The following is a 72,089-nucleotide window of genomic DNA, read 5'->3' as shown; positions in this document are numbered from 1 at the left end:
TTATTATTGCATTATTTTCCCCATATTAATTTTTAGTTGTTATGCAGATAAAACTGTATAAATTGTAATTAAAAAAAGCAAAATAAGAATTTTCAGTTGTGGCCTTTGACCCCAATGGAGGTTCATTAGTGCTTTTTTATTTCATTAGTGCTATGAAAAGGTCAAAACAGTTCAAAAGTGAATCGGAGGAGCAAAATTTACATGCAAGTTACTTTGCTGCAACTCTAATACATGTGTATCTAAGTGAGACGTTCATGGTCTTAAATTGATCCATACCGCATGGACTAGAGCCACAAATTACACTCCCAACTCTCTAACTCTAATACATAATACAAAGAGGACCTCCTGGCGTCAGTGTGAATTTACGATTTCCTCTGCTGTGATGTCCTGACCTGAGAAAAACTCTCATGTTGAGCAGATATTGAGGCTGTATCTCTCCCCTGAGGCCGAATCTCTAACCTTGAGTACAAAGATTTAGTTTAAACATGCGTAACCATGGTTTCCTTTGCCCATTAGATCATGAGGCCTCTCTCTCGCCTAGCAGTCAATAGTTTGCAGGTTTTGGGATATTTAGATGTGAGGGGGCTGCTTGCACATTACTCACACCGAACAAGCCCCAGACCCTCTAAGCTCAGAGTTTTGCAGTTTCCATGGTAATGTGCGTGCCACTGAAAAAGAACATAGAGACTAATGGAAGGAAGACAGACGTTATATATGCATATACATGTGAGAGAAACCAGCAGAAGAGGTGAAAGCAAGAAAGCTAGAACTAAAAAGAAGTATCCAAGTGCTAGAGGCAGGCAAGGTGAGGCCTGTATCATTCACTTGTCCTCACTGTCGATGAAATGCTGCTCTCTTTCATCAAACTTGTGACAGACTGACACAGCATACTGATAGACTACAGATGAGCCGTGGTCTTGAGAGAGTCTTCCAAAGTGGTGGAGAATTAATAATGTCTGCTGGACTGGGAAGTGTGTGTCTGTCTGACTGAATGAATGAATGAATGAATGTCATAACAATGGATAAAATATCCAAACCAAGCGGGTTGTAACATTTCACAAAAAGATGTTTGTTATAGAAGGTTTTCAATTATAAACCTGGAAATGGTCCTCAGATTTCATCGGCTGCATATTTAGTCGATATCTGATGTAAGATATCTGAGCATTAGTGGATTTTTGGTGACTCTTCCTGCAAGTTTACATTGTTAAGTTGCAAAGACAAAAATTGTCTTTGTCTAGTGTAAAAATAGATATATAGCAATGAACACAACTCACACAGAAGTCACTTTGAAACCAAGCTGCTTTCTGTTGGTCAACACTGTGAAACTTCTGTTGCAAAATCTTTGTGGGGAAATCTTTAACCCTCTTGTGAAATTCCGAATCATGTGAATTCCTACTGAAATTACTGGTTTTCTCAGTAAATATGATACGCCTAGGTGGCGACAATTGACCCTTCACAAAGAACCAGCCCCCAGTTACTGAAGCTTCGTCCAACAAGCCATGTTGCTCTCATGCCACACATCATGTTCATAATGTCATACAAATTCAAACAATAGGTTTTGTGGCTCTTTAATGTGTCATGACAGATCACTGTAGCACCTCAGTTCATGCAGCATGTGAACCGAGCATCCTTTTTACTAGTTATAGCATGACGTAAACATGAATGAACATCAGAAGGTATCTTGTTTCAACCACGGAAAGATATCAATACACACTATTTTTCAAGTTCAAGTCAAACAACGGTAAATCTACTCTCTTTTATGGTTTGTTGGTCGGGCAAGAATGGTAGATTCACATTATGATTGGTTAGATCGCCTGTCAATCAAACTCCTTGCGAAGGGTCAATTTGAGTGTCATATGAAAGCAGTCACTCAATAGATTAATTCAACAACACTAATTCATTTAGTAATGAAAAGAGCTTGGTAATTAAATGAACTTGGATGCAAAATCAAATAGGCCTACTGTCTGAGAAGGTACATCTGATTTACTTCACAAAGTGTGTTCATATGCGGTAGTATGAATGAAACTGAAATTAGACATCCTCAGTGACATATACGGCCAAAATTGCAAGCTCCAGGGGGTGAAGCCTTCAAAATGAGACCCAGACAATATAACATTCATTCAACTGATTTATTCTAAAACACCTTTACTGTGCATTGCTCGGAGATGTACATAGCTGATTCTTCTGTGGCTTTGTTTGAATCTAATTTAGTCGGTGGAGCAAAAACAGACAAAGTGGCAATATTGTGTTTAAAATAGGCCACTAACCTATTTTTATTGAAATGCTTCTGTAAAAGCTTGAGGGGATATTACACGATGCATCTGCTAAATTCACATTCTTTGAAATCGTTTTTTTGTCATTTCTATTAATTAGGTTACAGTCAAATAAATACATTTGAAGTGCATAAATAGACCTACCTTTTGAGTCCTCTGTATAAGGAATAACTTCAAGATCTAGTTTTTTTTTTTTTTTTTTTACTTAATCAGATTTATGCACTTGATTCGGTACTACTGTGAAAATTACTCAGCTTCATAAAAGAAAATTTAAAGAGTGGTTTAATGTAGTTTTAACTGAACTACAGCATGTCACACCACAGGAGACTGCTGACACGGCTTGAAATTTCATGTGGACCACCCGCACGCATCGATAAAGTTTTTTTTTTTTTCTCTTTAAAGAAGCTCAGAAGCACATCCACGTACACACAGGAGACTTGGCTCGTTAATTCCATCCTCCCCTGTATCATCCTCTTAAAACAAATTGCATGGGCTTATTTCAATATCGACAGCACTTTGCCTGCATAGGACTTAGAGAGAGTGTGTGAGTCTGTATAAGCAGCGTGTTGTGCATGAGAGGTCAGAGGCGTTTCCACTGCCTCTGCTCAAAATTCACGGTCCCCCAGCTAATTCTGAACCAAGGTTATCAGGCGCTCGGTCTTAGGCAGCATTGATTTGAAGTAATGCTTTCCTCTCCTCCACACATAAGTCTTCATTAGCTGATCCTTCTGACCTGCACTAAACCCTATGTTATTACCCTGCGAGCCATTATCAATATCCTCCCCCGTCCTAAAGGCAGGCCCCTGCTCTTCCACCTTCTGCCCAGCTTTAATCTCAGCCCTGTCAGGTGGCATTAACATTGGCAAAGCTCAATGCCATTCTCAGCACAGAATCCTTCCTTTCTTCCATTACAGATGAAGTTTCCTTACTCAAAAGCAAGGGAACGGAGATACGCTTCCCTGCCGCCAATGTCATTTCACAATTATCAAGAGGACCAAGTGAAAGGGGATAAGAAAACAAAAATAGATTACAATAAAATACATGTTTGTTAAAAAGCAAATCGGCATAGTAAAATGATTTCTAAAGGATTCGCTGAAAACTAGAGTAAATGGTGCTGAAAATTCAGCTTTGCCATCACAGGAACCAATTACATTTTAAAAATATATTCAAATGGAAATCTTGATCAAATACATGGAGCAATGGTGAAAATATAAGATTTTTGTTAAAAGCAACAACACCACCAAAAAAAAATAAAATAAATAAAAACATTTTTTTTGACCAGTAGCATTGGGAGATTAGGAAATTTTATGAAAGTATAAGGTAAAATCTTAGTTTAAAATAAATCACTCTTTCTGATGTGCATCTCTAAAATGAAACAATTGTGCAATTCCCTACTGATGCACAATTGACACATGCAACCCCAGTTTTCCTCATTCAGGAATATCAAGTTTATATAAGAAACTGTGCAGTGCTTATGTAAAAAAAAATTCTCTTTTTTTAAACATACACTAAAGAAATAGGCAATAGAGTTCATTTCCTGCTCAGTATGAAAGTAGGTAATTGCAGCAATTGCAAATAGATTCATCTTCAAATCGTGTATCTGAACTAAACTTTTCCAATACAGAGCCTTGGCTAGAAACCAGTCACGGTATAAGAAAATTACAGCTGTAATAGTTTCCTACAGTTTTCCAACATAGGTGATTCTAGACCCTATTCAGTCACCCTAAAACTAAAAGCAATTATTTCAAGTTTTAAGTCTGAAACATCAAAAATGATCTTGCCCTTCAAAGGTCAACCAAAACAATTTCTGCTGTACTGAGCCTGAAATAAAAAAATCACCCGTTTTCCAGCATAATGTTATATGCAAATTATTCCAAATAAAGTGTCACACGTGGTTTGAACATCCAGACACAAAAAGCCTAGCAGCCTTATACCAAACTAATGCATTTAAATGTCCAGTTTCAGTCATATAAGAACTTCTTTCTTTTATCTTTGGTTCCGTAAAGAACTTTTAACATTCATGAATCCTTTTCAATGCGCTAAAGCTTCTTTAGATTATAAAATGTTCCTCACACTGATGCTTTTAGAAAATTGCACACATACACTCAATAAATAGAGAGAAGCACAATTTATGATGATGATTAAAATGCGATTTATCATGCAGCCATACCTGAACTTAACTGAGCCCATTGACTTGAATTAAATAATAACACTATTGTCTTTTAGAGCTGCACTGTCACCATAGTTGAGATTCCATAACCGTATTTGTCTGTTTATCACTGTTCAACTGTTTTGCCACAATCTGTATTGCATAAAGCACTATCAAAATAAAGATGAATTGACATCTGTATGTATCATGCCATGTGTTTCTGCTGTAATTCATAGAGGTGTATTTAAATTAGAACTACTATGAGCTCATAACTGCCTCCCTGTAACTAGTAAGTGGCTTTACCAGCAAACCCTTCACTTCTTATTACCCTGAACCCAACCAGTAGCACAGGATTCTCCAAACCACTCTTTATTACATTTACAGTAATATGCCCCATTTTTTCTTTAAAAATAAGAAAAATCCATTGAGTTTAAAACATTTGCTTAAATCATCAAGGGCCTTTATTTTTACATCCATTTTATTTCATCTCAGGCAATGTCTGAATTCCACTGGAATTTTGATTTCACTCACACACACAAACACACGAGAGAAATTCAGGAAAACTAAGACAGACTCTGCGAGATCATTTGAAAACCAGTGGGTTTTTTATTTTTACTTGAACTATAAAGTACATTCAGCCTGTTGAAAGTTGTAGAAAGTTGCATATATAATATATCAAGTTGTTGAGGAAAACACAAATGACTAATAAATTATCTGATCAACAACTGCAGGTGTTAACAGGTGTGATTACAACTTTACTACACAAACACATTAGAACACATTTATTAATGTGAAGCACATATGAAGGCAGGGAACAGGGGACAAAAAAAAACACATAGATAGACAGAATCTGTCACTGACCTGTCAATAAAAGGAGGGTAGCAGCGGCAATGCAGAGGATGAGCTCTAATGAATTAACAGTAGAAATATCTGCAGGGATGACTGGGAGCCATTTAGCATTACTGTATCAATTTATAGTGAGTGTACTATTAGTAAGAGTTTAAATGGGTTTCAGGTTAATAGCATTTGCAATTATTTATCATAGACCATAAATTCTGACCTCAGTCTGTATTCAGCCCGCTACTATTTCAAGGCTATTGAGGGCTTTTCTTTTCTATTTGTTATTTCATTTTAAATAATAAGGTCTTTTAATAGTGGGTTATTAAATGCAGGTGTACTCCGATAATAAGCACTCAATTAATGGGAAATGACATTTACGAGCACACATAATTTGTTAAATTCACATAACAAGATTAAAATTACTTTAATGAAAGAACATTTTCCAAACATATTGAAGCATTGGTTAACATAAGCATAGTATTGTTGCATCGTAATAATTTCCTGGATTTAATATAAATATATATATAATTTTTTTTCTATTTTTTTTTCTTTTAAAAATTAAATCTTTAAAGTTTACTTTTTGTAATTAAGTAATAAAAAAAGTTGTTTTCAAAATAACAGCTGTTCATTTCTTCTTAAGTAACATTTAACAACTTAAATATTTTTAATAAAAAAAGGGCCACTTTATTACATTTACAATTATTTGTTTACAACTTTCTACTGCCTATACTAAGTACATTTTGGTACATTATAGTGCATCTAACCAATCCCGTTAAAAATGCTTAAAAGAAGTTGTGCTAGTGGGACACCACAGTGTATTCCTAAAAAGTGCCAGGAACTGTTTAATTGAAGCACAGGCATCTTTAAAAACAGGTGCAACTAAAACAAACATCAAACAACAACAACTGCTGGTTTAGAGCAACGTCCTCAAAAAGTGTGGAACAAAGTGGGACTTCATCAATAATAGAACAAAAGCTGTAGCACCTCTGGCTTACCAGCCTAAAACAAACACAATGAAAGTGTTCAAAGAAAGCTCCTAATGAGCCAACTCCGCTACTACTGCTTCTCAAATCAATGTCTTCTAAGCTGCCCGCTCGCGCTCACACACACACACACACACACACACAGATCAATGAGGCTTTAGGGAGAAATTCATCCCTCCATTATTGCAATTCAAACACAGCTCATCACCTGTGAGGAGTCATTTTAGCTAAACTCTAGATTAACTGTCAGGGAAAAACAACTGGCCTTTAAATGGACTGAAATCCTGAAGTAGGTTAAATCTAGGAAGTTATCAAGTCCATTAAAACGTTAGACTTGTATAATTGGAAAACATCAAATGAATACTGAAATGAGCATTTATGGAAGAAAAACATGGAATTTGTCTTATAAAGATTGAGAACGGCTGTGATCCTGGAAAATGTTTGATTTTGTTTCAAAAGGTTCTTTTATCTACAGTATATAAGATAAAACCATTTTAAGATAATGGCATGTATATATATAAATATATATATAATGTGTATCTGTGTTTTAACATTTTAAAACAAGCATTTATGGAAGAAAAACATGGGATTATGTACTTTTTATAAACAATTATATAGAATTACTGTTATCTTTTATAGATTTGAAAGCAAATTTCAAAATCTGAAATCATCTTTCTCAGTAATTTTTCTAATCTAATCTTATTATTTCAGAAAGTCAGGGCATAGAGGAGAAACAATAATGTACAGTATGTGGAAAATGTGTTTTGAACCTTAAACCGGATAAACAGATTTCATTACAACAAATACACAAAATAATGTTTGTTTTAACAACCTCATATGACCCCTTTAAGGTTGAATACATCAATATGATATTATAAAATATCATTACATTATATAACATGGAATATTTTTCCTTTAACTGTAATGTCCCTGAAATAAGTCAGACTTATACCTATACTTTAGATGCCTGAAAAGACATCAGTTATGAGACCTCTGACTTATCTTTTTCTATTAAAGATGAACACTGCTAGTATTTATGACATTTTCAACTCTCTTTTACTTCAATAAGCAAAATCCTTCCTGATTCCGTAAAATGAAATAATTTCCATCATGACAGGATATAGTATTTAATTACAAGGGCATAAGGGCTGTACTGTAATTACTTTAATTCACCTGTGAAATGTGATAGGAATGTATCTATAAGTAGAAAAGGACATTCAAAACTAGAACTTTTTTGCATTTTATTTTTCTTTTCAAGCAGCTGGATTTTAATGGCGCACTCCTCTTTGAAAGGCTGGGCACGTCGTGTTATGTCAAAAGCTCATCGCTGCAATTACGACTCAAACTCTTTGCAATCATCCATCAGGGCGGCTGAAGTTCAAGAGTTTTATTGTCATGGTTTATCTGCTTTAATCACCTGAAGTGAAGTGGGAATAAATTTAAAAGTACATTCTGCAAAGGCTAATGACTGTAGCTGGAAGCTTGTGGGTGGACTCCGGAGAGGTGGTGGGCGGCAAACGTCACGCAGACCCCAGTGTCACTCGACTACAGGGAACAGTGGGCTGAAATTAATGTCCAGCAGCAGACTCCTGGTGTATACTGACAGGGAAGGGGGCAGAGTTACAGTGCTGTACTCTAATTACAACTGTTCTCATCCATATTTGGCTAAAGGAACACAATGTCTTGTACAAATTGACTGTTTTGATCTCTAAATTGCTCCTTTCCAATATAACATAATTAGACTGAGATTTCTGACCAAATAATTTTAGGAAGGAAAAATCTGTCACAGGCTGGCAAAAAGACTTCAAGACTCCCCTGCTGATACAACTTGTTCCTGTACAAATATGAAACACAAACATTAAAAAAAAATTCACTCAAGCTACAAAGGATGGCATTATCGCTCTCTTAAATGAGCATTTCGAAAGTGAACACAATCCAATTTATTGTCAAATTTCCAACATCCCTTTTCACACACTGTTAACAGGTACATAGGGTTCCTCTTAAAAAAATCACTGTTTGATCTATGCTGATATGCATAATATGCATTTATACTGTACATGCTTAAATAAAATGACCTGTCTGATAGGAATTGAAATACCTATAAGCATATGTTTTGGCCTAGTAATGTTAAATCAAAAATCTAAAACCAATGGAACCTTGTATTAAAATGAGCCACAGAAAAAGCACAAAAAAACAAATAAAAAAATAATAAAAATTAAAACAGAACTGGTGACTCTTGACCAATCATAGGACAATGTAGGTGGCTTAAGTCTAACTGCTTGTTATTTGAAGAGCTTCACCCATGAAAAGCTTGCCCAGGTTTTGAGATGTGAACTCCTTGATGGTTTGGCAGTATGTGTTGAGTTGACCTAAAGAAAAAAAATTTCAATATAAAATTCAAGGCAAAAACATTGTAGATTATGGCATGAGACAGTGAGAAAGAAAGAAATCTCGAGGGAGTTGAAGAAGGTGCAGAATACAGAGATAGCGAGAGAAACAAAGAGAAACAGAGGCAGGCTGCCCGCTGAACTGGCTCAGTTAATATACTCCATTATGTACTGAAGGCTGGCTATCGAGCTCTTAGGTTATTGTCTTTCCACTTGGCAGCGCTGCTGCTCACGCCACCGGGGAGTTTGGAGTTTAAAAGACCTTAAGAAATGGTGAGAGATGAGGTGCTCCCCTCCACCGCACCTGCAAGCTTCTAATTTAGCCTTAGATCAAGCCATTACCCCACAGCACTACAAAGAGCTGCTCATGGAAACAAATACTCTTACTTGATGCCATTTTGTCTGCATCTCTTCTGATCTTGATGTTAAATGTTAAGGTTGACTTCTGTTAAGTTTGGTTTTAGGCCCGAGTTTGACCTACAGCAGTGTAAATTAAATATACATATACATATAAAGTGACGTGACATACAGCCAAGTATGGTGATCCATAATCAGAATATGTACAGTACAGACCAAAAGTTTGGACACACCTTCTCATTCAAGGAGTTTTCTTTATTTTCATGACTATGAAAATTGTAGAGTCACACTGAAGGCATCAAGGGCTATTTGACCAAGAAGGAGAGTAATGGGGTGCTGCGCCAGATGACCTGGCCTCCACAGTCACCGGACCTGAACCCAATCGAGATGGTTTAGGGGTGAGCTGGACCGCAGACTGAAGGCAAAAGGGACAACAAGTGCTAAGCATCTCTGGGAACTCCTTCAAGACTGTTGGAAGACCATTTCAGGTGACTACCTCTTGAAGCTCATCAAGAGAATGCCAAGAGTGTGCAAAGCAGTAATCAAAGCAAAAGGTGGCTACTTTGAAGAACCTAGAATATGACATTTTCAGTTGTTTCACACTTTTTTGTTATGTATATAATTCCATATATAATTTCACATGTGTTAATTCATAGTTTTGATGCCTTCAGTGTGAATCTACAATTTTCATAGTCATAAAAATAAAGAAAACTCTTTGAATGAGAAGGTGTGTCCAAACTTTTGGTCTGTACTGTATATATATATATATATATATATATATATATATATATATATATATATATATATATATATATATATATATATATATATATATATATATTAGTGCTGGGCAACGATTAATTTTTTTAAAATCATGCCTAGGGTAATTGTTATGTACAAAACTAATAATGCATTCAAAAGTAGTTTATTGTGCACTTTTTTCATTTAAAAGTACTGCTATATGAACAAAAGTGCAATAACAATTGGTTTGTAAACACTTTTAACAAATAAGGGACTTTTTTTACAGCAGTATTCCTTTTACATAGTAGCAGTTAAAATATTTATTGTAAATCTTAACTTATAACAATAATGTAATTAAATTAAATATAAAGCAAGCTATTTGTCACTGCCAGGACATTAACATTTTGTAGTTTGTTATAGAGTCCAGAGTCCAGAGCCTCGATCATAACATTATAACAGTCATTTTCTGAGTAGAGACCTGCAAGATCGCGGGACCCAACACAGCAGAGTGCGGCGCCGGACAACTCTTGATGGGCGGATAGAGATACGGGAGAATAATTAAGGTGTGCTCACACTAGGCAATCTTAACTCCCAAAGCCTGGTTCGTTTGACTAGTGTGATCGTCTCATTTAGCAGTCCCAGGTTGAAAGAGGTGGGCAAGAGCGCGGTTCTGTTATATATTGATCAGTGATTGTGAGCGCTAACCGCACCGGAGTGCAGATCTTCAATCTATCAACGTGCTGCGAGATTGCGTGAATAGTTCTGAGCGGAAAAAGCTATATATTGTGATGACTCAAAATAATAAACCACAAAGTTAACAAAACAATGCACTCCACTGTGCCGAGCAAGTGCTTCTCTGCTGTCTTCACGTGTTATCGGAAACTTTATGAAGTCTTTTATGAAGCCGTGATTAAGAACTCGTTGCATTCGTTTCTGTTAAAAATAACAGTGGACAGTGGTTTGTGAATGTTGATGCTTAGCCTAAATAATTTGATTGGGAGCATCCCGTCCTGTGACCCGTGATTTGTTTGTATGTGTATTTCAGAGCCAGAGAGCAACGGATTTTCATAATGATAAATAAAAACAATAAAATGGTAGTAAATATATATAAAGTAAATACAATATTTTACATTTGAAATTGCACAGTTGCAATTATTAAAATTATATAAATAATTGTAAATTGTTCACTATAAAAAAAAAATAATAATTAGTTGCAATATGTGTTTGAGGTCATGTCAACTATTGTGAACTTCAAAATCCAAATATTTGACAAATAAACTTAAAGTAAACTACTCATTGTCAGTTATTTATTAGGAAATATATAAGAATATAAGAATAGTATTTTGTTTGATTGCAAAAACGCCCCATAATATAATCCTTTTCAAAGGCTGCACATTCAAAAACTGAAACCGCGTGTTGTTGAGTAAACAGCATGACTCTAGAGTTACATAACAAAGAGTACAGCAGTCCAGGGTACAAGATGACATGACAGACATATCACCCTCCTCCAGCTATTTTCTCTCAGACAGCGGCTGATCTATAATATACTACCTCTATAACAAGTTAGAAACAATTGCTTTAAATCAATCTCCGGCAAGGCCTCTGTAATGTTCCTCATAAATTACCTCTCCTCCCTTCCATCTCAACTCCACAGGACAGAAAAAGGGACAAGTCCAAATCTTTTCAGATCCAAATGAGATGAAATGAGGAGGAGACGACTAGCGCTGTGTTGGGATGCCTTACATCGCTCAAGAGCAGAGATTTGGCTTCCATTACTGAGCAGACACTAATCATCCACTTAAAGCTTGTAAACACAACTTATAATGTGTAAACATTACATATTTCTACTTACACTGGAAAGCCTGACAAACTGATATGAAATAAAATAATCGATTTTTAATTGAACCATTTTGAACTTTTAGATTTAAAAAGTTTGCATGTTTTTTGTTAAGCGTCTTATTTAAGGTTTTTATGGCTCATATAGTACGATAACGAAGAGACTCATACTTGATAGGAAATTGACCAAATTTATGCAGTTTGGTGTTCTTGCTGATGTTTATATCATATTTATGTGTGTGTTTAATAATAATAATATTATATATATGTGTGTGTGTGTGTGTGTGTGTGTGTGTGTGTGTGTGTGTGTGTGTGTGTGTGTGTGTGTGTGTGTGTGTGTGTGTGTGTGTGTGTGTGTGTGATGATGTACAGTATATGATAAAATATATCATTTATAGGGCTGGAAAGTGATGAAGACTTTTAATCTAATTAATTACATGATGTGGGGATTAATTAATCGAAAGAAATTATAATTTAAAGTCATTGTGCATTAAAACTGCCAGTAGGTTGTGGTATTTGTCTTAATGATTAATTCATTGAGTCCTTTATTCATTCATTCGATTTGTTTAAATGGCTGATTCATTAAGGAGTGCAGTAAATGGTTCTTTATGAATGGTTCATTGAATCATTAGGCTTGTTCAACTTGAAGCGGGTCATCACCATCAGACCGATTGGTGTGTGACATCAAAGAACCGCAAGAGCTTAGAGAGCAGACGACTTCTTGTGCTTTTGAATCACTCTTGTGGTACTTTGATGTCATACACCTTTAGCACCACTTCAAAGCCAACGTGACTAATTCGTTCAAAACCTGGATTAAGAAATGAAATGCCGCTGTGGGTTGCTCGGGGATGAACAGTTCTGATTTGTCTTTATATTTTGGTTGGCAAAATTGAGCAAAACGGACAACATTGTCTAAAATAACACAATATTAACTTCTTAATGAACTGTTGTTTAAGATGAGTATCACATTTGCACTCGTGTGATATTGCACTTAGCCTACAGCTCGTGTGATATTTCTTAACTATGTGATAGAAATATGAGACAAAATTTCAATTAGGGGCATTTTGCCCCATATCTTGAATTTTAGCTATATTTTCTAGGCTCCATCATGCACTGAGTTGTTGCCCTGCCTCATATTAGTCATCAATCGACTGTATGAAATGGCAGACGATCCATATAGGTCTGGCGTGGGACAAGTGCATTAAATGCGTTAATAATCTTAACGCATTATTTTTCTCCATAATTAATTAATTAAAATTAATCTAATTAAATTACCAGCCCTAATTATTTATAATATCAAATGCTTACTGGAAAGATGACATACTAGCAATGAGCAGGGTGTCCATTCTTGGAGGCGGCTGAGAAGGCTTGAACATCTTGCTCAGGTCTTCCTCAGGAAGCGGAGGCTCTCCTCGACTCTGTCTCTGCACATTCTCCTGTTGCTGTCTCTGAATGTACTGTAGAGGGATGAAGAACAAACAGTTATTCTGAACTTGAAATCTTGATTAAGATGGCAATGTCAGGCCAGGAGAGGTGGCAGAGTACTTAAAAGAAGTGGAAGATGACAGCTGGAACAATAGACACTGATGACTGTGTTGTGAAGGAGCTGTCTAAAAAGGATGAAGAATGAAAAAGTAAAACAAATCAGAGTAATTATTCAACTAATCACTGATAATGCAAGTGCATTGTGTCCTTTGTGCCTTCTTGTAATCAATCACATTTTCTGCATCAGGTGTTAGATTTAAAGAAATGAGTAAATAATGAGAGAATCACTATGTCATTACAGTATCAGGGGAATTTGGGAGGTCACATGTACTTCAATCAATCACAAAGCTCATGGCAACAGAGTCCAGCACTGAAGAAGGCCATTACCACCTCGCCTCTCCTGTCTCATACAGACCTTGATACACAGCCACTCAATAAATCTCTTTTAACTTCACTGACTTTATAGAGTCAGTGCCTTGGCTGGCTGCGTGGCACAAAAAAACCCAGACACTCTCGCATGAATAGGAAGATTTGCAGCCTAATATTTGAAAATGAAAATGAACGAAAACTCTTGAACTTGGATGAACCTCATGAAGAAACATCAAGGCCATACTTCACCCTAAAACTCTGCATAGAGACAATAAAAACTGTTTGTTGGACCACTACGTTTTTGTTAGTAAAAATCATCTTATTTTCAGTACATGATGTCCTAACGTGTGCCAGATTCTGACTATATACACAATACCATTCATAAATGTGTGGTTTTTAATTCAATTTAAATTTAAAAGAAATTATAATGTCTAATTATTATGACACTTACAGTATGCTCACTAAGGCTGTATTTGAACAAAAATACAGTAAAATCTTAAAAAATATTAAAAAAAAAATTTTTTAAATATAAATAACCGTTTTCTATTTTAATCTATTTTCTAATGTACCTTATTCCTGTTATAGCAAATGGCAAATTTTTAGCATCCGTTACTCCAGTCTTCAATCTCACATGACCCCTTAAGAAATTTGAATTATATGCTGATTTGGTGTTTAAGAAACATTATAATTATTATCATTAAGGTTTCATTATATAAAGAACAATTATTTTTTAAATGTAAAAATTACAGGAGAGATGCGTAAAAACAACCTTTAAATACTATTTGATCTCTTAATGCAAAAATTAACTATCTTTTGTCTTTTTTCTGGGAATCACACTTTCTTACTGTCTACACTATGAATGAACAAATAAACACTTATTTAAGAGTAAGATCTTTCATTGCTAAAAAACCATACCAACGCTTCAAAGTGCACCCTGTGTTTTTGAAACAAAGCTTTGATTATAGCCTCAGAGCTAATTCCTGGGTTTCGAGTTTCATCAATTACAACTGTATTATAATTATATTTTACAGAGCAGAACGTCAAGAGTGAAACATCAAGCCTCGTCAGACGCTCATTCAGCGCAAGCCCCTTATTGTGATCTTTGCGGTGACAACCTGTTTTCCACATGAGCAAAGCTAACATTAACAGTAACTAGCATTTACATGCTTATGATAGCTCTCATCCCACAAGCACATCAAAGCATCTCCCAATGTCACAATGGTCCACAGCCCACGTTCCTGCAATATTCTGGCCCCAAGATATTGCTCTGTTCCTTGTACCATCTGCTAAGTGAAAATTTGATCACTTGAAAGAAATAGCACACCTTCTCTTAACAAGCTGGATGATTTGAGGTATTATTCAGAAACCGTGTGGGAAAATCTCTAGATGAGAAGACAGGTGTAGCCGTTTGATGGATTACCTGATGTTTCTGTTGCTGCTGCTTGCTGAGACTGCGGCTGTAGCTGTTGTACTTGACAATGTCCTGACTCATGTCGTCCACGCGGTCCATCAGCATCTGATGACGAAGTGAAGACGTTTGAATAATGGAAATAATGAATATGCATTTGATTGCTTGTTAATTAGTGAATGCTTCTTCATAGGGTCTTACAGTACGCAAAAATAAATGTATTTTATGAATAACATGGCGAAACTCAGGTAAACCAAAAGAGAAGCTGACTAATTCTTACATGCAGTTTCCATAACCTGACTTTTATATAGATGTCATTTTTTTAGCAAGGTCACAAGGTCACATTAAAAAATAAATTATATATATTATTTATTTTTTAATGAAGAAGACTTTTCTTAATTACAAACATATTACCATTTAAAAATTGAATGAAGACTCTTATACTCACTAAATATGTATTGGATTAAAATACCAGATGAAAAATAAATGTTTTTTCTATTTTAATATATTTGAAAAATCTTAAGGAACCCAAACGTCTGAGCAGCGGTATATCTAAACAGCCTTCAAACATGATGAATTTTTTCACTGCTAGCTTGCTCACACCAAATTTCAGTATGCTTGGATTAGAAATGTAAAACTCTGACAGTATCTTGGCCAAGAGATCAAAATCTTATGGGAAAGTCAAATGATCAAAGCACATCTTAACCATCAACAGAGTAACACAGAATTGAAAAAAAGCAGATAACATGGATTCCTCATTAATAATTCATCCCGTTCCGCATACATCAAGATCATTTGCATGTATCATGCGATATGCAAAACAGGTCCCACTGTAACTAGTAGAATGATATCCATATTTTATAACAGGACAGCAGCCCGTAGGACCGAGGATTGGGAAAATGTCTTCAAAAGCAGTTTATCTGTTCGTGGTGAACCCTATTAACAACAAATTAGCCTCGCCAGCATGTTCCATTAATCTTGAAGAAAAATGCAGGACGTATGTGGGAGAAGTGAGATCCCAGGGGTGCGGACAAATCAGGAGCAGCTCTCTATCATGCATGAACATGTATACCCTTGGTGCACATCCACACAGAGATTTATCTTAACAACGAGTCATCTTGTAAGGTCTATGTGCACTAGAAAGAAATCATTAGCTGCTGGAAAAATCCAGATAAAACCAGATTAGTGATTACTCAGTTCAAGCTAGAAGATCTTGGACCAGCAACAAACCAGCTTTACTGTATGACCTGGTCAACAAGCCTGGAACAGCTTAATAAACTTTATTACTTACTAATTCTATATTACTTTGTGGAAAATAAAGTTTAAACATTATAAAGTACACTCTGAAAAATTTATATTAGGGTATAATTGGATAATAATTCATTTTAAGGGTTATAAATCCATCAGATTTTCTAAGGATTACATTTAAAATTCTTATGAAATTATTAACTAATAGTTTAGCAATATTTAAGTTAATACTTAAATATCCAATATTAGCCAACATTAATTAAATTAAAAACATCCTTAATATCGACCAATATATTATAATGGACTTTGTGGCTTTAGTATCGGTTCAACAAATGAATGGCAAAATGGGTCTGTTAATAGGTGACATGACAGGAAGCAAACTTACTGCGTACTAAAATAAAATGTTTTACAAAACCTAAACTCAACTCCTTAGCCAAATGTTGATTTACAGTTGATATACGATGTTGTGACACTCCAGAAGTGCAGCGGCAAACCGTAGACGCACCCTCCACTACATTTCCAAAACACAGAGAACAAGACCCAGAAGACTGTGGATTTCAAAGGAACACAAATCCAGATTAGGACTGATGACCATAAAAACGGCAGTGAACAAAAAAGACGACACAACTTTAGGGAATCTGCTCACTGTATATTTAACGAGAAGATTAAACCACAGTTTAACTAGACTCCGAACAGCAAAAAAATAAATAAAAAACACATACACAGATTTGTTTTTTCTTTAACTGCCCCTACAGGGCAAGTTATATAGTTTGCTGGCTCTGCAAGTTTGGCAACAAAGCAAGCTTGTGGAGTCTAAAAGACAGAAAAGAGAAAGAGGGAATGTGTGTGTGTGGCCCTGGAAGCAGTTTTTAATGTTTCTGAAGAGTCTTTCTGTGGAGGCGCGCCAGCTCTGATGAATGAGGGCAAGCATCCCTGTATGACCTCCATCTTTTACCATGCACCTCATTATTCAGAGTCCAATGAGCTCTATGGATCTTTCCCTGTCCCGCTATCTGAATCTCACACACACACACACACATACACTCTCTTACTGTACATACCATACAACACACACACCTGCAACATGCGTTCAAAAACACACAAGTCTCTTTTGCTCACCAGGCCTGCATTTATTTGATCCAAAAAGCAGCAAAACAGTACATTTTTAAATTATTTTTACTATTTAAAATAACTGTTTTCTATATAACCTGTGATTTCAAAGCTGAATTTGTAGCATAATTTTTCCAGTCACAGGTTCCTTCAGAGCTAATATTCTGATTTGCTGCTCTAAAAACATTTTTTTATTATTATTATTATTATTATTATTATTATTATTATTATTATGTTGAAAACATAGATTAATTTTGTCTGGTTTCTCTGATGAATAGTGCAGAAGAACAGTATTTATCTGAAATAGAAATCCCTTGTAACATTCTACATGTCTTTAGCATCACTTTTGATCAATTTAAAGCATCCTTGCTAAATAAAAGTATAAATTTCTATAATTTCTTCTTTTTATTTCAGATAAATGCGGATCTTTGGAACTTTTTATGCATCAAAGAATCCTGAAAAACTTTACCCAACGGTTTTAAATATTGATAATAATAATTATAATAATAATAAATGTTTCTTAAGCAGCAAGTCAGTAGGTTGATTTCTGAAGGATCGTGTGACACTGAAGACTGGGGTAATGATGCTGAAAATTTAGCTTTGATCACAGAAATAAGTTAAATTTTTAAAATATATTCAAATATAAAGCAGTTATTTTAAATAGTAGAAATATTTCACAATATTAATGCTTTTGCTGTATTTTGGATCAAATAAATGCAGGCTTGGTGAGCAGAAGAGGATTATTTAAAGAAACGTAAAAAATCTTACTGAAAAACTTTTGACTGGAAGTGTAGTTTCTATAAAACTAATCATGAAAAAAAAACTTCAAGATTTAGCTATGTTCTGGGAACAGTTTTGTTCCTAAATTGAAGCTAAGTAAAGGCACAAACCCAGCAAAAGCTCAGTAACACAGATACACTTACACCCCCCCAACTGCATCTCCTGGCTTTCATTAACATATTTATTAACATTTCACCATTTCTGTTTCTGGCTCTGTCTGAAACTCACACAAACAAATCAAAACAAAACTCTGTTGATCTAAAATGGGCTTCATGAATAAACCGCCAGTGACTGCAGTCTCAAATGACTCAGTGAATATTAACATCTCCTAAAAAGACAGTTGGAAGTTGTTTATCTATTATTTGATTAGGAAAGAAAACACCACCCATGACGGTAAGTGGACCCTGTCAGTGAAGCAGTCGCATGAGGTGAGTGTCAGACTGGGGAACGTGGTGTCCCAGTAAAAGCTGAACCGCAGGAGAAAGGTGACTCATTAAAATCACACCATCCTATTTCGGAGCACTATTGACGGAAGGTTCGGGTCATCTGGAGTCATCTTAAACCACCACAGCATAACACAGCACACGCTGGCCAAAACACACAAGAAACCAGCATAAGTCAGTCTAAAGCACTTATCTTAACACATGACACTAATGTGTCACAGACGATGAGAGGTCCTGATCAACCATGAAAACTTTTACAACAAAGCAACAGATTTTAGAGAGACAGGGTTGACACAGTATCCAGACGCGACATGACAAGTAATTTGTCAGTCCGCACCGAAACAGACAATTTATTCTGACAAGACAAGACGAGCTTCACATAATTAGTCTGTCTACACTAAAAAGAAACAATATATTAAGGCATGGTTCATCCCAAAAAAGAAAACTCATATTTACTCACCCTAATGTTGTTTCAAACTGGATCACTAAATTTCATTTATGGAACAAAAAGCATTTTTAATTTTAAATAATATTAGTTACTTCTCGTCAATATAATAATAAAAAAAATATTTTAAATCTATGAAACATGCATTTAAGTACTTACTTAATGAATTTTATTTATTTTTTTGAGTCAGATCTCAATGAATTGGTTGATTCGGTTCACAAAACTTAATGATTTAAGATTTGGACAGATCCGGTTTTTGAGTTCAGCTCACTCTGTGATCTAGCTGCATCAGTTAACAGCTCATTGGAGGAGAAGATCAAATAACAACTTATATTTTGGGGTGTTTTTTTTACAGAAAAAAATGAATGATTTTGAATATTTTATCAATTTTTAAGACTAAATGTAAGGTGACATGAACATAAAATAAACGAAATAAAAAATTACAATTAAATTTATACAAAATAATAAAATACAAATCTCAAGGGATTTGGTGTCCTTTTTGAAGATTGAACCATTCCTGTTTCATTGCAATTGCATAGAGAGAAAAGAAAGCAACCAGTGTATTATTCCATATTTCTCATTGTGTGATTCACAAAAGAAAATAAGTCTTACGGGTATCACTTATCACTCACTGCATTATGGCGTCATGTCTGGTAAGGATAAGCTCGAAAACACTGTGGGCTCACAGATACCCCTCTTATTCTACAAAAGCAACAGCGATCTTGCATTACTGGCATCAACCAGAGTGACGATTGGTTAGATTTATATAGAGGAAATGATCAGAGGCGTCCACTCTCTTTCCTGGCCAATTAAAGAGAGACTTGAGGCCAAACAGATTCCAATGATGTGTCCAGATCATTGAGTCAATGAAGTCCACCAGAGTGCTCTGGGACAGTGGATCATGGAGTTTAGTGGTTTGGGGAGCCACATTCAGGCCAGATGGAAGTCTAACACCACTCTATTGACAGCCATGATGGATTCGGCTCAACCCAAGGGGGCTGATTTTGTTTTCAGATTAAGTAGCTCCTGCCCAGCTTGAGTGTCCAAGCTTTGTGAAACAAAGATATATATATATATATATATATATATATATATATATATATATATATATATATATATATATATATATATATATATATATATATATATACACACACACACACTGTATATGAGTCTAAATCATTGTGGTAACTAAAGACATTGATGTGGATCTGGATGGCAACACACACAAACACACTATTTAAGGGAGCCAGAGAACCAGGGTGCCAAGAACATGAGAAAAGGTAGAGGAAAAGAGAAGAAAATAATAAAAGGAATAGAGAAGGGTTAGCACTGGACCCACCAGAGGGTTGAGCTCATTTTAAATTGGGGCTGTTGCCGCCCCAGACTTACAGATTCTCACACACCCACTCAAATTACATCCTCATGCCAAAATACTGTAAAACTCATAATTCTTTTTTCATTTAGCTAAAGAAAAAAAAATCAATTAAATTTCGCCCCCAGATGAGGGGTGAGCCTGCTGGGAAGGATGGGAGAGAGTAAGAGAAGGAGAGAGAGAGAAAGACAGGGGGGTATTGTGTTAGTAAGGCTGCAGTGGTTCAGTGTTTGCTTTGGTTTCTAGGGTAACACCAGACTGCAAAGAGATAACTTAAACAGATGTGGAGAACCCGACGGTGGGAGGGAGGGAGGGAGAGACAAAAAAAGAAATCAGGAAAAATAACGAAGCAGAAACCCACAGATAAATCCGCCTTGTCTGTGAGTGTTTCTGGTATTTTGGTGCTTAAAGAAAGAGCAAATCATGTCCAAAGAGAGAGAGAAGCAAGAGTCATTAAAAGAAAAGACAAAGGGGAAAAAAATGGAGCAAAAATATATAAGATTCATGAGATTTACTGATTTAAAAGAAAAAAAAGAGAGAAAAGTGTTTATAAACATGGATGGCAGGCATGCTTTTTTTTGACACTGTCACAGAGATAAAAACATTTCAAAAACATTTTTTCAAATTATTCTTAACTATTCAAGTATACAATTAGGGCTGTCAGAACTATGACATTTTGCGACAATTAATAAAAAATTATATGCAAAACTGTCTAGTTTTTTAATATATCTCATTTGCAGCATAACTTTAATACACACTGATTATTTCCTTTAAATGGTCCTATTATACTCTTTTACAAGGTCTTGATTTTGTTTTGGGGGTGTACTAGAACAGGCTCTCATAATAGGTTGTTCGAAAAACACTTTTTTTTCCACGTATTTTACATTATTACAACAGCTCTCTCCCCAGTCTGGCATGAACGGCTCGTATAGTTCCTGCATCAAATGAAGGCCCGTCTTCTGAAATATGAAATGCACTGTGATTGGTTACCTGCGCCAGTCTGTGTTGTGATTGGTTAGCTGGGCTAGTGTGTGTTGTGATTGGTTAGCTGGGCTAGTGTGTGTTGTGATTGGTTAGCTGGGCTAGTGTGTGTTGTGATTGGTTTGCTGGGCTAGTGTGTGTTGCGATTGACGCACTCGGCGCCTGGTCGGGAAATGTCATGCCCCTTATTGTTAAATAAAATATCTCCTTTTGAAGTGGACTTTGAGCTTTGTAACTTGCAGATATTTTTTTTATTCTCAAACAACAACATTACAGACTAACTAAAGTTGAAAAAGTGGAAAAGCATAATAGCACCCCTTTGAAGATTGTAAACAAAAAGTATTTAATAACAAGAATGTGATATTCCAAATATTTATTAAATAACTTTGATATACACTTTTACATGATAAAAAAAGTGTCATATGGCGATATCAATGATATAGCAACGCGATGACAGTTACTAGGGATGCACCAAATGTTCGCCAGTCTAAATTATTTGGCCAAAAATATCAAAAAGACATCAATTGTACCGAATAATGACATGATGCTTTCAAATAGTGGCAGGCACAAACGCAGCAAACCTGACGGCAGTGTGGAAGCATTTAAAACTTTCAGAGAAAGACGCAAAAATCAGTACAAGCACTAACAGTGGGAGACCATTTAGTACTGTTTCACACGTCTTTGATAAAAAGAGGAAGGGGTGGTTGTTGCTGGTTACTGTATGAAGATTAAAATTGTGAAATGGCCTTTATTAAATACACTACAGAACATTATGTTTTGTAATACACGCAAGAATTGCATGTTCAAACAGTGCTGCATTAGCTCGTTAGCCAGGGTTCAAAGTACAAACCGCGAGGGAAATCTGCACTGAAACTGCGTTACTTGACTGTTGCTCACTAATATTTTTATGAATTTTTATAAGGCATGTGACAATGTGATGTGTGCATCTTCGTAAAATTAGTAATGGGAATAATTTATAAATATGCTGCTGTCAACAAAAAGAAGCACTGAAGAATAAAAGCTCCATCAACATTCACAATAGTTAGTATTGAAATTTTACTGTTAACTGTTAAAATTAAAAAGACAATAATAAGGATAATAATTAAAACAGCTCTATTAATACATTTATTATAACATTCACACATAGTGTTCAAATTGGGATCTGTGATATTTTCTAATGTTTTTAAAAGAATTCGCTTCTGCTCAGCAAGGCTGCATTTATTTACATGCCTGATTCAAGACGGAGGTATCAAAAATAGCCACAAAATATTATTTTACTAACTTATTAATTTTAAGTTAAATTGTGCTTAGTTGGTATAATGTCTACTAAAATGTTAAAAAGGGTTCAGTGTTAAATTAGTATTTTTAAATTGTTGTTTTGTATTAGTGTACAATGTTTAAATTAATAATTTATTCTATGTAGTGTCAATTTAAATCATTTTACGTTTAATACTGGAGGCATCTCATCTCAAAGTTATTTGACATATTTGACCATCTTTTTTTAAAAAGTAACGTAATCGTTATTTTCACTGTTAATTGGCTACCTTTATAATGATGTAACTCAGTTACTATTTGTGAGAAGTAACTAGTGATTACTTTTAGAAACTTGCCCAACACTGGTCACTACTTTTTCACTACTTTTGCACTATAATGCTATTTGTGCCATTCAAATTATAACACCACAGGACTACTGGAATAAGAAAAGGTCATTTTTGGTTTAAAAGACTTTAGCATCTAAAATGCATTCTTTTTCTTAATTCACATACATGAATACTTAAAAAAGATATAACACTGGTTAATCTACACACGGGATGCATGGGTGTTTATGCATCCGTGTGTGAGTGCATGTGAACATCCAGTTTCAGAGAGGGAGGTAATTATGAATGTATTCTTTCAAGTCCTCAGCAGTGCAACGAAGGTTCCTCCTTTCATCTGGAAAAACCAAATCTGGTAGGCCAAATTATGAGAGACAAATTAAAAAGATAAAATTCCCTTTCTAGTCAGCAGAGAGAGACCTTCAAACCCCTCTTGGACCTTTGACAATTCAGAAAGCAGCGGCAAAAATTAATGTTTCTGTCCCAAAAAGCATCATCTCAACCATAGCTGCTCCGAAAATAATTAATAGATTAAAATGATAATTGGAAACTCAAACCTCCCCTCCCTTCTCCGCAGATCCTTGCAAGCTGTACAAGGCGGACAAATTTAAATTAAGAAAAAATGAGAGTGGAAAAGAAATGAAATAATAAAAGTGTGTGAAATATTGATAGCGTCTGATGTATTGTCTCATCTGCAAGATCACTGAGGGCCGGCCATGACAAACAGGGGAATTGAAGAAGAAAATTGACCAGCACAATGATCTATAGGAAACGATCATTCATAAAGCGAGCCGGCTCCTCTTTAAAGCGCCCGTATTAACATCTATTTCTCAATGTTGTATTCCACTCACTTCCAAAGTGCTGTTTATATGGAGCAAAACCGAATGAAACAATCCTTACTAAAAAACACTCAAATCGAAATAAGATAAAGGCAGCCATGCAAAATTGCTTGAATCTCCTGTATCTTTCCCAAAAACTGTGAGTGGATTGTCATTTTATCATTGAAGCTAATTTAGACTATATTTAAAGTGTCAATTATTATCCCCAAATCGAGTGCTTGTTTTAGCCACCTGACCTTATGTGCACTGAGTCAACAAGTGCTGCGAGTTTGCCCTTTGTTATGACCTATGCAAAACAGAGCTTATCTGTTTACACAAGAATACTCAAACCGAGCATCATTAAACCCTCAATGTCAACAGTCACAGAAAAGTGCAGGGTCTACAATTACATATAGTAAGGTTACCAAGACAGGTTCTTCACGATAACCATCCCTTTGAGGGTCAGAGGAAACTCGTTTGAATGTTTTCGAATAATTTTAGAATATTTTTTGCCACAAATGGGCCATAGTGTAGTTTGGGGTCTGTAAGAATTTTGATGTTCTATCCTATGCTCACCAAGGCTGCATTTATGTTATAAAAATACAGTGCTAAAAATTGCACAGTTTCATATTTTTATAACAGGTAAGCCATTACCTGTTTTTAAGCCATTACACCAGTCTTCTGTGTCACACGATCCGGTGCTGATTTGCTGCTTAAGTAACATTTCTTTTAATTATCAGTGTTGAAAACTGTGCTGATTAATATTTTTGTCAAATCTTTTTTGTAGGATTCTCTGACTAACAGAAAAGCATAAATTTTAACAGAAATATTTTGTATCATGCTTTAATTGTCACTAGATACATTTTCTTCTTGTTGAGTAATCATTCATTTAAAGGGGTCATGAACTGAAAAATCTAAATTCACTTTATCTTTTGACAAATAAGAGGTCACTGTACTATATAAACACCATGTAAGTTTTAAAACTCAAAACTTTGTCGTTCAGTCTAAAAACAGCTTATATTGAATCCAATCTGCCAAAAGGACAGCTTGTGGAATGTACCACTTTATGATGTAATAGTGTGGCTAAACACCGCCTCCGCGGAAGATGATCAACGCCTGCTTCTACATCACTGCCTGTTTAGCCCTGCCTACCGATTCTCTTCACTGCCTGTTAAGCTCTGCCTACCAATCCTACATTACTGCCGGCTTAGCCCCGCCTACAGATTCTACTTCACTGTCTGTTTAGCCCTGCCTACCAATCTTACATTACTGCTGGCTTAGCCCCGCCTACAGATTCTACTTCACTGCCTATTTAGCCCTGCCTACCAATCCTACATTACTGCCGGCTTAGCCCCACCTACAGATTCTACATCACTGCCTGTTTAGCCCCGCCTACCAATCCTACATTACTGCCGGCTCAGCCCCGCCTACAGATTCTACTTCACTGCCTATTTAGCCCTGCCTACCAATCTTACATTACTGCCTGCTTAGCCCCACCTATCGATTCTACTTCACTGCCTGTTTAGCCCTACCTACCAATCTTACATTACTGCCAGCTTAGCCCCGCCTACAGATTCTACATCACTGCCTGTTTAGCCCTGCCTACTAATCCTACATTACTGCCTGCTTTGCCCCGCCTACAGATTCTACATCACTGCCTGTTTAGCCCCGCCTACAGATTCTACATCATTGCCAGTTTAGCCCCGCCTACAGATTCTACATCACTGCCGGCTTAGCCCCGCCTACAGATTCTACTTCACTGCCTATTTATCCCTGCCTACCAATCTTACATTACTGCCTGCTTAGCCCCGCCTACCGATTCTACTTCACTGCCTGTTTAGCCCTACCTACCAATCTTACATTACTCCCAGCTTAGCCCCGCCTACAGATTCTACATCACTGCCTGTTTAGCCCTGCCTACTAATCCTACATTACTGCCGGCTATGCCCCGCCTACAGATTCTACATCACTGCCTGTTTAGTCCCGCCTACAGATTCTACATCACTGCCAGTTTAGCCCCGCCTACAGTTCTACATCACTGCCTGTTTAGCCCTGCCTACTAATCCTACATTACTGCCTGCTTTGCCCCGCCTACAGATTCTACATCACTGCCTGTTTAGCCCCGCCTACAGATTCTACATCACTGCCAGTTTAGCCCTGCCTACTAATCCTACATTAATGCCTGCTTTGCCCCGCCTACAGATTCTACATCACTGCCTGTTTAGCCAAGCCCGCTGATTCACAAATATACTGCAGTAGCGTAAATGTCAAGAGTGGCAAAGGCAGGTCTACGCAGAAACCAAAAGTTCCAGACCGCGTCATTAAGAACTCGGCCTTTGTTCTCTTCATTTTACTGTGGATTTGTTAATGAACAAGGCACAATTTGACGCAGGATTTTCAAAAAGATTGAAACTAAAAGACGATCCTGAAACTTTATATGTGGACCTCAGAGAACAATATAAAATAAAAAAACAAAGGCAGTTCATGACCCCATTCAATTAAATCTTACTGAAACGCAGTCCTCACAAAGACAAACTGAAACCGATGGAGTACTGCAAAACATGATTTAATAGCTGCCAGCAAATGTTTTCGGATGTTATTGTTGAAGACAGAATGACCTGCAGAATTGACATTTTGGTGACAGTGGTGCTTACAAAGGATGAATTTAGAAACAGATAGTGTTTTAGTACATAATAAAAACCCTTCCTAGAAATTGTGTCTTTAAATTCATCCCCACATTTATTCTGTCAGATCAAGGTAGGAGATGTCTAGCTTCTGTCAGAATGAGGAGTAAAGCTGCTTGTGAACTGTCATATTTGAATGTTCACTTTAAGTTCAAGAGCTAAAAGTCTGAGGACTGTCTAATGAACAGTTTCACTGTTAGCAAAATCCTTTTATTTAGATAGTCTGGCATGAAAGCCATTAAAAGCAGATGTCCTTTAGGAGCAAATCACCTGGGCGGCAATGACCTCTTCATTAGTCCTCATCAGAGATAAGTTACTGCTAATGAGAGCAAGCATCATAAGGAATATCTCAGCACTAGTATAAATTAACACATGTCCTCATTCGCATTAGGAAATACTGCACTTGTATAGTAATGCATGTGTGTGTGGTCAAACCTGCTGGAAAGGTTCAAGAGCTTGTGTTTGTCTGCAGTAGTGGATTTGTCCTCCAGCTCCCACAGCAGAACGTTGATGAGATGAGAGTTCTTGATGACAATGGGCACCTCCTCGAACATGTTCTCATAATCCACACTAGCCTTCTTCAGCCTGCGCACACAGAAAAGAGATTTTCATTGTCATTGATCCATTCATCCATTTTCAGAATCTGGAAGTGACCCCTGTCAAAGATTTGACATCACATTTTTGATAACAGCAAGCTACCACTCTGTCAATATGTCAATATGTCAAGTTTCAAGCAATTTTTACAGGCCATATTAAAAGTGAAACAGCTGTGCGATTTGACATAATCATGGCCAATTTGGAGGACCATTGGCCCAGTCAGATTTCACAGTGGGCCGGGCCACCCAGCATGACACTGAAATCAACAGACACCAATCAACAGACAAAAGGTGCTTGCTCATTATGTATAAAGAAAAATCATCACTAGTTTGCTTACTTTCACTACCTTTCTTTTGAACACCCTTTCTACTTCCTCCCAATCAGTTTCAGACTTTATCCCCCTCATTAGCATCTGCTTGTGGTCGAGTCTCTTGCAGTGTGGGAGTGAAAGGCAATGTGTAAACAAATCACTCTAATGAAATGATGAATTCAACTCTTCTTCATTACTAATCGATCCATTAGACAAGCACTCTAGGCTGATTAGACAACTGATTTCAAAAGGCAGTTTCTGTTTTCATGTTTTTTGGGGGGGTTTTTCAGATCAGAATTATAAGAGAATATCTCAAGCCAAACTACAAGGGAGACTGAAGTAAACAAGGGATTGGACCCTTTATCCAGAGTCTCAGCCAATCCATCATTTACCAATACAAAAATGCTAGATGTTGTCTACAACAATATATAATAACTTAACAGTTAAATAAAAAGTAAAAGAAAAAGGTTGTACAAATTATATTTAGAAATACATTTAGGAATAATATACATATATAAATAGAAAATATAATATAAAACAATATAATAAAATATAACATTATATATATATATATATATATATATATATATATATATATATATATATATATATATATATATATATATATATATATATACACACACACAGATTTGATATTCTGGTCATATTTTTTTGAACTAAGTCACTCACACACATACACACCCACACATTAGTCCATCTGCATTAATTTCATTGATTTAAAGGCTTACCCATCTGCTGAGAAGTCCTTCTATTTACAGATCTCTATGAGTTTTGGGGTCAACCTGCAGGCTTTCAAGCACAAAGAACCCCGGGCTGTCTTGATGAGATCTACAGAGAAACAGAACCAGAGACAAAACATAAATAGTCTTTCTGAAGATAGCAAACCAACCAAAGTGTCCTGACTTGCTCAACACAGGGTACTATCTATAAGCTTCAAAAACAATAAACACTGTAGCAAGACCAAAATACAAAAGGCAGTAAAGGCTGTTTTGACAACCGTATGAAAGGTCAAATTGAAGATATGAAGTTTGAAAAGATGCAGTATACGTTAATCTACCAAGGGAACAGAACTGTCAGCAAGTCAAAGTGGATTAATCTCACTGACAGAAGGCTGACATTTTGAGTGTAAAAAAATAAATAAATTCATTAATGTTCTGTCGAAGATGGGCAAAACTTGTCAGTCAACTCTGTCCATTATCCATTATCCAAAGACAGGATTTATACCACGGTTCTGTTCTGATATTAAATGCATTTAGACACCGTGGAAAGATGATCTTGAAACTCCCCAAATGACATAAAAATGGCAATCTAAAACAACTCAAGGAGATCTCAAGATCTGCTTAGACACAGGTAAGATTCAGTTAGTCTTCTCCAAGTCCCTGTTGAAATGGAGTGGACTGAATCAATAATGTATTTAAGCACCACTTCTGAATGCATCCACAATGCTTTTTGCAACAACAGTGTACGCAACTTTAAATGACAAAAACAAAACACAAATACAGACATAAGCAAAAGTGCATAATGAAAATAGATCGGCACAAAATTTGACTGGTGCTGGTCACTGTGATGCTCAAAGAGGTTTTTAAGTGTTGCATTGTGGTTTCTAAAATTTTGAGTGGTTTTTAGTGTATTGCTAAGTGGTTTCTAGGATACCACCACCCACCAAAATCTCTGACTTGTGTAGTGTATTATGCTATGATAATGAGAATATAGCTTATATAATTATTTGTATTGATTTCAAATTTCGGACCCAACTGTCTTTGTTTGTCTGTTTTTTTGTTTGTCTGTATGTTTGTCAGCTAAACATACAGTCATTACATTTCCTAAAAAAAAAAAAAATGCTAAGAATTTCTCAAATGCACAACACATCATTTGAAACAAAATAAAAAATATCAATTTAGAAAAACAGGATAATTTTTCACTATTTTTTAACCATTTTTGACTATATAGCATATGCATAAAACCAAGCTCTAATTTTTTACTCTGCCATTTCTAAAATGTGCATAAAATCAAGCTCTCAGTAATAACATTGCCTAATCATTCCTCAAATTTCACTGAACATATAATATATAATATAAAATAATACTATATAATACTATATATAAATATATATATATAAATAAATATATATATATATATATATATATATATATACTACAAATACTAGAAACTGAATAATGAATGCCATAAAATGACATGATACATCAGAAAAAATTCACTTCATGTCCTTTACTATATATAAAAAAAACAAAAACAAAAAAACACCTAGTACCTGAGAGCCAGAAGAACATATGAAACCATGTCTATCAAGTCTCACAGTTTGTGGACCCATTGGCCCTCTGAATGCTTTCATTGTTCATGTGGAGAGTGTGCTTGGTGCAGGGTGGGGTTTCTGGCAGCTGCTAGGTGTCTGATATATTTTTAGTGAGGAGCGCCTGCTTGCCACCACAAGGAGGAGATTGAACAAACACTCTGATAGGGATCCACATCTGGCCTGAGGGGGAAGTCTGAGGAAAGTTACAGACAGCGTGGACCACGGGACTGAGAAACGGACAGGGGCGTGAATGAAGGAGGGGTGCGAAGAACAGTCAAAGTTTGATGTTTACGTTTTCATCCAAATCCGCACTGGAATCAGAGTCTGTTTACACCGCTGCTGTCCCAGTTAGGTCGGCGAGTGGAGGTGTACAACCTTTGTTTGTGTGTGTTCAAGGAAAAAGATCTGGCTGCTGTTAATGCAGCTTGTCTGATGATTCCTCCGTCCTCGTGCCGCCATCGGCCCATCAACATCTGCGATGGGTGGTGTCTGCGCCGGTGGATAAGGGGGTGTCCGGGTCCTGAATCCACTCCTGAAGGTACACATCAGCTCTGCGATAGCAGGCTAAATAAACAGAGGGGAGGAAACCCTGTCTAGACGAGGCTGCTGCCGGGCCCGCTACGCACACCAGCCTCCTGTTTACACAAGGGGGGAATGCTGTCCACAGCCAAGAAACGATGGGGAAGAGAGAGGCGGAGAGAGAGAGAATGGAAAGTGGTAGAGCAAAGCAGTGCAGTAGGAAAGAAGTGTGTGTTTGTGTGTGTGTGTGTGTGTGTGTGTGTGTGTGTGTGTGTGTGTGTGTGTGTGTGTGTGTGTGTGTGTGTGTGCACGCGCATATACAACAGAAATAGAGATAGGGAAGTCCAGAGGGGAAAAAAAGCAAAGAGCAAGGTGATACCATAAGGACAGCTACATACCTGAGACACAATATCTATACTGTATATGCACATCGTTTTCCCATTATTCGAATAAACCAAAAGATTTTCTGGAAATACTGGTAAAGTTCTTAACATTTTTAGTCATTTCGGAATTTGGACAGTGAATATAACAAGTTTATTCATGTCCACCTTAACACGAAAGCATGTGATGAATTGCAAAATATTTACAGTAGGAAATTTACTAAATATCTTCATGGAACATGATCTTTATTTAATATCCTAATGTTCTGTGGGATAAAAGAAAACACTATAAAAGTTTTGCCTTTTGCTACAAATATACCCATGCTACATAAGACAGGTTTTGTGGTCCAGGATCACAAACGTTAGTAGAAAACAAAGTGAGTCTCACTCATTTCAAATGTGTTTTTTCTTTATATATATATATATATATATATATATATATATATATATATATATTTCACAGTTGTTTTAATGTAAAATCACTAAGAAAATGCCTTTGATTCAGTGCCACATGATTCTTCAGAAAATAATTATATTTTGTTGACAGATTTGGGGCTCAATAAGCATTTCTTGTTATTGCAAATGTTGAAAACAGTTGTGCTGCTTAGTATTTGTGTGGAAATTGTGATACATTTTCAAGATTGTTTGGTCAATAAAAAGTTTAAAAGAACAGCATTTATTTTAAATAAAAAAATTCTGCTGATATTGAAAAAATAAGTTTCTATGCACATTTATGCATTTTTAGGTGACAAACCGGGAAAAAGAAAATGTGCTTTCTGTGGATAATGAAACTATTTCATTGGAAAAAAAGTAAAATTAGTAAAAATATATATATATATTTAGGTTCTTTTGCTGTTCTAGGAGCTTTGAAATAGCTGAAATAATTTGTCAAAAAGGATATGGACAAACATTTTATATGCACATTCTGCCTTACAGAGACAAAGATTGAGCGAAACCTACCATATATAAGCACAACTGACTCTTCGATGGCGTGTAGCTGAACTGAGAGTCCAGAAGGGCCCGGCTGACAAAAGAACCATAGAAAGTTGACTGACACCAACCCACATGAAGATGATCAATGTTTACATGGTGCAATCTTCTCATCATCTCCATCTGACACTGAACTACAAGAGAAAAGAGAGAGAAATGGCTTCAGGATGAGGGAGAAGGCTCATCAGGATGATGTTGTTATTTCTCAATTGCACATTTTGCTTGACGATTATTGTCTCTCTCATTATGTGTTGCTCTGAGCAGCTCTTCACCTGAACAATAATAGGTCACAGTCACAACAAACAACGAGGACATGCAAAGTGCATTGAGAGGGAAAATATTTTACAGATAAAATCATGCCCGCTTTGTTTAATTGTCAGTTAAAAAGCTGTTAAAGGTAATAATTCACCTGCCCTGGAACCTGGGGACCAATATTCAACAAATATGAGATTTTAGCTGTGAAGATCAATATTTCTTAATTGAAGATTATGATATTTTGATCAATACAGAATTGCTTTAAATCTGGAATCAGGTCCGGTGACTGTGGAGGCCAGGTCATCTGGTGCAGCTCCCCATCACTCTCCTTCTTGGTCAAATAGCCCTTGATGCCTTCAGTGTGAATCTACAATTATCATAGTCATGAAAATAAAGAAAACTCTTTGAATGAGAAGGTGTGTCCAAACTTGTGGTCTGTACTGTATATATATATACACACACATATATATATATATATATATATATTCTATCATTATTATTTTTGAAAATAATTTCAGAAAAATTAAGTATTTTTTACATTAGGTTTATTTCATCTTCACTGACATCCTGTGGTCACTGAACGCTTCAGCCATATGAAAAGACAGGATCAATATCCTGTTAAACTCAAAACTTTAAAACCTATATTCACAATTTAGCATAATATTCACTTAATATTCAGAAGGATTTTAGGATAAAGTTACGATAACTGAGGAAAACCAAAGGAAGATCAAGGTAATCTTATTTGAATCCACAAATGATTAAATAGCAGTCTGTTCATGCTCAGTGTATAAATCGTCTGTGCTTCGGTGCCATGTAAAAACACATCCTTTTCTTTTCTAGCATATGCACCATGAGCTTTTGAGTAAAAACCCTCTCTGACAGAACTCAGACAACCTCGATGGGGTTTTTAATGCTTAAATGAAATGGATTTGAAGTCTTGGACATTCAAGACCTCTGTTAGCAGTCCAATCTCACTGTAAGTATAGCCAGTGATGCACTGTTTAATACTGTAGCATAGTGAATTGATATTAAACATTAAATTTCTGTCTGGAAGAAAGAGTTATGCTCTGTAATTAAACTCAACAGCTTGTATGTGACCGAATGATCAACAAAGTGAGTGTAAAAAAAACTTAAAGAAGATACACAATAGGTCAATGTTACTAAAAAGAATATTTTGACAAGCTGATAATAAATTGGCCGAGCCCAAGAGTCTTAAAATTCTCTTGCAAAGGGCATGTTGTAGAGGGCTTCGAAAACTCATATTTGTCCATCCCTAGTGTACAGTAAGATCACAGAAATATCTGTGCAAGTACACAAACTTTCAGGACAGACATGCACTTACGGAGCACTGGGCTTCCTGTCAACCCTGGAAACTTCGACCCAAACACGGCCAGATTTGGTACTACAGACAGCGATAAATGTACGAACACAGACACATTAACTCCTCGGCTTAGCTGGACAACAATTTCCACTCTCGTGTGCCAAGCCAGAATCCTGATGTCCCGAAAATACCTCCTCTGACAATTCAAAGGCCATTCAGTTTTATCCCGAATGCAAAAGGGAGATAGCAGGATTATTAACAGAGGAAAGACATCGAGGATGAACATAACAAGGGTCTTCATTTTATTAAAACAGCCAGTGTGTCTCATAAGGTACATTAAATAAGAAGTGGTCCGCTCTCATGAGAAAACATCTGTGATATGAAGACTAGCCGTAGGATGGAAGGCAACAGTAACTCAAAAAATTAAAACTAATCAAATGGTTGATCCTTTAAGGGGGGCTCTCTAAAAGGAAATGTGTGTGAAAAGAGGGTTGGAGGGGACGAAAACAAATGACTCTTTTAGAGTGGATACAAAACGGACTTCAAAAGCAGTGAAAATTGTGTGCATTCCAGTACACGGGACAGTTTTAAAACCACAAACCAGAATTTGCAAGGACAAATGAGTTGCATGAGAATAAAGAAGAAGAAAAAAAACGGAAAAGATGTAAAAAGAAAAAGAGAGACAAAACGAACAAACCCAAACCCCCTAAAACACATGAAACAACAAAACAAAAAACAAGATAATGAGAGTCTTGCTGATGGGATCCTGTAATTAGATGGATTTTCATACAGGAAAAAACACCACCCTAAGAAAAAAAAAACCAAAGCCAAACCCAACAGATTTTTTGCATGGAAGATTATTTTTTTCACTATCCGAGACCTCGTATTAACTTTTTGACTTCTTCTGTGGACACTTCAAATGTTGTGGATTACAAACAGATAAAAAGAGGCCTAAAAATGGCAGAACTGCACAGCAATGTTAGCGCCTCAATTTCAAAATGCTAATGTTAAGGTAGTACCAAAAAAAGAAATGATCAAAGACATCAAATTAAACAGTACAGCATCATCACTCTTTATCACCTCAAGGTCAAAGTAGAAGGCAGAGTGTATTTTGGGTTGTGTAAATATAATAGCCACGGCTTTTGTCTGTACTTGAATCATGCGGCTTGTTACAGAAAAATGTGCTATATTCCAAGCAAACTGGACTAACAATTTTCACCTAGCAAACCATAAAACTATGAATATGATATTCTAGACAAGTGCCGGTATTCTGTAATGCGATATATCACGATAATGAATATGCACGATATTGTCATCGTGGGCACTTCAAAATACAAATAATAATAAATTATTAAAAATTATTCTGAATTTTGAGTGCATTTTAAGAATATTTTTCACATCAACTGGTTAAATGCACAAGTGCACTTTCACTCTCTGACAGCAGATGGCGCTGAACAGCACAAATGCAGCTGTTACCCTGGAAACCCTATAAACAAACAAACAGCTGCGCTACTTTGTTTCTGAAACGTATTTAAATTGTTTTTAAAAAGCCATTCAGATTTGTGTATTTGCTATGGTGTTCATTACAGCGCCAAACAGGCTACTTAAATATTTAGACTTAACTCTTTCCCCGCCATTGACGAGTTATCTAGTCTTTTAGAAGACAAGGTTTCCCCGCCAAAGACAAGTTTTTTAATTACACATCTTCTGAACGATTACAAAGCCTGCTGAACAAAAACACACATGAACAGGACGGAGAAACAAGCAATCTCTTATGTAAACAGATGCATATGAAAAATTATGCAATCATCAGCAATAGACAGCATATAAATGAAAACGGCATAATGTTACGGAGTAAAATGTTGATCCAGGAAGTGGTAATGTTATGTTTGTGCAAGCTTTGGCGCTATTGATAAACGTGATTTACTGGATTAATGCTAATCCTACTGAATATTATCCAGATGTAGTTTTTGATAAAAAAATAGATTTTCTCACCTTTTTTGCTCAAAACTACAACTTTTTATGAAACCTACCTATATTTAAGTGTTGATAAAAAAAAAAAAAACAATGCTATAAGCATTGAGCAATAATACGATATTTTTTTGGTTTGTTTAAAAGTAAAACTTTTGGTGCATTGCACATTTAAATATTAATACAGCAAAATATACTGGAAGCCATAACTTTTTAGTGAAAATCATCAAAATCGCTGACTGTGGCTGGCAAGTTTTTTCAAAAATGCTGACGAGGAAAGATTTAATAGCCTTTTCATTGAAAAAAAAAATAAAAAGTTTACAATTTACGCTGGACTACAACATGCCCTAATTATTGTTTGATTCTTCATTGTTTTGTCCCACTTATATATATATATACACACACACACACACACACACACACACACACACTTCATTCATTAGTTAATTCATTAGTAAACAAACTCCCAATAATTTTTATCTAAACATTCATTAATCATAGGTAATTCCAATATTTAACAATACATTGTTAAAATCAAAATTTGCAACTGTGTTATTTAATGAAGTTGTATTTGTTTTTACAAAGACTAATAAATTCTGTAGCAAATGTAGCTATTGCTCATTGTTAATGTTTATGCATTAACTAAGGTTAACTCATGAGACTTTATTGTAAAGTAACACCTATTGGTCTTTATAACTCCTTTGCACTTTAATCTTTGTAAAATTTTATATTTTTTTCTGTATTGCTTTATTGTATTTAAATGTTCAGTTATTTTTATTATAAGAAAAAAGTTATTTAACCTGTCATACTGTATTATTACAACACAAACAACCACTCAACATGTTAGCAACATGATAAAAACCACTCAAAACATGTTAGTAATCCAACGGAAACGCCTTGTTAACCATATTATGGTGGTGATTCACTTATATACATAAAAGTATTATTTTTGTTTATATGTTTTGTATCCAAATTAACTAAAAGGAAACCAAAAAGTACTTTCCATCCCAGAATCTTACTTTTACAGGAACAGTCTCAGATCATTTACAACTATATAGTCATCTAAAAGTAACCTTAACACAACCTCAAGCTAAATTTAATTCTAATACTAATGACCATGGCGTAAAGGCGTATATATATATATTTATATTAAAAACAGGCCTGTGTTGTGCTAATCAGCTCAGTGAGACACTGGGGCCACTGGTTTATGGAAAGGTTCAGCTCACATAGGCCCCATCCCAAATGGCACCATAGTCTACACTTTGTAAAATGGCCTACTGGGTAATAGTCCGCTGTGAAGACCACATCAATGCAAAAGGGCACATTGTGCCATTCGTGAGCACCTTAAAATGTCAAACGGGACGCCCCATGGCCGCAAATCCACATCAAGTGCGGCATTTGGGACAGGGAGCACAGTAATTCTGGGATAGGCTTGAATGTATTTTATTTTAGATACTGATGAAAAGTATCATTATGTCCGAATTTGTAAGTCAAGAAGCTATTCTTTTTTTTATAAAATAGAATATTTTAAATAATAATTAGTGATAGAAATTCAGTGGTTAACAAATACATAATAATTATAAATATAACATTTACTGGATGGATGATGTGTTCAAAATACGCTAAATAACCCCTTTTTCTTAATAAAATAGAACATTTGGAATGATAATTGGCGATAAATATTCAAAGATTTTTCACTGAAAGATTTCCTGGCTGATTAAAATGTTCAGAATATGCAAAACAAACCAGTTTTTCATCTATAAAATAGAACATTTTGAAAGATAACTGGTGATAATTATTCACTGATTATCAACAAATGAACAATGATGATTATTTAAACATTTATATGCTAAATAAAATGTGCAAAATGAACCTGGCCACTACAGAACTAGTGTTTTTTTTTCTTTTTTATACAGATGTGTCGCTTTATCATGTTCTGGATAAATAAGGACAGGATCACAGGTGACACATGTCATCTGCAGGCAAGTTCTCCACACGCTGAAACCTGGGACAGATGCTACAGCCCAGCACCTGGAGTACTAATGAGAGGAGCCATCTCACTCTTGTTCCCTCTACACTCCCGTCTCGATCTCTTGGTCCTTTTCTTCATTTCTTTTACATGGCTTCTGTCTCACTTGTTAGATAAATTCAGACAGTGACAGCTTGTCAGGTCTCTGCAACAGGGTAGGATAGCCCAGAAAAATGTGTGAAGATCTACTTCCCCGAAAGGCATGCAAATTCAAGATCTCAGCACACTTTTTGTTAAACATTTTTCTGCTTAAGATTTTTGTAAAAACCATCATATATATTTTTTGTAATTCTTTGATTAGTAGAAAGTTCAAAAGAAAAGAAATTATTTTAAAATGAATTTTAACATAAAACTATAGACTATATAGACATAGACTATAATGCCATGTATTAATCAATGTATTTCTTGCTTGGTGAAGTAAAGTATTTATTATATATATTTTAAGTATTTCTCTTAACAAATAAACTGATAATTATTTTGGGATAAGCCTAAGATTACATTTACAGTGTTACTAAATTTGCAGAGTTTTTAAAAATAACTGAGCATTAGAAGACTTTCAAAATTTGAAAGTGAAAGTGATGTGACATTCAGCCAAGTATGGTGACCCATACTCAGAATTCATGCTCTGCATTTAACCCATCCAAAGTGCACACACACAGAGCAGTGAACACACACACACACACACACTGTGAACACACACCCGGAGCAGTGGGCAGCCATTTATGCTGCAGCACCCGGGGAGCAGTTGGGGGTTCGGTGCCTTGCTCAAGGGCACCTAAGTCGTGGTATTGAAGGTGGAGAGAGAACTGTACATGCACTCCCCCCACCCACAATTCCTGCCGGCCCGAGACTCGAACTCACAACCCTTCGATTGCAAGTCCGACTCTCTAACCATTAGGCCACGACTTCCCTTGCAATTTAATGCAAAAACACAGCAATAAATTTAAAAAAATCTAATAACCAGTACGTTGTCAATAAATTGTTCATCTTTTACATCCTCTCTTATCGTTTAAAACTTGTAGAACTTGCTTTTTTCTGTAGAACACAAAGAATTTATGTTCACAGGAGATTTCAAGCTCCAAAAATCCTTATTTCTGTAACCAATGCTGACTTTTTTTTTCAAAGAGTGATATATATATGAGCTATTTAATAATGAACATCATAAATCAGGTTCATATATATATATATAGTTCCTGTTAGGATGTCACAAACACATTAGAATTAACAGGCATGGGTTTCTGATTCTATACTATAAGATTTAGCTTATATTGACTTCAAAACGGCTACACCAGCAATAAATATATCCCCATAGCTCAAAAAACTTTGACCTTTGGTTTTCTTCACGCACTTCTCCTGTCTCTTGAGCCTACAATTCCACAGCTAACGTCACACAAGCCGTTATGCATTTACGGTCTACTCTACTATGTTCTTCTATGTTCGTCCTTTGATAAGAACTTTCAGCAGCAGAAATAGCAGACCTGTCAAAGCTGAAGTCATACTTGCACTTTGTACCGATCTAAACAAGGATGTGAAGCATTAAAGACACTATTCATGTTTAAAAAAAAAAAAGAAAAAAAGCACAGCGGCGTAGAAAGCTGGCGTTTAGCTAAAGAGCTATAGCGCCATCTAGCGTAAGCACTTTTTCTGGTCATGTCCTAAATAAACCATAACTCTATTCTTCTAAATCTGTATGATCTGCAGGCAATCACCGACACACAGATGTAAACACACGAACAAGCAAGTAATAAGCAGGGCAAATAAAACAAACAAGCCTGCTACTGGTTTCCATAATTCATAAAATACGGCATAAATTGAATCTTAATCAAACAGGAGACATTCCTGGCTGTTTGGCTAAGGTCTTAAGCTTGACACGGCCCGTACATGTCTCTCAACAAAGACACAGTGTCAATACATCCCAACGCTTAATAACATCACATCCCGAGGCCTTTCTCTCTGCTAGGCAAGCTGAACTAAGCTGTTGTAACCCCTTCAGCTATCTGACCGCCTCGGTGCACGCTACGCCCCTCGGGAAGCGGGAGGTGTATCTGTCTCTCTCTCCATTACTCCATGGTCCCTGCCTCCTAATTACACCAGAGGAATCATCTACACCAATCTGTCAATCATATTTCCGATGAGCAGCAAGGCATTGCTTCTGCCCTGAAGAGATGGAGAAGGAAAGAGAGCTAAAGAAGATCGACACCTCCCTGGTGGGCTCTGTAAGCTCGAATGGAAGAGGTGTGTGTCTGCTGTCTGTGTGTTCATACATCCCCTTTACTGCTGTTCTTTGATCTAGTTATATTTATTATTTTGATTCAAGATCATAGTCATAAATCAAAGGGTGTGAGCACTGTGATGGAAAGAACAACAAAGAGATGCATCAGTCAAAAAAGATGTGCAGAAACGCTGCAGATATACATGTGACAGCTATTGATTAAAACCAGAGAAGCTAGAAGGTTGAAGGTCATCATATATCAAAGCTTCTTGGGTCAATGAGATTGTTCATTTTATTTTATCCATTCATTTATTCAAACTACAATTCATAGGCTACCAATCCAAAGTTTGCAGTCGTATGATTTTAGTATTTTTGTAAGAAAGTCTCATATGCTCAACAAGAATGAATTTATATGATCAAAAAGAGATTTCTGTTTGAATACATTTTAAAATTGAATTTATTTCTGTGCTGACAGTGCAGAATTTTCAGCAGCCATAACTTCAGTGTCACACAATCCTTCAGTAATTCTAATATGTTAATTTGCTGGTCAAGAAACATTTCTCATTATCCATGTTAAAAACAATTTTGCTTTTTAAAATGCTGTTTCGATGAACAGAAAGTCCGAAAGAAAAGTTTACTGTGACTTTGGAAGAATGAATACATCTCTTCTAATAAAGAGCATGTATTCATTTTTATTTATTTCGATTTTTTTTTCCTGGTGAGCAAATGACCGACATGAAGAAATATGCACAAAAAATATTGATAAAACAGCAGGTGATATCATAGAGCACCCCTCACACCTTTATGTCCGCATCAAGGTCATGAAATTGCTAAATATAAAAAAAACTAAATTACCTTTTCTTGACAAGAAAAGTTTACATCAGGCTGTGAAATGTCATGTGGCGTCTTCTCATATGAATAAATTCATGACATCAGTTAAAAATATACATATATATATTTTTCTTAGCTTGAAAAAGGGAGTAATTTAAACTGTCTTGAAAATGTCATAAAAGTTTTCCGAAACCAATACGAATGCAAAAAGTATATTCCTAAGAAAATGCCAGCGGGGGAAAAAAAGACAGAACAACTAAAATGGGAACATGAGGGATCCAGGCTTTAAGGGAGACGTATGAAGGATGTCTGATTCCCTGATGTTAAAGAGATAACCTGGTGCTGATGTCTTGCCGAGCATGACCAAAGCGAACCTCAGCGAGAAGCTCATATCCATCACTTAGTTGCCGCTTTCCGTCAGGCACCGAGAAAGACGCCCTATTTTATGACACAAGGGGTCCCACAAAAATAAAACCATGAATCACACACAGTGTTCTGATGCTAGTGAACGGCCTGTGGTGAGGAAGGCAGGGAGGGGCCCCTGTGGCGATAAGCCCGTTTCTTTGGAGAACTCTGCGCCCTTCAAGTCAGCCAACTCGCGTTGAGTACAGCCAATGAGACAAGACCAACAAAGTCAGTAAGTACCCTTGGAGAACACAAACTAGGGTTGGGTAGATGCAAGTGTGCCCCAGAAACAGGGCGTGTTGTTGCCAGGAATCACTAGAATGTTCCCAGAACAAGGAATAAGCTATTAAAGCCTTGAATAAAGTCTTGGACAGCGCATGAACTACAAAAAAAAAAAAAAAATATTCCCAAAACTAGTTGTGGATAAGATTTATTTGATGTAAGATTCATAAAAAAAAACTTTGTGAGGGAGTGGAGTAGTCAATCTGAAAGTACCATGCAAAGTTCAAAGGTCTGCGGTCTTGGTCTCAAAACATGTTGGTCTGGATCTGGTCTTTCAGACTTTGACTTTCATCAGGATTCTGGTCTTGAAACATCTAGTTAGACAACAAAGCAAGTTACTGCACACCATGTCTAATTCTCCACATACAGACCTATAATACATTAAGCCCTAGATCCACAAACCAACCCAAAAATGGACTCGTGTTTGTACACTCCGTCTGCTGAAGCATCTGCTCTGGCAGCCTCAACTCTGCAATGTCTTGACAGAATCACAGTCCTGTAAATTCCCGTTTTCCGCAAACGATCCCCTGGCAGAATAGCATAAGGCCCATTTCTACTGCTACTACCAATGCAGCTTGAGTTACTGTGATCAAATGCTTATACATTATTAAAACTGTGTATATTTCTTAAGATCTTATCTTTCTTCACTGATATGAGTGTGTTGGTTAGTAGCTCATTATTAAGTCAGGCTATGAGATTTAACAAAGAGCTAGCATTTACAAGCTATTTCTGCTAATGCTAATTAGCTCCTTCAACACTCAGTTCAGTTTCAGGAGCGAAGCCACATGAAACACGCGCTGCGTTTACATGGACCCTTCTAATCCGATCGTAATAGGACTAGAAGCACAATCAGTGTAAACACGTCAATCGGATTGAATTGGCTCAATCCGACAAAAATTTTCGATAGGATTGTAAGGGGTGGTTTATCCCTTTTGTAATCCAATCGAGAGGACATGTAAACACTTGATCGGATTGAAAACTGAAACTGGAAAGTACTGCGCATGTACAGTGACGTAGAACGAGGTGTTCTTCCTGGTGAATAAAGTGTCAAAAATAAGTGTCCTGTCATTATAAATCTACCCTCTTACTCAGTGTATATGAAGTGGAACACGACCATGTCCCACCTGTCCTCGTTTAAGACTCTCATCAACAGACGACTAGTTTTGTGCCCAGGAAGAGGCATTTTTACTACTTTTTTTTTTTTTTGCTAAAGTAAAATTAAGCAGCACAACAGTTCATGTGCTTGTCGTCGCCTAATTAGGACCTGAAGTAGATAAATATAACGTGTGCTTTTTAAAACAGCAGCAGGAAACTCTGTATATTCATGCAGTGTGCGCATGTCAAAAGAGTAAATCCGATCAGAAGCTTGTGACATGTATACGCGCACATCAACCCGATCACTTTATTTACCGTTCATGTAAACACTACGTTCGGATTCATCAATCAGAAAGAATTCATTCCGATGGAAGCAAAAAGTGTCCATGTAAAGGTAGCTAGCTACTAATGACCTACGCCGCTTCATAGATTTCGACTACAGAAACTGAAACACATCTACAATATAATTTAGTTGTTTCCAATAACCAGTACTGGCTGTGGTAGGTCCAAAAACAAAGGGATTATCAATATCGTGATATCACAATAGCAAAGCTCTCTCGATATTTTCATGGTCACATAACGATATAAAACAATGGGTATTCCGGGCAAAAAGTATAGTTTTTAAAATATATTTAAACTTATCTTATTATATATTTTTCTAACATAAAAGGTCTTTAAAGTTGTGTTTTGGGCCATTATGCTTTGGCACAGTATCTGTTTAAAGTGAAGTGCAAACACTAAGGCAATCAGCTTGTGATTCTGTGTTTTCTGCGCCTCAGACACATTTTTGTAGGTATGTTTTCAATGAAGCTGGAGTTTTCCTTAATAATAAAAAAAAAGTTTAAAAGTGCAGAATGAATTGCTGACAGCTAGCGGTTTAAACGTTGTCGAAATTCCAAATATCTCTTTCAAGTGTACAAATGAGGAAAAACGTATTGTAAATTCCCTCATGTATTATAAAGCAAAAATAATATAGCTGGGTCAAAGACGTTAAGATGTCCGCATCAAAAGAAATGTACAAAAGTGATTTTGTGTCCATAGAAAGCACATTAAATGTCTACTTTTAAGGTTTCAAATAATTTTTTTGAGAATAAAATGTCAAAATTTGGTTGAAATAATGTTGACATTGTCATTCAGTGGGATACAACATGCTTTTTCTGACGTGTACATATTAAAATATCTAAAAGAATAATGGAGCATACTAAATTTTATTGTGTTTTAAATTAGTACAAAATTATTATTGACAAATGGGCAAAACCTAGGATAGTGGCAAATGTTAAAAATGTAAAATTACAACTCATTAGTATTTGGGATGAAAGTAATTAGTCTTTTAATATGTCATAAATTGATTTTTGTTGTAAATATGCCTGACAAGCTTGTTACACTGAATGACATTTTACTGGGTGTCTTCTGTAAATCAGGGGAAAATGTATGATATTTATTTTTTGCTCAGAAAAACAAAAACAAAATTGCAATTAAATAAAACAGAAAACTTTTTGCATTTTTTGGGGGGGGACTACAACAGTTTAAAGCAGTATTACACTTTTTTTATGCTTAAACACTTTTTCGTCTTTGACCCAGCTACCTATGAAAAATTAATTTTCATTTATTTTACAGTACAATTGTTATAAAAAATATGGCTATTAGTGTCATTGTTGTTTTTATTATTATCATCATTATATTCTAATTAGTTTGGCTTCCTAAAACACCAGTGGGAATGTGACTTAGTAAATCACAAATTAAAAGAGGGTTGAGTGTACCCTTTAAACTTCAGGTACAAGTTTTACTGACTTTTTTCTAACTTAAGTTTTCTTAGTTAACAACATGGATTGGAGCTCTTACTTGTGAACTCTCAATGTGCATTAGATATAATAGTTAATCTTGAAAATGTACAAAATTAAAAAAAATTTACTGCGATATTATCGTATTGTGAGATTTTGATATTGTTACATCCCTACAAAGCATAAAGCATAAATTTTACTCCACTAGAATAAAGCAAAAAGCTGTCAACACAGGTATTAAATTGTTCCTTTAGAACAAATCAGGCTAAAACTTATGAATGCTTCAGTTTCCTCCATCTTATGTCCATGCACATTATAGCTGAAAAACCATGATTACTTGAAAAAATGATTGGCTCATTTAACGGAAAGGCAGGACTCTATATCTAACACCTGTATTGACTCAAGCATCGCAATTTCTTGTTCATTTTCCTGCAAATGAAACCTTACCCTTGGTTGAGCATAACCTGCGGTAAGGAGCTCTCTAAATTGATGAGAAAAGCATTTCAGCTTGTTGTATTTTCTTTCACCCCAATTTCTCAAAATCAAACGGGTTTACCTTTGAAAAAAGCCCTTGAACCATTAATGTCGGCTGTCAAGTGGTGAATGCAAGGGCATTAAATGTAAGGCCAGCTGTCACATGGAAGTAATTTCATCCAATGATGCTTATCATGATCATATAACGACCAAGAAGCATAAGGCTCTTTTAAAAGAGCAGCTGCACCATATGTCACAAACATGGTTTGATCATGATGTTGCCATATTCAATATGATGATGACCTCATTTGCACATGCAAAATGTCAATAATGTAATTAACACCTTGTATGGTTACGTTTGAACCATGGTCTATTTAAATGATGTTTGAGGGCCACGAACGTGTCAGTTGTGTTGCTGTCTGTGCAGGGTCAGAATGAAAGTTCTCGGATGTCATCAAAAATATTTTAACTTGTATTCTGAACAACATTAGGGTGATTAATTATTGACGAAATTTTCATTTTTGGGTGAACCATCCCTTTAAATATATCAACTACAGAATAAATAAGCCCTGATAATTCAATAAAATAATTTTTTTCCCAAAAAAGGGCATTTTCTCAAACCTTTATTACAGCCACTATTTAAATGATTATATCTTGAGGACGTCTGATGCAGAAACATAATAATAATTTATTTAACATTTTAAGACAACTTCTGCAACTTGAAACCACTCCAATTATCCCCAACTCACACCGTCACTTCTTGTCCTCAATCCTCCGTCAGGGGCTCACCTTTGTCTCGGTTTGTTGTGCATCCTGCTGCACGGAGCGGGGGATGCGGAGGAGGAGGATGAGAAGGTGTCGGGCAAGATGCGAGTCATTAGCAGCATTAGCGTTTTCATCCACTTTGTCGCTGCTGTGTGAAACAAACCCTTTTAGTATCCCACACCACACCACCTCCATTTTACCACACAGAGTTCCCGGCGTCGCTCTCCACTCAGGAGTCTGCGTGAAGGATGGAGCCGACCCAGTGTGTGCCCGACACAGATAACTTTATCTCCCGACACAGACATGAGCACCCATTGAAACGCTCAAATCCCAAGCCTGCCAAACACCTTGGACTAGACATCTCCTTACTCTCGCCGAAGCCACGCAAATGCAAAAGGTGAGACATCAATTTGGGCACTATGTGAATAACACTTGTGTGGGGACCGGGAACGGCTGCAGAGGCACGCTGTGAGCGCTACATGCCCCCCATGCACAACCCCCTGCCCAAAGAGCAAAACAAACTAACATGTCGTCCGACACGAGGAGGCCAAGGACACAAAGTCTGTTAATAATCTGTTAGTGGTAACTGAATTCAAAAATTGTCTGAAAAAAGGTTGGAATCCTAAGAGGGCATTTTCTCAAAAACATTTGTAACAGTCACTATTTAAAATATTATACAACCCGAATTCCGGAAAAGTTGGGACGTTTTTTAAATTTTAATAAAATGAAAACTAAAAGACTTTCAAATCACATGAGCCAATATTTTATTCACAATAGAACATAGATAACATAGCTAATGTTTAAACTGAGAAAGTTTACAATTTTATGCACAAAATGAGCTCATTTCAATTTTGATTTCTGCTACAGGTCTCAAAATAGTTGGGACGGGGCATGTTTACCATGGTGTAGCATCTCCTTTTCTTTTCAAAACAGTTTGAAGACGTCTGGGCATTGAGGCTATGAGTTGCTGGAGTTTTGCTGTTGGAATTTGGTCCCATTCTTGCCTTATATAGATTTCCAGCTGCTGAAGAGTTTGTGGTCGTCTTTGACGTATTTTTCGTTTAATGATGCGCCAAATGTTCTCTATAGGTGAAAGATCTGGACTGCAGGCAGGCCAGGTTAGCACCCGGACTCTTCTACGACGAAGCCATGCTGTTGTTATAGCTGCAGTATGTGGTTTTGCATTGTCCTGCTGAAATAAACAAGGCCTTCCCTGAAATAGACGTTGTTTGGAGGGAAGCATATGTTGCTCTAAAACCTTTATATACCTTTCAGCATTCACAGAGCCTTCCAAAACATGCAAGCTGCCCATACCGTATGCACTTATGCACCCGCATACCATCAGAGATGCTGGCTTTTGAACTGAACGCTGATAACATGCTGGAAGGTCTCCCTCCTCTTTAGCCCGGAGGACACGGTGTCCGTGATTTCCAACAAGAATGTCAAATTTGGACTCGTCTGACCATAAAACACAATTCCACTTTGAAATAGTCCATTTTAAATGAGCCTTGGCCCACAGGACACGACGGCGCTTCTGGACCATGTTCACATATGGCTTCCTTTTTGCATGATAGAGCTTTAGTTGGCATCTGGTGATGGCACGGCGGATTGTGTTTACCGACAGTGGTTTCTGAAAGTATTCCTGGGCCCATTTAGTAATGTCATTGACACAATCATGCCGATGAGTGATGCAGTGTCGTCTGAGAGCCCGAAGACCACGGGCATCCAATAAAGGTCTCCGGCCTTGTCCCTTACGCACAGAGATTTCTCCAGTTTCTCTGAATCTTTTGATGATGTTATGCACTGTAGATGATGAGATTTGCAAAGCCTTTGCAATTTGACGTTGCGAAACATTGTTTTTAAAGTTTTCCACAATTTTTTTACGCAGTCTTTCACAGATTGGAGAGCCTCTGCCCATCTTTACTTCTGAGAGACTCTGCTTCTCTAAGACAAAGCTTTTATAGCTAATCATGTTACAGACCTGATATCAATTAACTTAATTAATCAGTAGATGTTCTCCCAGCTGAATATTTTCAAAACTGCTTGCTTTTTTAGCCATTTGTTGCCCCCGTGCCAACTTTTTTGAGACCTGTAGCAGGCATTAAATTTTAAATGAGCTAATTAAGTGGATAAAAGTGTAAAATTTCTCAGTTTAAACATTTGCTACGTTATCTATGTTCTATTGTGAATAAAATATTGGCTCATGTGATTTGAAATTCCTTTAGTTTTCATTTTATTAAAATTTAAAAAACGTCCCAACTTTTCCGGAATTCGGGTTGTATAAATAAGTGAATAAAGAATAAAGTGACGTGAGATTCAGCCAAGTATGGTGACCCATACTCAGAATTTGTGCTCTGCATTTAACCCATCCGAAGTGCACACACACAGAGCAGTGAACACACACACACACTGTGAACACACACCAGGAGCAGTGGGCAGCCATTTATGCTGCGGCGCCCGGGGAGCAGTTGGGGGTTCAATGCCTGGCTTAAGGGCACCTAAGTCGTGGTATTGAAGGTGGAGAGAGAACTGTACATGCACTCCCCCCACCCACAATTCCTGCCGGCCCGGGACTCGAACTCACAACCCTTTGATTGGGAGTCCGACTCTCTAACCATTAGGCCACGACTTCCCACAGATTATAAGCTATGCTGACCAAGATTATAAGTAGAAACAGTAATGATATAATTAGAACACTTAGACTTTCATTTAGAGAATAAACTTAACATGCGTTTATGGGTCAAAATGACTCAAAATGATAGAGCAGGTCACAGTTAATAGGTACAGATCGGAAACAGTTGTAAAGGTGCAAAATGAATGCTACAACAGCACCCCCACCTGTGAAAAACAACTAATATGTTGTCCAAAGCGAGGGGGCCACAGGCGCAGCAGTTAATATGTTGTGCCGAGCCGATGCTGACCGCTAATGAAAACAAATCTCAGGAAATAAACACTAGGCAATGAATGATGTGCAATAACGAAGGCTGAAATATGCTAATGGGAGTATCAAAATATGTCTTGGGGTGAAATTTACAAATGGAAAGATGGAAATGGACGTGTGCGCAGTCTTTCATGCCATTAGTGGAAAAACATACCCAAACACACATGCTTTCCACTGACCCTGACCTGAATTAGGTTCGCCTCGGGGTCAGATGCAGACCGGCATGTGAGACAGGATGGGCCTTCTGGGCACTCATTACTGTCCAAGAACTATCCTCCAGGACAGACGGAGAAGACATGGGGAGAAGTAAGGGAGAAAAAAGGAGGAGGGGCAGTAGAGGAAAGTTGCTGGAGGGGGGGAGATGAAAAATAAGGGTTTGTGAAGAGCAATGCATTTCAAAGCAAATATTTCTGGGCTCGTGCTGGGAGAGTGAGGGTGGTGAACGGTGCCCAGGGGGCAGTGAAGCGGCACTTGCCTGATCTGATCTAACCGGAGATTAACCGCGGCTCTAATCCTCGCCACGGGCTGCGGTGGAGACGTGACTGGCCGCACTCCACCCTCGACAGGGCAAATGACAGAGCCGCATGATCTCGCTCTGATGAGCAAAAATTCATCAGGCCGTGCTGGAAACTTCACAACACTGCTTACCGTCCCTGCAAGCGACACTTAACCTCCTGTCTTGAGACAACAAGTGAGCACATGCAATGGGGTATTCAGGCGGACTGCACATTTGGGATGTAAGCTTAACAGGAAGGGCTCCAAAACAGGGTTTGTGCACACTAGAAGACAGATATGTAAGAGATGGTTTCTTTATCAGAATTCAGCTAGTTATGAAACCGCTTTAGAGAAAAAGTGCTGGTTAAACGTAAAAATAGGATACATGACGTAAACATAGACCATTCCATTAAGGAAACAAAAGCATTAATTTGATGTACATTGCTGCTCTAAAGTTTGGGGTTGGTAAGACTTTTAAAACATTTAAGCAGAATTTAAAATAACTGTTTTCTAAATCCTGATTCCTTCAAATCCTAACAGTTGTGATGCATAATATTTTTATGGAAGCCATAATAGATTTTTTTCATTATTCTCTGATGAATAGAAAGTTCAAAGGAACAGCATTTTTGAAGTACAAATATTTTGTTACATTGTAAATGTCTTTACTTTTAACAGCACTTTTAATTTATCCTTAGTCAAAAAGTATTAATTTGTTTAAAAAAAATTACTGACCCCATTCGTTTAAATAGTAGCATATATAATGGCAAAATAATTTCTCCATTTGTTTGCAGATTATTAGGAACTAAAACTACATCAATTAAAAGTGTGAAGACGTTGTATGGTTGTGCTCACATGGACGACCTGAGTTTGAACCCAGTTTGAGACAGACAGCAGATCAGTTGCTAATATGAATAAGTCCCAAGTCAACTTGTCATCCAACACCTGACTAGTCAATTAGTGAAGTTAACTAGTTCATCTAGGATTTTTACCACCCACAGCAGAGCTTTCATTAACATACTTATCTTTAACTTTCGGACAGTTTTCATGGTAAGCCCTCTCTGAGAAGTTAATTCATCTCATTCAAAGCATCAAAAGAAAACTTATATATATACAGTACAGACCAAAAGTTTGGACACACCTTCTCATTCAAAGAGTTTTCTTTATTTTCATGACTATGATAATTGTAGAGTCACACTGAAGGCATCAAGGGCTATTTGACCAAGAAGAAGAGTGATGGAATGCTGCGCCAGATGACCTGGCCTCCACAGTCACCGGGCCTGAACCCAATCGAGATGGTTTAGGGGTAAGCTGGACCGCAGACTGAAGGCAAAAGGGCCAACAAGTGCTAAGCATCTCTGGGAACTCCTTCAAGACTTTTGGAAGACCATTTCAGGTGACTACCTCTTGAAGCTCATCAAGAGAATGCCAAGAGTGTGCAAAGCAGTAATCAAAGCAAAAGGTGGCTACTTTGAAGAACCTAGAATATGACATTTTCAGTTGTTTCACACTTTTTTGTTATGTATATAATTCCATATATAATTCCACATGTGTTAATTCATAGTTTTGATGCCTTCAGTGTGAATCTACAATTTTCATAATCATGAAAATAAAAAAAACTCTTTGAATGAAAAGGTGTGTCCAAACTTTTGGTCTGTACTGTATATATATATATGTATATATATATATATATATATATATATATATATATATATATATATATATATATATATATATACATACATCAAGAGCACTGTATTCTATCTACCTGGTTTTGAATGCAAAAGCATGATTAATAAGCACAATTAATGCCCCCTAAGAAGCCAGACTGATCCGGATCAGCTGAACCCAAAAGCGGCATTATACAGTGCTCGCTTAAGACCAATTAATCAACTAGTCGATTTTGAAAGCATGTTGATCTCCATATTCCTGCTTGCTAAAAAGTCACAAGAGACAAAACCATCTTGCCAAAAAAGTGGTCCAACAATAGGATTAACAGTTTTGGATATTCAGCCAATAGTATTTGGACAAATGAAATATGAAGACTGCAATTCATGTGCTTGGCGATGTGACTGGGCAGGTTGTTGATGATACAGGTTGTTAAGATTCAGACTGTACTGACATGTGCCAGTGTCTGTTTCCTATGTTAAACTATATCTGTAGTCAAAAGACTGTGTTCCAGACAGGTTTAGACCAACCCGATTAATAAATTACTGCATTTAAATAATCAATAGTACAAGAGAGGCAGATATAGGCTTCATGACAGCTCCCCATCAATAGACCATAATTTTATCTTCCTTTTGCACACTTGCCTGAAAAATCCTAAACCTGGATAGGCTGGTTTAAGCTGGTTTAATCTGGTCTCTTCGAACTAGCTGAGCCCCATAACCTCTTTAAACCAACAATCACGCAGGAGTAAACCAGCTTAGACTGGTTAAAAATGTTTTCAGCATGGTCCACAGTTATATAACATCAAATTCAGTAAAATGAAGAAGATAAAAAAATAAAAATAAAATCACAGCCCAAGCACATTAGGATGCTGGGCACGGCACTTGACTGACGACATCCCTGAAAGCATTCATTTTTCTTCGTCCGCGTGCTGTAAACTGTAGCACACACCTCTCCTCCCCTCCTCTGTCACAAACCTGAAATCAACTAAAAAATATATCACTCCTGCCACAGAGGTGAAGCCGTAATGCTCTGTTCATGTGCAAAATACAAACTTACAAACAGCCTAAATGGATAATCCATTCTCAGTGCACCTCTGCCTGAAACTGAGTTAGTCTACAAGATCATTTCCACAATGAATACTACATTTTTCTGCCAGGAAATATGGGCTGTGGATTACCTCTGACAGCACAGAGCTGCAATCTTTAAGTCATACACAGTTTTATTTATGCATTTATCAGATAAAATCCCCCACCCAGCTGGAGTCACTGAGCTCACGCACACACAGGCATTTTTGACAAGTCCCATACTGCCACCTACTGGTGAGCTAAATGTTATCTTACTCTGCAAAACTGGAAACCTAAAATGCTTCCTTTGCAGATAATTTGTGTAGGTGCAAAGGCTGCATCCAATCATTATATATAAATTTTCAATATAATTCTTAAATGTTCACTAAAGTTCAGACAGACATACAGACAGACAGACAGACAGACAGACAGATAGACAGATAGACAGATAGATAGATAGATAGATAGATAGATAGATAGATAGATAGATAGATAGATAGATAGATAGATAGATAGATAGATAGATAGATTTTTATATTCACACAAGCAAAAAAAATTCTAAATAATTCCAAGCAAGTCTACAGTCTTTGGTCTAACCAGCGAATGTGTTCTGACTGGCTGTAATTGTGTAGTGTGTCACACAGCACTCTCACTTTCAGTGTGGAGACTGACAAATTACTTGATATTGGAAATGTATCGTGTCGCGCCTGGTTAGGACACGGTGTAAAGCTCAGTTGAATTTGTTCTAAATCATTAAACATGGCTTTATGGTGCCTCGGAAGTCTGTCGGCTGAGGTACTTTTATACAGAAACACTGTGTGTTCAGTAACCGACCCCCAACTCTCCACATTTTAATGTCTGGCTTCTCAAACAAACCTAATTCTACTGATGAACCCATTAGCAGATGCTGTGTGACCTGAATTATGTGCAGTATTAGGAGCCACCAGGTCCAAAACGTGCTGCCCAATGACAAAGAGACATTTGAATAAGTGCCATCCACGGGCATGACTGGGCAGAAATGTTGTAAATGTGAAGGGAAAATCCAAATGTTGCTAGCAGACTGTAATGTTTATTAATACTACTGATACATTCTTGCGGTAAAACAGGAGAGGAAACAGCAAAATGGATACACAGCAAGGTTGAAAACACTAAGGGAAAAGACAAAACACAGCATGACAATGTATCAGTCTGATTAGTTTGGATTCAGTGCAGTAAACACCATTTAAGAGAGGAGTTTATGACAGTGTGTCTGCCTATAGCAGCAGGGGCTGAAGTCTCTCTGGCTGAAGCCATAGAAACAAACTCTAAAACAACACAAACAGCAGTAGACAATTTTGTATGCTGCCAACATTTGAGTTTTCCATTCACGTTCGCAGATTTCTACAGAATCATGCCCGTGAAATCAAATCATAGCTGTGTCAAAGTATGTACACAGAAACAATACCCTGAGGTGATATCATGCACATTACCATAACATTAGTGCGACTTACGTAATTCTACTACGCAATAAAACTTTATTTTTATATTAGCCTAACATTACGTAACTATTATATTGCATAATACTTTTTTAAAACAATACCATGGTATTTTGATACATTTCCATATTAATGTTTTTTGGTCAGGGATCATGTTCATTCCACAGCATTTTTAGGCATCTTTGATTAACAGTTTAAAAGTTTGGGGGTGGTAAGTTTTGTTCATATTTTTCTCTAGTCTTTTTTCACTTTAGTAAAAGGCTGCATTGATTTGATATACAATGCAGTAAAAACACCAATATTGTGAAATATTATTAGAATTTGAAAATATCTGTTGTAATATATTTTAAAATCAAATTTCCTCCTGTATTTCATTACACCAGACTTCAGTGTCACTTGATCCTTCAGAAATCTAATATGCTAATTTGGTGCTCAAGAAATGTTTATTATATTTATAAATAATATTTCTGTGGAAATTGTGATAAAAGTTTTTTTTCAGGATTCTTCGATGAATATAAAGTTCAAAATAATGGCATTTATTTGACACAAATGCTTTGTAACATCATTACTGCATTTGTCACTTTTGATCAATGTAATGCATCCTTGCTAAATAAAAATATTATTTATAAGAAAACAACAACTTTTAAACAGTAGTGCAAACATAAAATACTATTATAAATATAATTATATCACTCTACTTTTTGTTAGGAAAAGTATTTACTGTTTATTTAATGTACATTTAACTGTTAATTTAATGTATGCTGGGATTTATTTTTATGCCAGTACCAAACAGAATAGATAAGATAACATGCGATAGGAAAAAGCATTTACATTTTTAGCATTACTTTAGAAATTCTTCAGCTTGAGGTTGAATCTGGAGGTGTATTTAGATGTTGCATTGGTTACAAAGTGCATTGACAAATCTAAAATCACACTTTACAAGATGCACAAAAAGCAAAAACATTCATTAACATGGATTTAATAAATATGCAGAGCTGAATCTAATGTCCTTTTTTATTTGTCTGTTTGAGACTCTGAAATGGAAGGTCACAGACAAAGCTTATCTCGACTGAGACTGTCTGTTTGTATTACGCTCTTTAGGTGTTCCACCCTCCTGTTTCAGTCTCTCCAGAGCAAAACTGCACTCCTCCATCAGATAAGACTCAATCCAACCTCCTGATAGACTTCTGCTCAGTTTGAGGCAGTCAAACACCAGGTAAAAATAGAGTGAAGTGATGGAAGTCACCTCAGGTCACTGGCAGGTTTTCATAATGGACAAAAATGAAAACGACCATTGAAAAAAAAACACTCACAAGGAGGTAAAGAACTGCGGCTGACTTGACCTCACCTTTTGAAACTCTAGCAATAAATAAAGCAATTGCCTCGCAGGAAAAAAACAACTGCTCGCGACTGCTCATTAAAGAGTGAATTTACACCTTTCTGCAGCCTGCGTAGTTCAAGGATCCTTGCTTTGCATATGAAGGGTGTTTAAATATCCATTAGACGCCATAATTTGTCAGGCCCAGGCCTACGGGCTAAAGACAGGGAGAAAAACATGTTGTGATGGGAAGGGATGGGAGGGTCACCCAAACTCACATTGTCATATGTACACCCCCAGTAGCAGAGGAGGAGAATAAATGAACCACGAGGATACCACAGGCATTGTCAGAGTCAGAGTTAATGTATACTTGGAGATGCGATGCACTACGCTTGAGGATGAATACTTACTACTAACTCAACTCTTCTCGATAAAAGCATCGGAAGTCATTACAGTTAGTTGTGGATTCAAAGGTGCTCATGTTAACGGAATATATATATATATATATATATATATATATATATATATATTTAGTTATTTTTTACATTTGAAGTCTGCACCACATAGGAGTTAGGGGTAGACAGTGTGGCATGAATAATTTTATTACAGTAAGAGTAAATAGTGTTAATCTTTTATTATATATTTACATATATAAAAGTATATTATAAATAAATAAATTACACAATTTATTTAACAATATATATAATTAATAGATTGACAGACAGATAATTTTATCATACAACAACATCAATGTATTATTTTTATTTATATATTTATTTGAATATTATGCATTAAAAAATAGATTACTGCATGGCGTATTCTTGTGACAAATGAATACATGTCAAAATCTATTAATAACATTAACCAACTAAAAAAAACATACAAATAATAACAAATAATAATAACTTATTGTTATTCTGTATCATATTACTAATATATTGTTATTTGTATTATTTTCATAATTAATATTTATAATATTTTACATCATTAAATATTTTTAAAGTGAATAATTACATGTGTTAATATTATTATGAATATTGTTATTAGAATAAAAAAATCTGTAGTTTTTTTTATGAATAATATGTTTAATATTACATTGTTACAAATAGTGCATAGTCATGCAGTATGCATATGTTAACTCTAGTGACGAAAATCCTCTAATAATTAATTTTAAACTTCAGTAACGCACACCAAAAGGCAAGATTACCCAGATGACGTAAATTATAAATGGCCACAGTTGTTGCTTTTTTTTTCTTCCATATTTTTTTATATCATGACATCTCACAGTATAAACATTATAACAAAATATTTTCTATCATTGTGGTATATACGGTCATATCACCTCAGCCCTATTTTGGTGGCCCACCAAACAACACCTTACCCTAGTTCATTTTTGGTTCTTTTGCTGCTTCCATTTCTGAGCCTCTACAGCCCATTACACTTTTAATAATGCAACCCTGCCTCATTCTCCCTCCCTTGATGCACAGCCATCTCACCAGCTACACCTGTGATCTCACCGGCCATAAAAGCGGATAAACAACTCACAGTCCTTCGCTCTGCACTGAAAGCAGCCCATTCTAATTCTCACTTCTCTCCAGACCGAGCTTGATGAGGCATCCTGGCTAGTGCTCTCTGGAGAAGCCCTATAAAAGCTGAGCCCCAAACCTTTGCTCCGATACAGGTTTCTGTTGAATTACACCGCAATTTACTTCACCGTTTACTAGCTCGACTATCGACGATGACGTTTCTCTACCTTAGTGATCACTGGCGAGCTGGCAGGTATTAAACTGAGGCTGGCAGGCCAGACACAGCGCTGTGATAAAAACAGAAAACTTTACACTTGTAGAGGAGTTTAATGTGATGTAATGCAAGGACGAGCAATAAAAGTGCACATTTCCTGGTGTAATTGAAATAAATGATGCTTAATTAAAATTGTGTGTGCATAACTGCATAAAACAACAGTAAATAAAACAACATATCAGAATTTTTTTGTTGGTTAAAACACCAATCTGAATAAAAAAAAATCATCTTATAACTGAAAAAAATATTTGAGTTTGAATAATCTAGCATTGACATTTGTAAATGAATGTATATGAGAGACCCTTAAAGGGATAGTTCACCCAAAAATGAAAATAGTCCATGTGAGATCAGTGGTTCAACCTTAACTTAATGAGGCTATGAGAATCATTTTTGTGTGCTAAGAAAACAAAAATAACAACTTTATTCAACAATTCCTTCTCGGTTTAACCCTTTAAGCACAAATGAGCCACATTCAAACCACTTTGGCTAACTGGAGAGTAGGGCAATGGCAGATTTGCAGATTAAAAATACAGGCTACAAACACCAGGTTTGGTGGTTTAAATCTTTTCATGATGGGTAATACATCCTCCCTATTTTCTGTGTGTTTGCGCATACTGAAAAAGCTGAGAAAGACATTGAAAAAAAAGAACAAGGGAAAGAACCCTGCATAATAAAGGTGTACTTCAACACAATTTAAGGCAGAATGATCTAAACTACATTTGGAATAGCAGGATCACTATCTAGCAGTGAACACATTTATAATGTTCCCAGGAAACTTATTTGTATGTATTCTCTATCTGCACTCCATCAGTACTTAATGTAGCACATCTCAGCATCCATGTCACTAAATCATTCGCTTTCTCCTCAAATCGGCTTAAAATAATTATTTATTTCAATTCTTCTTCAGGGAGCCCAAAATATATTCAGCAAAGGTTCCATTTTTGATAAAGTCAACTGGGTGGCATCAGTGATTAGTATTACTTAGCACACTGATACAATGAGAAGCAAAATTAAGCTAAATTTGATCTGTGGGTAAAATTCGAAAAAAAATAACAGTTGCAACTATAATAATGGCAGATGACCTGCTTTACAAACTCTAACTCAAATGCCATTTAGGAAATTAATCCTGTCTGAATAGTGCTAACAAATGATTAAGGTAATGAGCACAACTTTATTCCCTTACCTTCATTAAAGTCAGCATCATCCTCAGTGTGTTGAGGGAAAGGGAAGCAGTTGGTGATCTCCAGCCTGTCCTCCAGCACCAGCCCCAGCAGCACCCCCTGCACCACGGCACTGCCCTGATCTTCCTCCTGGTAATGCTTGATGATCTTCATCACCACCTGAAACACACAAACACTCAGAATTTCTGTTTTTCCATGATCTTCAAAACCTTTTGATCAAAAGGCTTAGGCTTGAGTGCGTAAAATATACTAATATAAATTGTAACTAATGTAAAAATAACTAATAAGTAAATGTATTTATTATTATTTACTGAAACAGAAGTTTGAAATAGTTAAGATGCTTTTATTGATTTTAAAAGAAGCCTCTTATGTTCACCAAGGTCACATCTATTTGATAAAAATACAGTAAAACAACAATAATTGTCAAGTTACAAATAAAAATGTATTTACATTATATACAAATTTATATATACAAATATATATATATATATATATATATATACAAATATATATATATATATATATATATATATATATATATATATATATATATATATATATATATATATATATATATACACATATATATATAAAGAAAAGAAAAGAAAAAAATATAATATACTATTATAATTGCTGTAAAAATTTATTTATCAAAGAATCCTATTATATATACAGTCGTGGCCAAAAGTTTTGAGAATTACATAAATATTGGAAATTGGATAAGTTTTTATAATAGCAATTTGCATATACTCCAGAATGTTATGAAGAGTGATCAGATGAATTGCATAGTCCTTCTTTGCCATGAAAATGAACTTAATCCCAAAAAAACCTTTCCACTGCATTTCACTGCTGTCATTAAAGGACCTGCTGAGATCATTACAGTAATCGTCTTGTTAACTCATCATTGTCACTTGGAGATCATTATGTCAGGCTGATTGGGTTAGAATGGCAGACCTGACATGTTAAAAGGAGGGTGATGCTTGAAATCATTGTTCTTCCATTGTTAATCATGGTGACCTGCAAAGAAACGCGTGCAGCCATCATTGCGTTGCATAAAAATGGCTTCACAGGCAAGATATTGTGGCTACTAAGATTGCACCTAAATCAACAATTTATAGGATCATCAAGAACTTTAAGGAAAGAGGTTCAATTCTTGTAAAGAAGGCTTCAGGGCGTCCAAGAAAGTCCAGCAAGCGCCAGGATCGTCTCCTAAGGATTCAGCTGCGGGATCGGAGTGCCACCAGTGCAGAGCTTGCTCAGGAATGGCAGCAGGCAGGTGTGAGCGCATCTGCACGCACAGTGAGGCCAAGACTATTGGAAGATGGCCTGGTGTCAAGAAGGGCAACAAAGAAGCCACTTCTCTCCAAATAAAACATCAGGGACAGCTTGATCTTCTGCAGAAAGTATAGTGAATGTATTCTCCGATGTATTCTCATATTCTCCGATGAAGACCATTTCCGATTGTTTGGGGCATCTGGAAAAAGGCTTGTCCGGAGAAGAAAAGGTGAGCGCTACCATCAGTCCTGTGTCATGCCAACAGTAAAGCATCCTGACACCATTCATGTGTGGGGTTGCTTCTCATCCAAGGGAGTGGGCTCACTCACAATTCTGCCCAAAAACACAGCCATGAATAAAGAATGGTACCAAAACACCCTCCAACAGCTTCTTCCAACAATCCAACAACAGTTTGGTGAAGAACAATGCATTTTCCAGCACGATGGAGCACCGTGCCATAAGGCAAAAGTGATAACTAAGTGGCTCGGGGACCAGAATGTTGAAATTTTGGGTCCATGGCCTGGAAACTCCCCAGATCTTAATCCCATTGAGAATTTGTGGTCAATCCTCAAGAGGCGGGTGGACAAACAAAAACCCACTAATTCTGACAAACTCCAAGAAGTGATTATGAAAGAATGGGTTGCTATCAGTCAGGATTTGGCCCAGAAGTTGATTGAGAGCATACCCAGTCGAATTGCAGAGGTCCTGAAAAAGAAGGGCCAACACTGCAAATACTGACTCTTTGCATAAATGTCATGTAATTGTCGATAAAAGCCTTTGAAACGTATGAAGTGCTTGTAATTATATTTCAGTACAATCACAGAAACAACTGAAACAAAGATCTAAAAGCAGTTTAGCAGCAAACTTTTTGAAAACTAATATTTATGTAATTCTCAAAACTTTTGGCCACGACTGTATATATATATATATATATATATATATATATATATATATATATATATATATATATATAAAGAAAAGAAAAACATATAATATACTATAATAATTGCTGTAAAAATTTATTTATCAAAGAATCCTGGTATCATGGTTCACACAGAAACATTAGGCAGCAAAAAAATGGTTTTTACAATTAATAAGAATCATTATTAAACAATGAGCACCAATAATAACTGAGAACAACTGAGCACCGAACAGCATATTTTAATGATTTCTGAAGGATCATGTGATGCTGAAGACTGGGGTAATGGCTCCAACATATATATATATATATATATATAGATAGATAGATAGATAGATAGATAGATAGATAGATAGATAGATAGATAGATAGATAGATAGATAGATAGATAGATAGATAGATAGATAGATAGATAGCTTTTATTAATTAAATTAACCTTACAGAACATAAGAGACTTCTTTCAAAAAACAAAACAAAAATATGACCAAGAATTTGACTGATTGTGTGTCTAAATATAGTCTGAATAGGTTGAATAGTCCATCTGAAAGCATGTTCTGGAACTATAAATGATAAAGGGAGGACAGTGGAAGGGATTCCTGGAAAAGTGCTGAGAAGAATTCAGTAGCAGGTGGATCTGGGACAAAATAGAGCTTAATCTTTAATCTGTAAACTTTAATACAGATCATAACCATTTGGAATTAGAAATGTCCCCTATAGATAACAGATGAGGACAGGTAGAGAATGGGAAAATCCGAGACGGCACAGGAGTGGGGCAGCGGTAATAACAGTGGATGAAATACCACAGGTGAAGAGTAAAGCGTCCCACACGGCAGTGATAAGCTCAGTGGCAGAGCCAAGCTCCGCGTTTTTATATAAAAATCTAATTCATCTTCAGCAGAGCAGGGGCTCGAATCTGTCGACAAAGCAGTATCGATCCTTGGGTCCAGGAGGCCAGGCATCTAACACAATAATAGATTTTCAATTGTGACCAACAGCAGCCACAACCGTATTTAAATCCTAAACAACAAGAAGTCCTGTGTTAAAGCCTCAAAGGTTTCAAATAAAAATAGGTGAGAGATACACTGCTAAACCTGTGCACTGTATTCAATGAACCAGTACTGAAAGGTCATTGGGGCACAAAGAATAGACATGGTTAACAAGATCTTGGCTCAGAAACCTATGACATAGGTCCTTGCTTAAATCTCCCAATGCTTAACCAGGATTAAGGAACCAATGTGGGGAGAAAAAATCAATACAACACACCATCCATTCATCTTCAAAGCCTGATCCTCATCCAGAGCTTGTGCTTGGAAGCAATTTCTATAAGAGCTAAAAAGACACACAGAATCTAGAGTTCTCATAGAGAAACATTCAAAACACCTCCTGCTTTCCTTCACAAGGTAGGTTCAAAATGCCTTAGACATTCACTTTTCCCAAAATAAAATGTAAAAATTAATTAAAATTAAATTTAAAAAAGGCCCGATTATGGTGTGAGACAAGACAAATAATAAAGATGCAAAAACAGCAGGAGCCAGAACTTTCTATACTATAAGGAAACTTATAAAGGTTTACAGGGGGAATTAATATGAATTTCCTCCTATTATTTAGTTACTTCAGCATTTAAATTACCCAATCCTAATCACTCTCTATTCCACAGGGTCCAAAAGAAAAGCTGACAGAGGTTGCTAGAGTTGATAAATTTGTCCAAACAATCTTATTAGTGAAACTGACAATCAACACAGTTCCAATTACACTTAGAGAATGTACATAATTATTAGAACCTTAAAAATCTGACAGCAAATATTCATGCCCATAATGTCCTAACCGAGAGGCAGAGATATGAATGATTGTAAGCTGGCAGGGGTCTAGAATTCCTGGTTGTCAGCAAAGGGCTGTATTGGTGGCTTGCCATCTGATTATCAATAAAACTGACAGTTTCTGAAAGCGAACACTAAGGCCATTAGGCAAGACTCCAGCAGGACAAAGAGCCAGTAGTAGCCAGCACATTAAGCCAGGTCTCATATGACTTCAGTGCTAGTCAGGACCCATTTCTACTCTACAAGTGAGACAATACCACAGCATGTTATGTCCAAAAAAAAAATCTTTCTCATTTTTTTGACATCGAACTGGTACTGACATAAAATTCACAACTAGTTGATAACCTTTGCAGTTTATGATAATATGACAACAAAATAAAATCTTAAAGGACAAAAACATCACAAAAAATAAATAAAGATAAAAACTAAAACCAAAGTCTATGACTCAAAAAAAAAAACTGTTAAAATTAACAATGACAATGCAGTCAATTTAAAACATGCAAACACGTGAATGGATGTGCAACATATCTGTGCTGGTAAATCAAAAGGTAACAGAATCAAACATGGGGGAAATTCATGAACTATTTCTATTGTTTCCACAGATAATAATTACATAGATCTAGCTGTTACTGGATAATGGCATGGTTGTAACGGTATGAGATATTCATGGTATGATAAGTGTCTCAGAAAATATCACGGTTTCACAGTATATATTAAACAATAATTCTTATCAGTAAAAATGACTCTTAATAGAATAAGAACAAGTTATTTGAGTGAATAAATTCTTTATTACAACAAACTTGAAACCATTTTAATTTTTATTGAAGTCTCCCTTTTGAAAAAAAAGAAATATTCACTTAATTTTGCTTTGAATTATACCTTATGTATATCTATATCATACTATAACATTTTAATAAATTATTTTATATAACATTAAATAACATTTTTATAAGTTATCAAATGAAACTTTTCCAACTTTTATTTTTGGCAACATTCTGCACAACAGAGGTATATTAAGTTAAAACATGGACATGATATTCCTTAAAAATAATGTTATGTATAATATAATGTATTGTAAATTAATTATTATAAAGAATAGTATTTTTGTTGTTATTATTATAACTTTGGAGTACATTTTACAATGCTTTAATACATTTGTCAATTTCAAGTTAAACTGTTAAACTTTTATTTCAATGGAAATAAGATTCTTTTTTTTATTATAATTTTTTTACTTTAGATATGCAAATATTTACAGTATGATAATGGTGCATGTTCAAACCATGATAAACCGTCATAATAGGGGTGTACTAGGATCGTCTGCAATAATATCGTAATTGTAGTTTTAACAATGTGCGATTTGACATTGAGTATTTCAAAACCATTCAAAGCACCCATACATTATGAGAAGTTTAGACTAGTGCGAGATTGCATTAGAGTGAATTCTTTCACTGTATGATTCAGTCAAAAAAAAATGCATTTAGAATGACCACAAAATTCAAGATATGGGAACAGAAAATGTATACATTTATATAATTTCAAATACTAGCTAATATCAAGAGTGACGTTTTTTTTTCCTCCAAAAGTTACCATGATTACAAATATAATATTTGTATTATATACAATGCCCCTTGGTAATTGCAGCACAATGCTGCAACATTGCAGTGTTTTGTTCCTGAATGAATCAACAGTTTAAATGATTCAGTTCAATCACAATGACTCACTTATTAACAGTGACTTGCTTCCACCTGCTGGTGGTTTCAATTTCTACAATATTTAGTAGAAGCTTATAAGTGGTGACTGTCCGTTAGTGTGCATATAACAGGATTTTTCTGAAAAATGTATACAAGACGTAGTCAACCAGAACATGAACATTATTAACAGCAATTATTATATGATGCAATCACATTTGTAGCAATATTTGTTGGTTCCGTTTGTTGATTCAGGGTTAGCATCATCTGAGGGGTCAACATCAGCTCTTCTCAGGTGTTCTGGAGCTTGTGTATATCCTAGTTACCGCAAAACAGAGAGACAAATAGAGACAGAATTAGCCTAGCTGCTGTTCCAACAAAGTAAAATTAATTAGTTTAACCCAAGCTAAAGAATAAAAATGCGTATTTGATCAGATCTTAAATCACAATTTAAGAGATGCATTATTCGAATGCTTGGCGAAAGAGATGTGTTTTTAATCTAGATTTAAACAGAGCGAGTGTGTCTGAACCCCGAACATTATCAGGAAGGCTATTCCAGAGTTTGGGAGCCAAATGTGAAGAAGCTCTACCTCCTTTAGTGGACTTTGCTATCCTAGGAACTACCAAGAGTCTAGCGTTTTGAGACCTTAGGGATCGGTATAAGGCTCGTTAGGTAAACAGGAGCTAAAACATTTAGGGCCTTATAGGTAAGTAATGATATTTTGTAACTGATACGGAACTTAATAGGTAGCCAGAGCAGAGACTGTAGAATTGGGATAATATGATCACATTTTCTTGACCTGGTAAGGACTCTAGCCGCTGCATTTTGGATTACCTTTAGCTTGTTTATTGAAGAAGCAGGACAACCATCTAGAAGTGCATTACAATAGTACAGTCTAGAGGTCATGAATGCATGAACTAGCTTTTCTGCATCAGAAACAGATAACATGTTTCGTAGCTCGGCAATGTTTCTAAGATATGGATGGAAAAATGCAGTTTTTGTAACATGGGAAATATGGTTTTCAAAAGACAAGTTGCTGTCTAATATAACACCCAGATTTCTGTAGAGGAAGTAACAGTACATCCGTCTAGTTGCAAATTGTAATCTACAAGATTGTGTGTGCTGTTTTTTGGTCTAATAATTAATATCTCTGTCTTATCCGAATTTAATAGGAGAAAATTATTGGTCATCCAATCTTTTACATTTTTAACACACTCTGTTAGCTTAGATAATTGGGAAGTTTCATCTGGTCTCGTTGAGATATATAGCAGAGTATCATCAGCATAACAGTGGAAACTAATCCCGTATTTTCTAATAATATTACCAAGGGGCAACATGTATATTGAAAATAGAGGGGGACCTAGGACGGATCCTTTTGGCACTCCATATTTTACTGGTGATAAATGAGATGACTCCCCATTTAAATAAACAAAATGGTAGCGATCAGACAGGCAGGATCAATAGTTCTGCCCAGACGGTAACGCAGAGCCATACAGTTAATATCAGTGATACGCAGCATGCACGATACAAGGAATTGGTCTGTAACATCATCACTATGAGGTACGATATATATATATCATTAAGATCGATTCCATGCGATATAATTAAATCTAGTGTATGATTAAAACGATGAGTGGGCCCGGTGATATTTTGCTTGACTCCAAAAGAGTTTATTAGGTTAGTAAACGCATATCCTAATGCATCATTTGTATTATCAACGTAAATATTAAAATCTCCCATGATTAGCGCTTTATCAACTGTAACCAGAAGGTCTGAGAGGAAATCTGCAAATTCTTTTAAGAATTCTGTATACGGCCCTGGTGGTCTATTCACAGTACTAGCCAGAGCAAGAGATACATTAAATTTATTTTGCATATCTGACAGTGTAACATTAAGCAAAAGTATTTCGAATGAGTTAAACCTGTATCCTGTTTTCTGGGTAACATTGAGAATATCACTATAGAACTGATAAAATCCCAGAAAATATTGTGATATTATTTTTTGTCAATATTGCACACCACTACGGTCATACCAGTATATCATTACAACCCTAAAAGATTCTGAACACAGCAAAATGGAAAACAACAAGTTCACAGAGCAATGTGTATATCAGGATGTGTCAAGTTTCGACAAAGCCCTTGCTCATTGTCTTGGTGGGACAAGGTGACTGGGAGAGCTACAGAGCAAGTAGCATTCACAAGTCGAAAAGAGAGCGATTTCTAACACAAGCCAAAATCATCAGGGATCCAGAGTGAGAATGAGGCAGGCATTGAGTGCTAGTCCCTGTAGTCCATCTGTCAAGCGCATTGAAACTCAGACACTGCAAAGTCATGAGAAAGAGAAGCACGACAGTTCGGCAAGGTGCACACCAATTGGCTTCTCTGAAAGAGGTGGATGTATGACCGCAGGCAGATGGACATCTACTTTGTCAGCTTAAAAAACAGCTTTCAATCAGAGTGGTGGTAGTCTCCTGTTGGCACTTTGACCTTAGCTGGGAAATGGCACAGCGGGCTATTGTGAGGAACGCTGAAGGACGCTTTACTTCCTGTTGCTTGCCAGAGTCTTATTGTAAGCGCCCTCTGCACCAACTCAGCCATCAATCTTTTACGCTTGCTGTAGAAGTGCTCCAGGTTTACAGCGAATCAAGTTCTTCTCTCAGCCTGTTAATCTGCACTTCACAGCCCGCCGTCACTGTGCTATCGCCTCGCAGAGGGCCCTCAAGGGCCGTACATAAGCTCCATCCACACTCACCTTCTGTCACCATCTGAATCCACCAAAAGGTTGTTGAGAGACTGAATTACCTTGTCTACATCTTTTAAAGACACTTAAAAACATCAGAACATTAAAAAGCACAGTTACGTTAAACTGTAATAAAACTTCATCAAATAAATGCAGCCTTGGCTTTGTAAGCATAAGAGACTTCTTTGAAATCTTAATTATTATGGTAACACTTTGGAATTTGGAACACAATCAATATTAATGAAGATTTTTTCATCAAACTCTTAATTTGTTGCTTGTCAAAAGTGAGTAAGGTAGTTGTTAAGTTTAGGTATGGGGTAAATTTAAGGGTTCTGTCTAAAATGTGGTCATACAGAATGCATTACTATGTGCATTAGAAGTACTAATAAACCTTCAGTATGCTAGTAATATGCATGTCAATAAGCAACTTGTTAATAGTAAGAATTATTTTAACCCAATTCTCACAATAGTTGCTTATTAGCATGCATATTACTAGAATATTGACTTTATATATAAACTCACAATTTAGTTTATAAATATACAGTAGAATATTCCAAAGCCTGGTCTGCTTAGTAGGCAGTGGCACCCATCGATGCTTAGTTATTGCTCTCACCCTTCAGTGTGTTCAAAAGAAACTGACAACCCAACGTCACCGTTTGAAAAGATGTAAGGTCGGGCTGAAGCCTCATGAAGTGAAGAGGGACACAGTTCAGTGATTTTAGTGGATCACTGCTGCCCCCTGTTGACCATCTTCTTCTCACCTGGATCATGGGCAATGTTCTAGCAAAGTGTCTAGGGAGAAAAAGGAAAAGTTCCTAGGGGAATCATAAATCAGAAATGATTTAAACATTGCCCAGCTATGATTCTCATGCATAAGCAGACCTTATTTCACACTGCTTAAAAAGTGCTTAGCTTTTGCCTGAAAGGTCAAAAATAAAGAGTTCCATATAACGGAGGGAGAGAGAGAGAGAGAATGAGAGAGAGAAAGAGAGAGAGCTGAGAAGATACATATCCCTGGAAGGGATTTGTAGAGCTCTCCGTTTAAGCTTCTTACCCACCCTGAAGCAGTTGCCCCTAATCCACCTGCTTTATACATTTAGCTTATTTGTATTCATCTAAAAACTCTGTGAACAGCAGGTCTACAAAACGGAGCGCAGCAACAATGCCTGATGCTCAGGTGGCTGAACCGAAAGGGAAAATACAGCATTTGGTAATATCAGGGTCTGCCTCTATCCCTTCTTAACTCAATGTTTTGCTCACAGGGGAGCATAACACCCATATCAGATGCGTTTCCAGTGACCTGCAAATGCTTTTGCCTTGTGGAATAAAATGTCATGGGATCTGGTGACTTCACTAAGAGCCCAAAAGAAAAAATCAGACTCTAATTATTAAAAACAATGAAGATGGACAGACATTAGAGCGCTCTAGGGGCTCAAAAGACAGAGAGCCACTGTCAACTGATATTGCCATTAGAACCCATCATAAAGACAATTTGTCACCAAATGACAAACCAAGATTGATTACGGCATCTATTAAAGTTTATATGATTCTGCACAAAGCCTTCTAATTGTTTGCTTCATGGGGATGGGGTTGATTACAAGGGTATGGGAAAGTGACAGCAATAATCAATCAGGTTTCAAAAGTTTTTCAGCCAAAGAACACTGGAATCAAATTTTTATAACAATTTTAAACATCAAACATACTATGTAGTGTATACTATAGCAAATTAATGTTTTAAAATAGTTGTTTGTTACAGAAAAAAGACAAAAACTACTGGTCAGACATTTGGAGTAGGTATTAATTTTTTTGAAAGAAGTTCAAAAAGATTGCTAAATTTGTAAATATATATATATATATATATATATATATATATATATATATATTAAATATTTTGACAACTTTTTGGAGTACACATTTAAACAGGATCTAAAAGTCACAAAACTTTTGACTGTTTTTATCTTCTGGGTAAACATGCAAAAGCTTAAGTGCTACATTATTCTGAACCCATCATCCATGTCTATACACATTTTCTGCAGCACAGAGCTGGAAAGACAATGAATGATGATGTCTGCAAATGCTCAAAAGCAAAAAAAACAAAAAGAACATAACTCCCAGTGATCCATGCATGAGGGATGAAAGAAAAAGACCTTAGTCAGTAAAATCGGGGAGAGACAAAACCCAACAAACAAACCAACAAAAAAAAAACCTTCAGGAAGCCCAAAATGTTCCCTCAAAAGCATCGTTCCAGCTCAGAATGTGCAAGAAGGCACATGAATGAACCATCAGCATCTTTAAGTTTGAGCGGAGACACTGCAGAGAATGTTCTGGAAAGCAAAAAATTCTTTTTCAAAATCATTCAAACAGTTCCAGCAAACAGGGAGCTGAGCTTTAGTAAAGCCCCAAAACAGGCTGTGGGGCAAGTGGATAGAAAATCAATGAAATCAACGATGCCAGCTTTACTTGAAGCACCTTGACAGGAAACAGCCTTTTTTGGGCTGTAAAAAAAAGTTGATTCTTTAAAAATAAAAAAGTAGAACATAGAGCATGACGGTTTTCAAGAAACAAAGCAAAAACTAACATTTCTGTATATTCACAACATTTCACACTCATTCATAGCAGTGGGGAGCGAGATAGGAAAGTAAAATAAGCAAAAAGCTTCCAGAAGCATCATTGAGTTGAATAAGGTTCAGTGAATTTATTGTGCCCATACAAACAGATTAACTACAAAAACACAGCAAAAAAATAATTAATTTGACTTCTGCTCAGGCCTGTAAAACTGAAGCAATGATCTACAATCTGATAGAAGTAATTCCATTAAATTAATTATGCATGAAAAGAAAACAGCTGCTTGGCAAATGATGGTTTACAATAAGACATTGCCGTTTACTTAACTACATTATAATTCTAAAAACCAGGGACTCTCAGATAAACTCAGGGTGACTGTGATCATAAATTAACCAATGTCTTTATGAGCACATCTCCAACTTCTGCTGAAGTCAAAACAAATGTCATCACACTGACAAGCTCATTGAAATATTAAGTACAAAATCTCTTCATATTGAGTAACATGGGAGTCATTGTGCAGCAATAGGGGCTGTTTTGACTAGAGAAAGATGCATTTATCTATTCATTCATTTAAAACAGAGAGTTAGAATCTAACAATGATATCCTTTCAACTTTACAACAGAACTAAAGCAAACATAACTTATACAGGAGCACAGAGGGATTGGATGGGTGAAAAATTAACAATGACTTATGACATATGCTTGTGATAAATATGGATGAATATCAATGTCTTTGTTGAGTGATAACAATGGTCAGCCTCTCTGTAGGGAAAAAAAATAAAAATAAATTATTGGGACTATTTTTACAAAAATATCTGTTGCCACTTTAGTTGTTAACGTGCATTAACCCATGTTAATATTTTCTAGCTAAACAAGCACATGCATAGAAATATGCCTGTTTAAAAAAAGTTAATTTGCTTTTTTTTTTTTTTTTTTATTAAGTTTTACAGTTATCATCAGAGGGGAAATCTAGAATTAAACCGTTCTAGTCATGTGACTATTTACACCAGCCATATGAATATGATCACATGAAATCAAAATAGTCTCTGTAGACAATATAAACTCAGAAGTAAATGTTGCTAATGTGAACTCTGGAATTAAATGGGGTAACATTAACTTTAAATAAACCCCTAAATGGGCAATAATATAAAGCTAAGTGTTTTAAGTATTTAAAATATTACAAATTCTAAAGTAATCCAGAAATAAACCATTGCATTTATCAGTTTTCCACTAATTGCTCTGGTAACTAGATTTAATAAATAATAATAATAATAATAATAATAATCATTAATTATTATTATTATTATTATTTCTAGTTTGGCATATATTGAAATTAGTCTGCACAGTGATCTGCAGGTGAACTAACGTTAACCAATAGAGACGTTTAAACACCCCAGTTACCTTTCTGTGGACTCATCTACACTTATTCTGTTAAACGGGGTCTTACCAGTCCTTCGATCTGGATTTGTTTGATGGGAGAATCCTGGGTGTCTTTACGGGATGCCATCTTCACGCGCACCGGGGATACAAAACCATTAAACCGGTGAATTCCGGTGAACTTGATAACGATGAATGAATCATTAATTGGAATCGGATCTTTTCAATACATGGTTTGAACCGGTTAAAAAAATAAACTAAAGCGATTACAAATACATCAAGAGCAATAAAGAGCAATATCTAAAAGCGGATTTCTTTATCCGCAAACATTATTGGTTTTTGAACCAGTAACTTGCAAAGAAATGAACTGTTCAAAAGAATCGATTCGCGAAAGGATTCAAACTTCCCTTCACTAGAACGCGCTGCTGTAAAAGCGGTCTGAGGAAACAGTGACTACTGTGAAATGTTCCTAGAGTGAGTTAACTAATACAATTCTGAAATTCTTTATCTAATAATAATAAATTAAACATATATTAATTTTAGTTATTATAAATTTATTTTATATTATTATTATTTATAAGAATTAACGAGATTAACTGACAGCCGCTTGTTGTTTTTTTACCCGGCACCCATTTACTGTAACCACTCTGGTGCCATGCTCGTTGAGACTGCCCTGAGCCTCGTCGAACTGTTTTGTAGACATATTTACACAAATCAAGAGTATCAGTCCTCGCGTGTTCGGATTTATTTATATCCTTCTCTTATCCAGTCAAGATAATCTATTCGTTTAAACTGTCTAAGCTTCACCATGAAGATAAAACGTCAGAAGCATGCGAAGAAAACCATCAGTTTTTACAAGTACAACTTTTGCTTTAGGGAGCCTTTCCAGATATTAATTGATGGGACGTTTTGTCAAGCAGCGTTAAAGAATAAAATACAAATCAAAGAGCAACTGCCAAAGTATCTCATGGGAGAAGTGCAGCTCTGTACCACAAAGTAAGTTAATAATCTTCTTATTTCTAGTATTTATGTCAGTGTATTAATTCTTGTGTGATAACATTTGTTTTGTTCTGTGCAGCTGCGCACTTAAGGAACTTGAAACCCTTGCAAAAGACCTCTATGGAGCAAAACTCATCTTACAGAGATTTCAGATCAGGAAATGCAAACACGTGAAAGATCCGGTTCTTGCATCAGAGTGTTTGTTGTCGATGCTTGGGGAGACAAATCCACACCACTACTTCATTGCAACTCAGGTAAGGACTCTATAACATGCCAAAAATGTAATTTGGTCAAATAAGTAAAAAGTAACACAATAATCCTTATTACCAGGATCAAGAGTTGACAAAGGCCCTGAAGAAGATCCCTGGGGTTCCTCTGCTCTACATTATCCTCAATACCATGGTGTTAGACAAGCCCTCTGAACGCTCGCTGAAGCACGTTGAAGCGGTTCAGCTGGGTGAGTTGGTGAGCCCGTCACAACAGTCTAGCATCCAGGCTCTGAAAGAGAAGGAGGGCCTCAGCAAAGACAGTAATGACAGGAGAGGCAAAAAACGTAAGAGGAAATCCAGCAATCCCAACCCACTGAGCTGCCTGAAGAAAAAGAAGAAACCGATGCCTCAGCAGCCCAAAAAGACAGACGGAGAGAAAAAGAAGCGGAGTAGACAAAGGAAGCGACGGCCTGCTGAGGCAAAGGAAGCGGCAGTCAGCTCCAATCCCACAACTGCCTAGAGACAAGCCTCGCTTCTACAAGAGTAGCATTCATTTGTTTCTCTGTATTTTGTATTGTAAAGTTTGTCCTTTTTCCAGACCATGCATGTGTGCCAGCAAACACCTTGTTTTGTCTAATAAACAAGTGTTTCTTTTATTATCAGTACCTGTTTTTTGTTTTTCTGACTGTTTAAGGTGTAATTATTTTAGATCAGATTAGATTAGATATGTGTTTTGTGTTTTTATAATGAAAATTATATGACCAGCGAGAGAGCACAGAAAGCTGTAGTTAGCTTTGTGTTATAATGAGAAATATAGGTGTAACCATTGAAATCTATTACTATAATACACTTCATAAAAATATAAATTTCATTCAAGTTACATACATATTTATTGTTGGAAATGTTCAAATATGTGACTCATTTTACATTCCAGATTTTCAGATAGTTGTATCGCAGTCAAATATTGTCCTGTCCTAACAAACCATACATCAGTATTTATCCAGCTTTCAGATGATGTATAAATCTCAATTTCAAAAAATGTTTTGTGGTTCAGGCTCACATATGATTAATAATAATTTTCATAATATTTATATATAATAATTTATAAGTAATAATGTTTTAATATTATTATTTATTCATAATTAATTAAAAAACAATTTGAGGTAACAGTTGAGGGCAAATAGGAGTTTATATGTAAATGTTTGTTTGTTTTTTACCACAAGAGGGTGGCATGGCTTTCAAGAGCCCATCAGGCTGGTTCTTATGTCCAATAAGTGTGATCTTGTGAGGACTGCATTAATTAATCTTACATTACACTAATATTGCTTCCCAATGCTTTTGCATGGCAATTTACCACATGCACAATATGTTTTGATGTAGGTCCTTTTATCAAATTGGCTAAACTTTTTGTAGGACATTAGACTTTAAGTCTGGTGATTTATGCATGACATGAATCTGAAAGGGAACCGAAAAGCTAGACTCTCTTTTCATGGATGAAGAGAACTTGGTCCCATTCTCTCTCTTTGAATGTTTGTAATGTCAAAGACTTTGTTGGTTTGATCTATTGGGTTTAAATATAGCCTCAATTGTGACTTCACTATTTTTGTCCCGAGTTGAGATGTATTGCTTATTTGTGCAGGTTGCTTGGGAAACGCAGAGAGGACATGACAGCATGTGCCTCCACAAGACTGCCTGGCTGG

The 72,089-nt window shown here is 36.2% G+C and overlaps 2 protein-coding genes and 1 long non-coding RNA gene across 3 annotated transcripts; 1 reads left to right on the top strand and 2 right to left on the bottom strand.

Moving 5' to 3' along the window:
• Positions 1–26,171: 26,171 nt before the first annotated feature.
• On the bottom strand, positions 26,172–27,347 carry LOC132144719 (uncharacterized). Its single transcript, XR_009434388.1, has 2 exons — positions 27,242–27,347; positions 26,172–26,892 (listed from the first exon to the last, which is right to left on the bottom strand). It is a non-coding gene; the product is annotated as an uncharacterized LOC132144719 (long non-coding RNA).
• Positions 27,348–27,983: 636 nt separating this feature from the next.
• On the bottom strand, positions 27,984–69,311 carry eif3hb (eukaryotic translation initiation factor 3, subunit H, b). Its single transcript, XM_059555426.1, is given in 5 exon segments — positions 27,984–28,063; positions 31,409–31,444; positions 31,447–31,572; positions 56,804–56,960; positions 69,252–69,311. Coding segments are annotated over 5 exon segments (459 nt in total).
• A 514-nt stretch (positions 69,312–69,825) lies between these two features.
• On the top strand, positions 69,826–71,051 carry utp23 (UTP23 small subunit processome component). Its single transcript, XM_059556238.1, has 3 exons — positions 69,826–70,177; positions 70,260–70,434; positions 70,511–71,051. The coding sequence occupies exons 1-3, from the start codon at positions 69,990–69,992 to the stop codon at positions 70,907–70,909; spliced, it is 762 nt and encodes a 253-aa protein (XP_059412221.1). The 5' UTR covers positions 69,826–69,989; the 3' UTR covers positions 70,910–71,051.
• Positions 71,052–72,089: the final 1,038 nt, after the last annotated feature.

This window comes from Carassius carassius, chromosome 8 (assembly GCF_963082965.1).
Source record: "Carassius carassius chromosome 8, fCarCar2.1, whole genome shotgun sequence".
Classification (NCBI taxonomy): domain Eukaryota; kingdom Metazoa; phylum Chordata; class Actinopteri; order Cypriniformes; family Cyprinidae; genus Carassius; species Carassius carassius.
Note: the sequence above shows the minus strand (reverse complement) of the source record. Positions and strands in the feature narration are given on the sequence as shown.

Coding starts and splice junctions, on each gene's coding strand:
- utp23 (XM_059556238.1), top strand. CDS start 69,990: ATGAAGATAAAACGTCAGAAGCATGCGAAGAAAACCATCAGTTTTTAC. Junction 70,178..70,259: donor GTGCAGCTCTGTACCACAAA/GTAAGTTAATAA, acceptor TGTTCTGTGCAG/CTGCGCACTTAAGGAACTTG. Junction 70,435..70,510: donor ACTACTTCATTGCAACTCAG/GTAAGGACTCTA, acceptor CCTTATTACCAG/GATCAAGAGTTGACAAAGGC.